Source organism: Procambarus clarkii, chromosome 46 (assembly GCF_040958095.1).
Source record: "Procambarus clarkii isolate CNS0578487 chromosome 46, FALCON_Pclarkii_2.0, whole genome shotgun sequence".
Classification (NCBI taxonomy): Eukaryota; Metazoa; Arthropoda; class Malacostraca; order Decapoda; family Cambaridae; genus Procambarus; species Procambarus clarkii.
Window position 1 is genome coordinate 18,733,187 of NC_091195.1, and position 63,210 is coordinate 18,796,396.

General features: G+C 38.0%; 1 protein-coding gene across 1 annotated transcript; it reads right to left on the reverse strand.

Annotated features, from left to right (window-relative positions):
- Positions 1-5,096: 5,096 nt before the first annotated feature.
- LOC123770491 (NFX1-type zinc finger-containing protein 1) lies at positions 5,097-36,500 on the reverse strand. The gene is made up of 13 exons (XM_045762416.2): positions 36,372-36,500; positions 28,025-30,907; positions 26,460-26,543; positions 21,468-21,570; positions 18,541-18,709; positions 17,972-18,118; positions 13,743-14,828; positions 12,240-12,429; positions 10,888-11,044; positions 10,060-10,171; positions 9,153-9,373; positions 8,491-8,732; positions 5,097-5,979 (listed from the first exon to the last, which is right to left on the reverse strand). The coding sequence occupies exons 1-13, from the start codon at positions 36,376-36,378 to the stop codon at positions 5,144-5,146; spliced, it is 6,237 nt and encodes a 2,078-aa protein (XP_045618372.1). The 5' UTR covers positions 36,379-36,500; the 3' UTR covers positions 5,097-5,143.
- Between the last annotated feature and the right edge of the window lie 26,710 nt (positions 36,501-63,210).

Below are 63,210 nucleotides of genomic sequence, written 5' to 3' on the forward strand. Positions count from 1 at the left end.
TCTGAAGAGCCTCTTGGTGCAGGCGAGGAGTCACAATAACGTGGCTAAAGTATGTTGACCAGACCACACACTAGAAGGTGAAGGGACGACGACGTTTCGGTCCGTCCTGGACCATTCTCAAGTCGATTGAGAACACCATACGAATTCACAATCGACTTGAGAATGGTCCAGGACGGACCGAAACGTCGTCGTCCCTTCACCTTCTAGTGTGTGGTCTGGTCAACAGCCTCTTGGTCTTGGTTGTAGGAGTTTCGGGTGGTTCGTTGTCGTCTTTGGATGGTGTAGGTACCATAGATGCTTCTTTCATCACAACTCGGTTTTCAGCTGGGTTGTGATGTGAATGTGTGTGTGCGCTGGGTCCGCGGTGGGTGAGGGGGTGGTGTGTGGCCTAGGGATCTTCGGTATGGTGTTAACACTGTATTGCGAGAAGTGTTAATGATTGACGAGGTTAGTACTGAAGTGAAGATTGGTGTAATTGGCGATATACGGTTGTTAATTATTGTATTGTGAGAGGCAGGGCGTTCATGACAGCATTTTAAAGCCTACATAAATTATATAATTTTAATATAATTGAATGCCAGCCGGGGGGGGGGGGCGAGTAATTATCCACACTGCCCGAAGATCTCTCAACAATATGGCGGCAGCGGCACCAATTGGCCATTGTGCCCATATGTTGTGTCAATTAAGATGGCACTGATGATAGGCATTTACAATCAAAATACGAATTCAAACAGCAATATATAAATAAAGTTCTTGTAAGGTGATGTAATAGTTGTACATTGATATCACACCGAATTATTCAGACCTTTGAGGTACCCAACAGTAGAAAATAGTAGTAGAAACAATAGTAGAAAATATATGTTTTATATCAATTAATTACAATTTAAAGTCTAATATTTTAAAGAAAGTCACTGGGTAAATTTGAAGAAAAAATCAATGTAATTTACATAATTTATTACAACAATTACAAAAAAAACACCAATAAGAATATCTGTAGAAGCAATGAGGAAGATCTAAACCATACTCAGGGTAATCCCAAGAAAACTTTGACAATCACACCAGATTTTCTAATTAATCTCGGATTTCTGTGTATCTCCGTAGCCAGAGAAGAAAAGTTAAATCAGTCAGCCCTAGAAACGATTAGTTCGAGTGCTGACTTTTCTTCAAAACTTTGGTAGGCTTTCTTAACATTTTCAGTAATCATTTCGAAATGTTCTCTTAAAAGCCTGTTGCTTCGTTCAGCTTTTGTTCCCATGGCCACAGAAAGGGGAAGTGTCTTTAGTCTTAGAATACACGCCAGGTTAGCGAAGCCTGGCTGCCATTTTTTATTGACAATACTGTCGGGTAATTCTCTGGCGTCGCTCACCTCAGCGCCGACATTACCTCCTTCCTGATCGATCTCGTTGACCGGGTTCACCTCATAGTCTATGTAATTTAGGTTCAAAAAATCAATCCAAATGCGAAACAAGAAGAGACTATTGGGTACCTCAAAGGTCTGATGAGTTGGGGTTGCTGCCAGCAGCATAAGCAGCAGCACCACACTCATCATGGTGGTAGATAACGGGCTCCTGGTTGATAGGGCTAATGGGGTAGATTGTCCTCGATGGCCGCTCTTCCGAACCTCAACTGTGAATGCGTCCAGTAGATTGTCTTTAGGCTGTGATTGCGTCCAGTAGATTGTCTTTAGGCTGTGATTGCGTCCAGTAGATTGTCTTTAGGCTGTGATTGCGTCCAGTAGATTTCGTGGCAGCGTTATCTGTTTGTTTTAGCTTTAGCTACTCGGAACGAGATGTCCATGTAGCTTTTGTGAGCCCGTAAGTGTGGGTTGTCTGACGCAGTCCGTTGTTATATTGTGGAAGATAAGTGAGGCGCATTTGGAGGTGATGTGTGCTGGTAGGCACAGGTGGAGGAGAGGAACAGAAGCTAAGAGAAGAGATATAATCAAATAATAATTTTTAATTTATATGCATGAAGGTAACAAATTAAAGCAGCGTCTGGGATGCTCCCGGACGCAGGTTCGAATCCTCATCACGACCATTGTGGATTTGTTCATAGAAATAATGACATATAGTTACATAATAAGATAACATAAAGTGGAATTGGCCCAAAAGCTGTTAATTACTGTTTCCGAAACACAACCACTCAGATTTTGTCTAATTCAAAGATTTTGGAAATGTAAACTTACCCAAACTGTGTTTTTATGTTCTTATTGTCATAAGTTCATTTGAATTATATAATAAGCAAACCACAACACAAGATAGAACACGAAACAATGGGAATAAATTGGATAAGTTTAGATTTAAGAACATAAGAACATAAGAACAAAGGTAACTGCAGAAGGCCTATTGGCCCATACGAGGCAGCTCCTATTTATAACCACCCAATCCCACTCATATACATGTCCAACCCGCGCTTGAAACAATCGAGGGACCCCACCTCCACCACGTTACGCGGTAATTGGTTCCACAAATCAACAACCCTGTTACTGAACCAGTATTTACCCAAGTCTTTCCTAAATCCAAACTTATCCAATTTATACCCATTGTTTCGTGTTCTGTCTTGTGTTGATACTTTTAATACCCTATTAATATCCCCTTTGTTATGTCCATTCATCCACTTGTAAACTTCTATCATGTCACGGGAAATAAGAAATAAGACAAATGCAGATGGCGTCTGCACTTTCATTTAGACACACACCAATATGGCTGCGAACCCAGCAAAACTACGATCATAAATTTGCTAGAGATTACTGTCTAACACATGATGCCTTGCCTTATATAAATGTATTGCTGTTACATTTACTTTTGTTATGCATACTTCACTCATTCCTACCCGAGGGCCACTATCCCGTGTGGCCTCGTCGATGACAGGAAGCCAGCATCTTGTCAAAGGCCCCCCCCCCCACACACATTTACCTAGATGATTATTTCCAGGTATATTTTAGAATTCAATCGTTTTGACAGTTACAGCTTCAGCGGGTAGGTTGTTCCATGGGTTAATAATCCTGTGGGTGAAAAAGCATCTCCAGTTTCAAGACCTACAGTGTGGCTTGTTGAGCTAGAAACCGTTGCTCCTTGTTTGTGTTACATCTCCATTACATCACCAGTCTCCGTGGTGTAGTGGTAAGACACTCGCCTGGCGTTCCGCGAGCGCTTTGTCATGGGTTCGTATCCTGGCCGGGGAGGATTTACTGGGCACAAATCCTTAATTGTAGCCTCTGTTTAACTCAACAGTAAAATGTGCACTTGGTTGTAAAAGTAATTCTTCGTGGGGGTCGTATTCTCCAGGGACCATAGGATTAAGGACTTGCCCGAAACGCTATACGCGTACTAGTGGCTGTACAAGAATGTAACAACTCTTGTATATCGTATTTAAAATAAAAAGAAAGAATCTGACCTGAAGAAAATATCCGATGATATTTATCCACTATCCAAAAATATATATTCACCAAGTATATTAATGAAGGGTGAATAAAATCACACTTAAAATTGTATTTTATAACTCATAAACAGTGCAAATACAACTTACTTTCACTTTGCTGTTAAGTGAACAGAGGCATCAAGTGAAAATAAACATACCCAAATATTTTGCCCTGCCTGAGAATCAAATGAGTCCAGTCTGTTGAGCCGACTGCAGAACAAACTACCTGTCACTATATAAAATATCACTCGTGGCTCAATTGCTTCCTGACAGACATGACTAAGAATCTTCCTCAGACATTTTAACTGCCAATTAGTATTAAAAAGTTGATAACAATTAATTAAGTTCATTTATTATATACACCCACACCCCATACCCATCTTGTGAGCAGTAGTGGAAAGGGTTACAGAGGCACATGATGGGCTCAGGGACTGAACCCCACAATTCATTTAGCTAAGCAAGTTACAATCTTGATGAGCTAGTTACAAAATTCAGTATAAGTCGTCACATCATATATGGGTTCGAGATCGACCACAAGTACAGTTTCTAAGTTAAGCAACTGACATATGTGGAGAGCTAGTGTCACAATTGATATGTTTGTCCTGCACGCCGCCCCCCATCCAGTGGGCAGCGGTGGATAGGTTACAATCACTTAGTTACTACCTACAGTTAGCAAACTGGGGGATATTTGGCTAAAATTTCTGGTAGCAGATCATTTTGAATGAAATATTTACACATTGCTAACAATGACATGGAATAATACACTTATATTCCTCAGACATTTTAACAACCAATTACTATTAAAAAGTTGATAACACTGACATGGAATAATACATTTATGTGTGTAAATAAATAGAATGGTTTCCAACGGAATATAAGAATACATTATATATGAAACTGCTGAAGGTCTGTTGGTCCATGCAAGGAAGCAGCTCCTTGTATCCACCCAAACTCACTCATAAATGTTTAATCTTGTAACAATCCAGCCTTCCAGCATGTATGTAATTTGTTCAGTAAATCAACGTCGCATTTAGCTTCTCACTTAGAAATGTTTAGACCATTATACCTTTTTATGCATTTCTATTTACCTGAATTACTGGTTGAAATGCTATGCATATTACTTGCTTCATGTGCACCTTCTGTCACTACAATTATCCTTTTATCAATTTTTTTTATAAGCACATTCTTATGAATAAAGTACATTATTATCATTATTACTATAATATAATTAGTTATATACTATAACCCTATACTGTATAAGGACATGACAAAGTGCTGATGGCTACACTGCTATAGTAGTACTGTACTCTCGTATATATGCGAACAAGCCTGAATGGTCCCCAGGACTATATGCGAATGAAATATATATATATATATATATTTCATTCTATATCTCGTATATATATATATATATATATATATATATATATATATATATATATATATATATATATATATATATATATATACATTATATATATATATATATATATATATATATATGTATATATATATATATATATATATATATATATATATATATATATATATATATATATATATATATATATATATATATATATATATATATATATATATATATACATATATATATATATATATATATATATATATATATATATATATATATATATATATATATATATATATATATATATATAATATAATAATAATCTCAAGGACAAAGCTACCCATGTTATGCTCAAAACAAACCCCTATGTTGAGCGCCATCCATCTCGTATGCCACAGCATTATCGCTTCTCAATCTGTGTGATCCCCCTCCAATTCGAGAGCCACAATCAGGACACTGGCCTTCTTCCATGGCACGCCCACACTCAGTGATGCAGTAGATGTGTCCATTAGGACATTTATACCAGTGCCCTTGCCTGAAGCCCATAGCTTGCAAAATCATAATCTTTTCACTTTGGCTGATTCCCAAGACACCAACATGCTTCTCACTCTCTTTCAGCAGAGCTTGGACTTTTATGTCCCGTTCTGAATCAAATTTTATTGTAGGATCCATAAACTTCTCCAACTTTGCTTTGATTTCCATGAGACTGTCATTGCTGTTAGTGGTGAATTTTTCTTGTAATGTCCAATAAGCAGGAAGAATCATAAGACGCTGCATTTCGCAGCTTACCTCATCAATCATCTGAGGAGCAATAATTGAGCTTTGTTGCATAACAAGTTCAACTATAGCTTCCATCATGGGCCCCAGACGACTTTCGTGCTTAGGCAGGTGCTTAGGTGCTTTCGTACTTTGGTTTTCTTGACTTCTGTGATCAATCGAATGAAGAAAATCCCGAAGTTTGGTCCTCTTCCTTAGTTCTGGAGACGTACGAGCAATTAAGTCTCTTTCTTTTGGCAAAGACTTTAGAATTCCAGCAGCTTTCTTAAGAACCTGAGCTTGAAATTGGATAAGCCTCAGCTCTCCATCATTAAGAAATGTTTTCTTGTGTTTCTTGGTTTTTGGACCTAGGCCAAGTTTCTTGTACAGCTCTGTGACCTCACTAATATACTTATCAGCAATTTCAGGATCTGTGGATACAAAAATTTATAATATATAATGTATGAATGTATGTATGAGTTGCCACTATCATTCATAATGTATTAGATATATAATGCTATGCAGAAAAGACAGTTAATCTCTCAGACCCCTAGGAACACTGTCAAGAGATTAAATGGCTTTTACGCGAATTCCATAAGCTAGAAAATAAATGTGACAGTGTGTGCATATACAAAGGTTGAGAATTGAAGCATTATTAGGATTAGCAAAACATGGGGACAAAAGGAGAGAATTGAAGGAGAATTCCATTTTCCAGGGTTTCACTCACTTCTCAGAAAAAACAGAACAAGGGGCCAGATTCACGAAGCAGTTACGCAAGTACTTAGCAACATGTACATCTTTCCTCAATCTTTGACGGCTTTGATTACATTTATTAAACAGTTTATATGCATGAAAACTTCCCCAATTAACTACTATTATTGTTATAAACAGCCTCCTAGTGCTTCGGAGCTCATTAACTGTTTAATAATTGTAAACAAAGCCGCCAAAGATTGAGAAAAGATATACAGATTCGTAAGTGCTTGCGTTACTGCTTCTTGAATCTGGTCCAAGAAGAGTATCTGTAATGCTGCATATAAAACGGAACCCGACTGCAACAATCGATAAGAAATTAAATATGGGATGCTCAGAATCCCTATGGTGTGATATAATAGCTCAAAGTGGTAGCAAATTGATAGTGAGAGTAAGTTACAGTGCAGACACAGCCATGATTGAGGACGTTATTGAGATGCATCACGTAGTTACGGCAGCAGCTGAAGCACAAACTCTTATAATGGGAAATTTTAACCACAGGATGATAACCTGGATTAATACAACTTAAACAACAGGAGTAGCGGTGAATTCATACAGGACTTCTTTCTCATGCAGCAAGTGACAGAGCCTGCCTGTGATAACAGCATTCTAGATCCTTTGCTATCAACTGAAAAGGGCTTGATTGAGGAAATCCAGGTAGGAAAGAAGCTCACCTTACATATGACTGCTCAACCTGTCCTCTTAAAAAGAATGTTGCTTTTGGCCGTTTGCCCGTATGGCTGAATTTGGACGTAATTTGAAAATGACAAAATGAAAATAAATTCGGGATTTTTTTTTTTCAACAACAGTAAGTTAAGGGTTCTCTGATAGGTTAGGTGGGCAGGCAATTCTCATAAAGTTTCCAAACGTTATGAAAAACGTTAATTTAAAGTGTCCTCTTATAACCTCTGCGCGTACGCCGGACGACTCAAATAGAAAACGGAACAGAACGTCACTTTTGTGAGTCGATTTCATTTCAAATTACGTCCAAATTTGGCCATAGCGCGCATACAAGCCAAAAGTGACGTTATTTTTAAGAGGACGGGTTGGACTGCTACATTCTGATTGAGGAAATCCAGGTAGGAAAGAAGCTCGACTTACATATGACTGCTACATTCTAAGATGGAACAATGTTCTAGTAACCCATATATTGTTCTAGGACTCTGACTTTGACTACCTTTGAGGAGACTATGAAAGAATCAGAGAAGAGTTGCAAAATACCCCATGGAGGGAGTTAAGGAAAAGAAGGTAGTGATTCAATTGTATAAATCTCTAATGCAATTACAGTCTCACTTTTTTGGATTACCTAACCAGTTATAAGTAATAATTGTAATTACGAAGCAATAAGATGCTTATCTTAAGATACTAACAAGGTTAGGTAAGGTCGGTGTTTTCTATGAATCTTTTTAAGGGTATCTATTATGTTTAGTATATCACCTATGCACGTAGTTAATAAGTCAATATTGACTTTACGAATTTGCGAGAACGGGTTGCGTATCCATGCATGAAGACCTCATCTTCAGGACATAACTGCTCTAGAGAAAGTGCAACACCGGGCAACAAAAAAATTAATTCCAGAGACACGTTAATTCACGTATCAGGAATGGTTGAGGGCCACAGGGCTAACAACACTGTAAACCAGGCATGACAGGGTTGATTTCATTGAAAATTTTAAAATACTGTACTGAACAATTTGGAGGTGTTGAGCCGGACAATTTCTTCATAAAGGTCAGATATAACACAAACAAGGAGGTTTGTGTTACAAGGTTTCAAGCTTAACAAGCCACAATGTAGGACTTAAAACAGGCGATGCTTTTTCATCCATAGGTTTTTAAACCCATGGAACAGCCAATCTGCCAAAACTGTAAATGCCAAAACTCTGCTAAATTTTAAACCCAACTGGAAAAGATCATCAGAGCAAATGGGGGGAGGACCTTCGACAAGCCACTGACTTCATGTCCTTGTCGAGGCCACTGGTGTTAGTGGCCCTTGGGTAAATTCTGGTAAATAAAATTTGTTCCATTCTTGACATTTTTACAACACACACACACACACACACATACGGGCTATTCGTGCCTGTGCCACCTTTTGGGTGGCTTAATCTTCATCAATCAGTCAATCATATCCTGGCTTCCTATCCCCGGACACAATGAATTTAAGAGATATTAAAAAAAATTTCAAGGAATTCTTACCCTGCAAGATCAATTCAATATCCTTCTTCTTTATTTTGGTTTGAGTCTTAAAATATTTGCACTTGACAGCTTTCACAGCTTCATATGTCTCGAGAATTATATTCTGATAGCGGCGATTGTTGTAGATGGGCTTTCGACACTTTGGGCACGTTTTCATGCCTATTTCAGCACTGTCTTGGCCCAGCCAGCCCTCCAAGCCCTGTACTTCAATAGTGTGACCACAGTCTTCTAGCAGAACAAATCTGAAAATTAATTTTTTTTTAAGGAATATTAAGAACCAAAAGTAAATTACCAATTCAGAACGAAAGCAATTATACTTGCTTCGTCTGGGTAATTTATCTAGTCAGGGGGGATGGATTATTTGTTTGACACTTGATTAATTTGCTCTACAAGCTAAAAATCAACTGTAGGTTTTTCTATGGTAACAGAAACTTTTGACATTGACTTACACTGAGAAGTGTGTAGTAAAACTAAATAATAGACCATTATGAACTACTCCACTAAGAACACCTTTCAAAGATGATGCAATACTCTCAAAGGAAAAATACATTATTTAATCATATATAACTGTTTAATTAAACACGCTTGAATACCACGCCATTGTACACACCATGATTTGCAAGTCTATAAAAGGAACTACTGAATAGATACTTCTTTCCTACCTTGCATCGTGTTCTTCTTCGTAGCCCAGTAACATAAACTCCGTAAGCTCGTCCACGTGACAAACCCGACACAGCGGAGGACAGGGATCACCGCAGAAGCCAATGCACGGATGACCGCACTCTAGCTTCTTAGGGCAAGCCTGATTACATGGTTTTCTTGAGCACTTGTCGCCACAAAGTTTATTACACTTCAGGTGCTTGCACTCCCATTCACAATTCATCTGGGAAGTCAAAATTCCATAGATTAAAAAAAAGAAGTGACCCTTGACATTGAACTAACAAAACCCATGTAGTAAAAGCAGGATATCTAACACTACCTTATTCCTCAAGTTTGAGTAGTAATTTCACTCGTATATATTTTACCCAACCATCTCCAATGGTTGATTGTTTAATAAATCAATGAATAAATAAATAACAAGAGATCACAGATCTCTAACTCTGTCCATGAAGAACAGAAGAAAATGTATATACCCTGTACTATATGCTGGTTTGCATTGTAAATGTATGGCCAAGTCTGTGGTAGAAAAATAAAAAAAAAACACCAGAGGCCTAGATTGGGACAAGGTGGTTTATTCATCATTCCCGCAGGTATTTTTCTGCTGAAACATGAATTGGAGTAATGTAATGGAATTTACAGCTTCTGAGAGTTGGCGCTTCCAAGGGCTTATTACACTATGAGTGCTAAAGCATCTCCTGTTTTTTTATTCTGCATTGTGACTTGTTAAGCTTAAGTCATGTATGAGGTTATTAAAAAAAAATATGACCAAACCACACACCAGAAGATGAGGAGACGAAGACGAGGAGACGTCTCCTCCTCTTCTTGTGTGTGGTTTGGTCACCATATCTTCAGTCACGTTATTGTAACTCATCATTTGCAATAATTAATAATAATTAAGGCATATCTCACCTTACACAGCTCACAAGGCATGCCACATTTTTTACGACAACAGCTGTGTTGACAGCGCCACTGACATGGCTCTTGGCATGGCGGGCATTCAGCACTGCATGGATGCTTGCATCTGGAATAACAAACAGATGTTGAATCTGACTGAAGAAATGTGGAAGGTCATTCCTCATTCCCTTGTAAAAGTTGGGTACAAGGGTCCATTTTGGGCCAAATCTTTTTTGTCATAAACATCAATGATATAGATGAGATTACAAACCACATCATCAAATTTGCAGATGACACTTAAGACTTATGGCCATGTGGGAAGTAAAAATTATATCGAGGCCTTACAAAGAGAACTACATGAACTCCACAAATGGTCAGAAAACTGGAAAATGCTTTTTCATATTGATGAAGGAAAAAACCTTGCATGTGAGGTATGCCAATCTGTGTTACAGCTACCAAATTAACAACATGACTTCGCAGCAGATTGATGAAGAAAAGGATCTTGGAGTCGGAATCCATTATCCACTGAAAGTTGTACAAGTAAGAGCAGTAAAAAAAACTAACAAAATCCTAGGAGTAATCAAGCATACCTTTGAATTTAACAAAAATAGGTTATACCCGGTAGTCATTCAATTGCATAAATCTCTGGGGTGCTCTCATTTGGATCCAGGCATTGAGACCTATCTTCAGAAAGACTTCACTGGAGAAATTTCATTACCAGGCAACTTAAATAATTCCAGAACTAAATCAACTCTCATACCAGGACAGGTTGAGAGCCACAGGACTAACACTGGAAACCAAACATGATGGGGCAGACAATAAAATAATCTTGAAAATGCTTACATGTGTCCACACACGAGAGGTTTCTTGCAGGGTTGTTGACAGGAGACGTGAACACGTCCTTGGAAGCAGCGGCCGCAGTCGCCCATGCAGTTATGCTCACATTTCAGAAGCTGATTGCATGGCTCTTTACAGTATACCCATGCTGCCTCTCCCTTCACTGAAAGTGGAAAAATATATTATGAAATGAAGATTGGAAAGCTGTAGAGAAATATTTCCCTTTGTCAGGGACATGAAGCCTGTACTGATCAAGGTTGACCAAAGCCAGTTACTGATTTTCTTCAACATGTACAACCCAACAACAGTTATCTAATTCCCTGATCTGACCTGCCTGGTCTAGAAGCCTGACAGCTGAGTGGACAGTGCTTCGGATTCATAGTCGTGAGGTTCTGGGTTCAATCCCCGGTGGAGGCAGAAACAAATGGGCAGTTTTTCACATTGATGCCCCCTGTTACCTACCGGTAAATAGGTACCTGTGAGTTAGATAGTTGCTACGGGCTGTTTCCTGGGGGATGTGTAACAAAAGGAAGGCCTGGTTGAGGACCTGGTCGAGGACCGGGCCGCAGGGACGCTAAGCCCTGAAATCATCTCCAGATAACCTCAAGAAGGAGTAGAACCTCCCAGGTACCTATTTTACTGCTAACAGAGGTAACAGATGAGAGCAACTCTTCATATCTGCCGTAACACCTGTCTTGCCACAGGCATTAAACCCGAGACTTTTTGGTTGTCCCCGACTGCCTTTCTTGAATTAACTTCAAACTCTTTTTCACTGTGATGTTGAACATGTACCCAAATTAAGATATTACATCATCCACTGATAATGTTGCTCGACCATATGGTATTGCATATTTATCTTTCAATTATTACGTCATTTGCATTTACATAGAAATAATCTGGTCCACTAGCCATGTAAGTGAGTACTTGCAGGAGGGTAAGGGAATTTTAGCCTAATGTACCTGAAGGCCTCAGGTACATTAGGCTAAACATTAGAGGTAGAATTGTACCTGAGGTACACCCCTACCAATACCTCTAGATGCCTTAATGGGGACAAACCTCCCCCCCCTCCCTCTTCCAAAAATACTGAACTTTTGTGCAGACGAGGAGTCACAATAACATGGCTGAAATATGTTGACAAAACCACACACTAGAAAGTGAAGGGACAACGACGTTTCGGTCCGTCCTGGACCATTCACATTCGACTTGAATGGTCCAGGACGGACCGAAACGTCGTCGTCCCTTTACTTTCTAGCGTGTGGTTTAGTCACCTGAACTTTTGTATTTATAATATGTTTTCATACTTCAGATTAACGAACACCAAAGGATACTCTCCCATGTAATATTTAATGAGCACGTACCTTCCTCAATCAAATGACAAGGTAACTTGACAATATGTCCATTTGGGCACCTGGTGGTCGAAGGAACTAACTCAATGCACTTAACAATACATGGATCCATACAGCGCTTTGTACAAAAATGGCCACATGGTAACTTCCTCGGGCATTTTCCTTCACACTTGCTGGCTGTTGCTGGTAGTCCACATTCAATCTAAAAAAATACAAATATAAAATGTCTAAAAGTTCTCCCTAAAAAGTTTATATATATATGCTACTATAGAATTAATCATTTACTTAGATTGGTCCATTTTATTTTGCTGCAACATAATATATTAAACTTCCACTACAACTAAGGTCAGCGGACAGCACGCTGGACTTGTGATCCTGTGGTCCCGGGTTCGATCCCGGGCGCCGGCGAGAAACAATGGGCTGAGTTTCTTTCACCCTATGCCCCTGTTACCTAGCAGTAAAATAGGTACCTGGGTGTTAGTCAGCTGTCACGGGCTGCTTCCTGGGGGTGGAGGCCTGGTCGAGGACCGGGCCGCGGGGACACTAAAGCCCCGAAATCATCTCAAGATAACCTCAAGAAGGTTGATCACTTGAGCAGGACGGTAAAGCGATGCGATGGTCTTGCTTCCTGCAGGTCTGCGTTCAATGCATGACCGTCCAAATGGTTGGATGCCATTCCTTTCCTCCATCCTATCCCAAATCCTTATCCTCATCTCTCTCCCAAATGCTATATAGTTGTAATGGCTTAGTGCGCTCTCCTGATAACTGCCTTTTATTTATTTTATGACCTGATACTGTAATGATGGCGTGTATGAGGTACTACCACAAAATCTGAATAAATCCTACAGGAAAAAAATATGTACAATAGATAAAATAAATACACTCTTTTTAAATGTATCATGCAAAATTTAATATGGGCTAAGCTGCCTGATGCACTTGCATGCTACTTGTAGAACTACTGGGCAACTAGCATGGCAAAACTCCAGTAACTATGATACGATATGACCCAAACCATTGCCACGTGTATCTTTTTATTTGGCAAGATATCTGTGATATCTTCATTGGGGGTTTTATGAAAAGATCTATTAGTACACAACAAAAAATGCTTTAGCTATGAAATACTGTGGGTAAAAATGGGAACAAATATTGTATTCCTAGCAAGACAAACACCCTCTCTGCTTTTAACACTTTACAAATCTTACAACATTTTTGTTTATATATACTGGTACATTAGGCTAAACATTAGAGGTAGAGGTGTACCTGAGGTACACCTCTACCAATACCTCTAGATGCCTTAATGGGGACAAACCCCCCCCCCCCCCCTCTTCCAAAAATACTGAACTTTTGTGCAGACGAGGAGTCACAATAACATAGCTGAAATATGTTGACGAAACCACACACTAGAAAGTGAAGGGACAACGACGTTTCGTTGTATACAGTATACAGAAAACTACCTATATATATATAATATAATGTATGTTATACAGTATAATAAAACTGAAAGAATGGGCTTACCATAGCAGTGTGATTGCAGTCTGGGACAGTTTTCGTAACTTTCACCGTACAGTCCCCGCAGGTTTGGAAACACAGCTTCTTACACGGGTGACCACAGCGAAGTACTTTTTGGCAGTTTTTACGGCATTTAATATCTTCGACGAGTTCCGAGCATTCGACTTGCTTTGCCTCATGTCCGCATGGTAGTGTCTTGTCTAATTTGACTATGCAGGCTCCACATTCTTGATAACACATTTTCTTGCAGGGGTGGTTTTGTGAACAACCTGCGTTCAGTTTTGTGCACATTTCTAAGCAGTCGTAATTCAAGTGATCCGGATCCTTATGACGGTGACAATTCTGATGACATTTATGACCACAATCCAGTCTAGTATCACAGTTCATGGTACAACGAAAATTTCTTGGATTGCAATGGCAAGGCATTTTAACATCATGTTGGCATAGCGGTATTGTTTTAATGACTTCAGTTGGACACCTGTGTTGGTTTGGGTTAACATGGCAAGGAATGGAATGACTATGGCCACAAGGCAACAACTTCGTGACTGGAACCTCACATGGTGTACATTTTTCCCAACATTTCTTCGGGCATGGATGGTCCAACTCGCACAGAGTTTTAGGACAAGGCACTTGGCATTTATAGTCTATATGATCCTCATCATACACATGACAAATCTTGGAACAGGAATGCTTACAAAATAGAAGAGAACTGCCACATACTTGTTGACATCCTCCTTCTGGACTTTTATTGAAGAAGTCATCACCAGATGAAACTGGAGTCAATTTATCAGGATGATTTTTACACTTGAGAATTAGGGTATTGCCAATGGATTCTTCCTTTGTAAGATCTTCTCTAATCTTCTTCCAAAGCTCACTGGAAGCACTCAGGAGATCCATATTTCCTGTGACATATAACCCGTGCTTGGCACGCGAGAGGGCAACACACACTCGGTTATCAGTACGAAGGAAACCCACAATGCCTTCAACATTGCTCCTCACTAATGACAACAGAATAATGTTGTTCTCTTCTCCTTGAAAGTTGTCCACGACACAAATCTTCACACCTCTGCAGTGCACATGATCATCCTGAAGCTGTCAATTAATACATAACTATTTTAGTATGTAGTATTTGGTATTTAGTAGTTTAGTATTCTATCAACTTGGCTGAATCAATTTACATACAGTAATTGAATGTGTGTATATCACAAAAATAAACACGTGATTAAAAATGTGACAATGTCAGACCACGGAGGAAAAATGAAACAGGAATTTCCTTAAGTACTTTCGTATATTAATATATCTTCAGGAGGAGTCCATGACTCCTTTGAATTTATAATTTTTCTCCTTTTATAATTTTGACTCCTTTGACTCCTTCTGAAGATGTATTAATATACGAAAGTACTTAAGGAAATTCCTGTTTCATTTTTCCTCCGTGGTCTGACATTGTCACAGTAATTGAATGTAAGGGCGATCAAATTTAAAGGAATGATCTGAAACTTAATAATTTTGAACACGTATGAAACCTTAACTATGTTTCTATCACATCAATATGAAAATAAGTGCCACAGATGGTTTCTAAAATATTTCATTAAAGTAACAAAAATATATGATTAGTGATATAATTATCCATTTCATATTTGGTTTTAACAATACCGCGCATGAAATCCTCACTTTCATTTATTTATTTATTTATTTATTTATGCATATACAAGAAGGTACATTGGGAATGTGAGGATACATAATATGGTAATTACAGTCTTGTAAAGCCACTAGTACGCACAACGTTTCGGGCAGGTCCTTAATCTTATGTACCTGAAACTGATCGTGTAGGCCTACTACTGTTCCATATAGATGGTGCACAAGTTTAGGATACATAATAAAGGGGCTAGTAGCCATTGCAAAAGATCAACTGAACTATGAGACATGAAAAATCAAAAGAATTTCAAAGATGTTAAGCGAGATCATCAATGACACGTACATTTAAATTATATAATTTCCATCAGCTGGAAAAGATACAAGGTACAATGGTAAATTTAGTAAAAGAAAGTTAAATAATGATTGACCTAACAATCGATGCTGGTAAACAACGGATTTAGTTTTAGTTCAGTTCACTGATTATGCACCCTACACCCATCCTGCGAGTGTTAATGGAAAATGTCACGGAGGGACATAATGGAGCTCAGGCACTCAAACCCCAACATTAATTTGGATACGTTCATCTTGATAAGCTGTTGAGAAGGATAAAGCTTTGAGCAAATACCCATCCACTCAAATGGGGGGTATTTGCAGGTCGGTGTTAGATCCCAATAGTTTTAAAGTCTTAGTTTTAAGTTTTGTTCCTCACATCTTGCACAAAACACTATGCGTATTCGTGGCTTTAGGCATAGTATATACTAGCACTAGATAGAAATACAACATTCTGCTTGTAACTCAATTTGTATGTATGGACTTACACCTAAATAAAGAATTATTATTAATGGTCCGAGTGGCTGGATACCAAGCCTACCCTCCATGTCCTAGTGTAACTTCCAAGTACTATATAGTCGTGCCAGCTTAGTGCTCTCTCTCCTCATAATTACCTTACATTTGAACAAATACAGTAGTAGTATGTATGTACTTTACCTGAATAAACATTCGAAGTTTTTGAATTTTGAATTTGTAGTTCATAACCCACAATCTTATCAGAAATTGTATAAAAAGCAAGTCACCAGCTCTTAGCAAGGAAACTTGAATCAAAACCTCATTGCATTTAAATGTCTGTCTTGAAATGAGAGTACTATAGTTGTATAGAATAACAATAGTTGTATAGTTGTATAATTAGTTGTATAATTTTTGTTATAGTTGTATAGAATAACAACATAGCAAAAATGAACTGTGTTTGTATGTATTCTGTAATCTGTGAAATTAGATATACTGTAATTGACAGCATGCTGAATGTGAGCTTCTAAATAATTGTAAAATTGTGCACCAGTTTAATGTATGGTTTATTTTTAGTATCAAAATGTTTGCAAATGATTAATCATTTGCATATAATAAGCATAGACAAATATATAATATACTATGAATATCCAAAGTATATACTGCAACTTGCGATAACAGAATGCGAGATAAGTGTATGCATAATTGTTCGTATGTGTTAAACTGGTTCATTACTTCATTTGTATTTTCTGTATTGGCAGTTAAGCCAATGATGAAATGAGTCAGTGACTCCACTGATTACTCGTGTATATTCTAATTATGTATTGTTAATAAAAAATCCCTATTTTAAATATAAATTATGAACGAGCCCAGATCCAATGCTGAAACTAATTAATCAATGGTGAGCTATTGAGGGTTAGTCACCACAAGACCCTATGATGGAGTGCAAATGATTTCTCTCTGGTTTGAAAATGCATTCACATCTAAAGATATTCTACAGTAGCACAGTGGTTAATGTCCTCGTCTCAGTCAAGATACATTCCCCAGGCAGGACAAAAGCAGTTGGGCATATTTTGCTTGATGCCTCTGTTCATCTAGCAGTAAATAGGTACCCAGGATTAAGTAACTGTTGCGTGGATTGCCTCTTGGTAAAGATCAGGAGTTGGCCTAGGGGATGCTTGATAAGCCTAATTACAGGATTCGTGGCTCCGACAATGGGAATTATTATTGTAAAGGAGGGCTAGAACGCTCATTTTCCTATCATTATGGAAAAAAAAAGAGCTCATCTTACAAACTTCAAGAATAGTGCAGTACACACAAAAATCACAATAGCATGATACTGTACATCAAATGAACATTGACGCAGGCACAGTGAACTAAGGCGCGTCTGGGATCATCCCAGACATAGGTTCGAACCCTCATCACGGCCCTTGTGGATTTGCTAATAGTGCAGTACTGTAATTGAGGCATTTACTAACATATCTAGATAAGCATCATGGCAGCTAATATTGCATTAAGTGTGTTAATTCATTTTTTCTCTACACACTCCCCCTCTGTTCTGTCGAGGAATAATAAAAATGTAATCTTTCTAAAGTAGTGCCTCTTTCCCCTAAAGGCAAACTCAGACTTGTATGCATTCCTGCCTTTGAGGGACCTATCATGACATTCAGCTCAGTGCAATAGTAAACAGTGCAAACTTTGTTAGTGGGAACTAGAATCAATCTTAATTTCTTCCTTAACTGATCTACATTATTTCATATTACAGTAATCTGAAGCTTAAGCCTATATTTTAATCAGGATAATAAATGAACACCCACCCTACGTAGCAAGAAGAACTGTCCTGAGTATGGAGTGAGAATAGTAATCTCTCTTGGTGAGTAGCCCTGCAAAACCAGATGTCGGCACAGTCCTATGATAAATTCTGCTTCAAATTGATTTTCATGGCTGTTGTTGTCATCAGAGTCCTAGGATAAACGAGAACTTTATAAAATATCATCATCATGTAATTAAGTAGTGCACAATCATATGCAGAAATTATTTCAAGCACATTGTCAAATAAAGTAATTAAACATTCAATAATCAAACAGAATATAAATATGCACATCTAAAAATTACCATAAGACACATTTTACTAAAGATAAATCAGCAAATAGAATGATAATGTTTCCAATCTTAGACAGCATGCTACACCCTTATTTAAATCCTTAATTTGTCGGATATAATTTTTTATTTATTTATATATACAAGAGCTTTTACAGTCTTGCAAAGCGCTCCCCCAAAGTTGTCTTGCTAAAAGTTAATGTTATATTTTAATACTTGATATAAACAAATGCAATTCGTGCTCGTTAAAGGTTCAAAATAATAAAACAATAGACTTTATGCGTACCTCTCGCTCCGGGATATCATGAGAAATGAAGAAAACATTCTTAGACATGCCTGTGATACTTGGATAGTCATTGACTGAAGGATGATCTTTTAGATTTGGATATATGGATGGTACAAGTAGTTTTGAGATGCTGGGCCTCATACGATGCTGATATTCAAGTGTCTCGTACCTAAAATAAGAGAATCGATTTTCAAACACTGGTAAAGGGAAATCCTGCTTGAAAAACTTGCTGAAGTTCTATAAGAAGATGCAGAAATCAAACGAGAGAGAGCGAAGGATGGGCTGACAGAATATTCCTCGACTGTCAGAAAGCATTTGATACGGTCCTACATAAGACTCCTACTCAAACTAGAGAAGCAGGCTGGAGTATTATGAAGAATCTTAAGGTGGGTCAGAGAACATCTCTCAGGAAGGAAGCCAAGGGTTACAGTGAGAGCAGAAACATCAGAGTGAAGAGAAGTTACAAGTGGAGTACCATAAGGGTCAGTTCTAGGGCCCATACTATTTCTGATAAATGTCAACAACCTGACAGGAAATTGGCTCCTTCATATCAATGTTTGCAGATGGTGCAAAACTAATGAGAGTGAGTCAGGACAGAGATTGTGATGCATTGCAAATGGATTTGGACATACTCCAGAAGTGGTCTGAAAAATGGCTGCTAGAGTTTAACTCAACCAAATGCAAAGTTATTAGGATTGGAGAATTCTCATAACAGAAATGCAGAACTATAGAATGAGGGGAAGATAGATTCTTCAACCAGAAAAGGATAAAGACCTTGGAGTGGACATAACTCCAAATTTACTGCCAGAAGCCAACATTTATTTATTTATTTATTTATATATATACAAGAAGGTACATTGGGTTTGTGAGAATACATTGGGTAGTACAGTATTTACATTCTTGTAAAGCCACTAGTACGCACAGCGTTTCGGGCAGAATAACAGCTGCAAATGGCATACTGGCCAACATCTCTGTATCCTTCACAAATCATGAATGTAAAAATGCCAATTTTATGTAATCTCACCAACCCATTGTACCTTGTGAATATATTATTATTATAGCGAGTAGATTATCCCAATAATATACTCGCTCCAAATGCATTGTTAATATTCCTGTCAACCTTTGGAGATGAATGAGGTGAGGCGTTGCCCGGGCAACACGGTGAGGTGTTGCCCGAGCATATAAGCAGCAGAATGGCAAACATTAACTAGTCTACTTTCAAGTGTGGTCTAGAGCAGACACTTGCGAGATACTGTACCGACGCTCAGTGCGCTCAACTCACACCAAAGTATCACCTGTATACTTCTGTATATTCGACCAAATATATATATAGTATCTTAGTGTCTGTGTTTATTTGTCACCATACTTTACGTAACAATAGAACCGTTACATTATTATTATTATTTGGAGAAAGGGGCTTTCCAGGCCCTATATACAGCGAAGGTGCGATCCCACACTTGAATATGCATCACCAGCATGGAATTCTTACCTGAAAAAGGACAAGGAGAAACTAAAAAAGGTCCAAAAACAAGCAACAAAACTCATTCTTGAGTTTAAGGGCTTAAACTATGAGGAAAGACTGAGGGAACTGAACTTTTCCATATTGGAGGAAAGGAGATAGAGGGGGGATATGATACCATATAAAATTTTAAGGAAAACTGATAAAAAGTAGACAAAGCAGGATTGATTAAAGCTAGGAACAGCAGAATGAGGGGTCATAGATGGAAACTAGAGAAGCAAATGAGCCACAGGGTCATCAGAAAGAACTTTTTCAGTCCTATAGATGTCAATAAGTGGAACAGGTTAGACATAGGAGTTGTTGAAGCTAACTTGATTCAAAGTTATAAATGGAAATATGATAAGTGTGAGAAATGAATCATTGCATTAACCTATGAATGTTCGGAAGGCGAGACTAGGAGCCTAGCTCGACTCTGCAAGTACATTTAGGTGCTTAAACAGGTGTAAGCACTAGGTGCTACACAGCCTACTATAACTAGATAAGGTTCAGATAACGCGGTCGACTTGTAACCGATTGGAGCAGAGTTTGATTACCCTGACCTGGTGAGACAATTGGCCATAATTCCTTGAATGTGATGATTCTGTTCACCTTGCAATAAACAGGTAGCCAGGAGACTATGGGTTCTTAGTACAATGGGCTTCATTCTCGACTCACAATTGGGGATCCTGTGTTAAGATTCCTGGGCAGAACAGAAATTATTGGCCACATTTCCTTTTGCCTAATTTCACTGTTCACTTAGTAGTAAATGGGTACCAGAGAGTTAGGAAACTAAATGCTAAATACAAAATAAATTACAGGTATTTAAAATAGTTAAGCTAACAAGAAGAAAAAAAAGCTGAACCTAAATACAGTATTTTAACATTTAATAAATATTTTGCTCAGTGAAAACTGCAGTCTGCTCAAACATTAGCATATTTGATGATGAGACCCCACACTAGAAGGTGAAGGGACAACGACGTTTCGGTCCGTCCTGGATCATTTTCAAGTTGATTGTGAATGGTCCAGGACGGACCGAAACGTCGTCGTACCTTCACCTTCTAGTGTGTGGTCTCCTCAACATACTTTAGCCACGTTCATTGTGACTCATTGCCTGCAAACATTAGCATATTTACATGAATTTATTCATAGATGGATTATAGAAGATTGTGTATTATTTTATTTAAAACTTATTATTTTACACTTTGTGTATACTTTGCCTACACAAGTTTTTTGATGTTAACAAAATTCTTGTCCATTGAACAGGCTGCTATTTTCCCATAAGTTTACAATATTGTGCGTGATTCTAACTGTTATCAGGAGTGTAGCAGCTACAATACCATACTGTACATTATACATGAATAGGCCTATACATTTTGTTTCTATATCTGGCACAAATAAAACAAATGCTGTGCAGCATCGGAATACTTACGCTAAGCCATTCTTGATCATGCGTTCAAATAGGGATGTTTCAAGACCATACTTGGTGGCCAGTTCGTACACCGTTGCACTTGGACGCAATTGCTGATGATCTCCTGTTGCAGTGAATATCAGTACATTGTTAGCTTAACATTACAGATAAATTTTAATTTCTCTTGCATTTCTAATGACACTATTTGCCAGCATATAACTCTGCGAATTTACAATGATATTTTATTGGAGAAAACTAATTTAGAAGGATATTTTGTTGCAAAATTGAAATTTACAACGATATTTTGTTGAAAAAGCCTAATATTCATCATACATTTATTAAACATGATTTTCAAGTGAAGTCTGTATAAACAACTGGGCACCTACCCTTCAGACTGAACTATACCCCAAAATTATGTAAAGGAACAGGTCGTCAGACTTTTTCATGCCCCAAACTCAATCTTTTTATGACCAAATTCATATGAAATATCTTGGGAACCTGTTCCAATTCATATATTAGGCATACTAAATTGTGGCATGACCTTCCAAATGAGATTAAAAGCTGTACTTATCTTAACGAGTTTAAAAGAGAAACTAAGAAATATCTTACATATAAGAAATTTCAGTTTTAGTCTTTAGTGTTTTTCCTGCCCGAAACGCTTTGCGTAATACTGTAGTGGCTTTAGGCATTGTATGTACTAGCTCTATTTATAAATTCACCAATATTTATCACCTTGTATGTATGTACTTTACCTGAACAAACATTTGAATTTGAGTTACATTTCCTTGTACAAAATAAATAATTTTTTGTTTTGCTCTTATTGTAAATACTAAATCTTATATCTGTACAGTTGCTAAAACTATCAATTCTATCATAAAGTGGTCTATGCCTTTTATCACTAAGCATCACTTAAGTATTGCACATCATTTATAAACTTTTTAAAAAATGTATGTGTGCTAGCTTATTTTTCAATTCGTATTATGTGTTTACTCCATTAATCCTACAGAAAATTAAACTGAATTATTTGAATTACTGCCTGAAATGCTTTGCATATTAGCTACTTTATTAATATGCATTTACATAAATAACTACAGATTTAACCATCATATCAGCGATTTTCAACCACTGTGCCAAGGGACATTAAGTTTGCGCAAAACATCTATAGGTGTACCATGGGATTTTTTGGAGAGGGTCAATTTCCCCTCAAACAATAGGACACTATTCTCAATACGATTACAATATTTGACACTCGTGTAAATGATTTTTTTTATATATATATATATATTTTTAATGCATATTCAGTTATATCTCTTTTACATGGATTATTAAGTTTATTTATATATTTATATATATATATATATATATATATATATATATATATATATATATATATATATATATATATATATATATATATATATATATATATATATATATATATTTTATTAAATATGACCGAAAAAGTAAGATTAATAATTCTAACACGAATTTTCTCAATCTTTCGTACATTATGCTTCACTGTTGGAGGTAAATCAAAAATCACTTCTCCAAAATTCATTTTTATTTCTAGTCTGACGCGACACGGGCGCGTTTCGTAAAACTTATTACATTTTCAAAGACTTCACAAATACACAACTGATTAGAACTTGCGTTTCCCTGATTTTATATCTACATTTGAGTGAGGTGGGAAGGGTGATGTGGCATTACATTTGAGTGAGGTGGGAAGGATGATGTGGCATTAGAGGATATTAATAGGGTATTAAAAGTATCAACACAAGACAGAACACGAAACAATGGATATTGAATAGAAGTGTTTGTAGAAAGCCTATTGGTCCATATTTCTTGATGCTTCTATATTGGAGCGGAGTCTTGAGGTGGGTAGAATATAGTTGTGCAATAATTGGCTGTTGATTGCTGGTGTTGACTTCTTGATGTGTAGTGCCTCGCAAACGTCAAGCCGCCTGCTATCGCTGTACCTATCGATGATTTCTGTGTTGTTTACTAGGATTTCTCTGGCGATGGTTTGGTTATGGGAAGAGATTATATGTTCCTTAATGGAGCCCTGTTGTTTATGCATCGTTAAACGCCTAGAAAGAGATGTTGTTGTCTTGCCTATATACTGGGTTTTTTGGAGCTTACAGTCCCCAAGTGGGCATTTGAAGGCATAGACGACGTTAGTCTCTTTTAAAGCGTTCTGTTTCGTGTCTGGAGAGTTTCTCATGAGTAGGCTGGCCGTTTTTCTGGTTTTATAGTAAATCGTCAGTTGTATCCTCTGATTTTTGTCTGTAGGGATAACGTTTCTATTAACAATATCTTTCAGGACCCTTTCCTCTGTTTTATGAGCTGTGGAAAAGAAGTTCCTGTAAAATAGTCTAATAGGGGGTATAGGTGTTGTGTTAGTTGTCTCTTCGGAGGTTGCATGGCTTTTCACTTTCCTTCTTATGATGTCTTCGATGAAACCATTGGAGAAACCGTTATTGACTAGAACCTGCCTTACCCTACAGAGTTCTTCGTCGACTTGCTTCCATTCTGAGCTGTGGCTGAGAGCACGGTCGACGTATGCGTTAACAACACTCCTCTTGTACCTGTCAGGGCAGTCGCTGTTGGCATTTAGGCACATTCCTATGTTTGTTTCCTTTGTGTAGACTGCAGTGTGGAAACCTCCGCCCTTTTCCATGACTGTTACATCTAGAAAAGGCAGCTTCCCATCCTTTTCCGTCTCGTAAGTGAAACGCAGCACGGAACTCTGCTCAAATGCCTCCTTCAGCTCCTGCAGATGTCTGACATCAGGTACCTGTGTAAAAATGTCGTCAACATACCTGCAGTATATGGCCGGTTTCAAGTTCATGTCGACTAAGACTTTTTGCTCGATGGTACCCATGTAGAAGTTTGCAAACAGGACACCTAGGGGAGAACCCATAGCGACCCCATCTACTTGCTTATACATGTGCCCATCCGGGCTCAAGAAGGGTGCCTCTTTAGTACAAGCTTGGAGTAGTTTCCTCAGAATACTTTCTGGCATGTCAAGAGGAGTACAGGCTGGATCACGATACACTCTGTCGGCTATCATTCCGATTGTCTCGTCCACAGGTACGTTGGTAAACAGCGATTCTACGTCCAACGAGGCTCTTATCCCTGTGGCCCGTGCGCCCCGCAGTAAGTCCACAAATTCCTTTGGAGACTTCAGGCTGAAGGCGCAAGGAACATAAGGAGTCAGCAGGCCGTTGAGTCGCTTCGCCAATCTGTACGTGGGTGTGGGTATCTGGCTAATGATTGGCCGAAGTGGGTTTCCAGGCTTGTGCGTCTTGACATTTCCATACGCATATCCAGGTTTATATTCCCCAATGATCTTTGGCAGGTGGAGTCCGGATTTCTTGGCGTTCACAGTTTCGATCAGTTTGTTGACCTTTGCTTTTAATTCGGCTGTAGTGTCCTTCGTTACCCTTTGGAACTTAGTTTGGTCAGAGAGTATGATGTTCATTTTCGCCAGATATTCGTCTTTTTTAAGAATGACATATATTGGCGACTTGTCACCTCTCCTGACAACTATCTCCTTGTTCTCACGAAGGCTTTTAGCTGCCGCTCTAAGCTCGGGGGACAGTATGGTGCTTCTGTAGTTGCCTCGATTCTTTCCTCCTTCTGCAATAAGTTCTGCTTGTAAGGTATCTTTGGTAGTGACCTTCTTTTGTGTCTCGAGGTCGAATATGTCGTCCAACAGAATTTCCAACTCCACTTTCCGGGCCATTTCACTCGGTCTGGACATAACATGACAGTTTATGCCCAGATTTAGGAGAGTGACTTGGTCCTCAGTGAGGTTAATTCCTGCAAGGTTCAGGAAGCCATCTCTTGGTCGTGGAATTGCCATAGGTCCTCCATATAATGTTGTTAGTTTCTTGATAATCCTTGTTTCAGTGCTGAGGTGATGTTGGTCTGTGAGGATGTCGAGGTGTTGTTCAATGCGGGTACGGATACTATGGTCGATGTTGCTATTTCTCCACTCGTTTGTAGCATGAAGTAGTTGCGTTTTTTTGTCTTTGATTTCATTCTCTGCCTTGTATATCTGATCACGAATCAGATCCTGGCGATATTTTATCGTGAAGGCTTGATTCCTTGCTGCTGGGTCGTGCACTTTAACATTAGTATATTTTGGTAGCAGTCTTTCCTGTAGACATATTTTATTAAATATGACCGAAAAAGTAAGATTAATAATTCTAACACGAATTTTCTCAATCTTTCGTACATTATGCTTCACTGTTGGAGGTAAATCAAAAATCACTTCTCCAAAATTCATTTTTATTTCTAGTCTGACGCGACACGGGCGCGTTTCGTAAAACTTATTACATTTTCAAAGACTTCACAAATACACAACTGATTAGAACTTGCGTTTCCCTGATTTTATATCTACATTTGAGTGAGGTGGGAAGGGTGATGTGGCATTACATTTGAGTGAGGTGGGAAGGATGATGTGGTCATATTTAATAAAATATGTCTACAGGAAAGACTGCTACCAAAATATACTAATATATATATATATATATAAAAGAAGGTTTGTGAGAATACATAACATTGGTGTGTTTACATTCTTACAAAGCCGCTAACATGCATACCATTTCGGGAAGATTATTACAACTGATAGATTGCCTTGACCATTTTAGTGCCTAATTCACTGTGTCGAGAGATGAAGGCGGTTGAAAATCACTGGAATATATCATGGTTCTTTTGTACATTCTTTTAAATCAAATTATTCTAATTATGTTAATAGTTTTTGGAAATGCCTTGTAACAAATGTTAAAATATATACAGTATTACTGTATCATATGCAAAATAATAATAATATTTATGCAAGAATATACATAAATAATGCATGAAGAGTGATGGATTCATAGGCAAGAAAAGTGCAATGTCTTGAAGCCACTAATACACACAGCATTTTGGGCATATTAAAAAAAAAATATGAATGCATGTATAAAGGTTTCTGGAATGGTAAGAAGCGCAATGCTAAACAAATCTTACCTATCATTATGAGGTGTTGGCATTTGGCAGTAAGAGAAGTAATGACGTGGGATTCCAGAATTTCGGCAGCTTCCTCTATGATAACTGTGATGGTACAAATAATGTAGCAAGTATTATGGTTATGTAATTATTATTATTACAAGAAAACATAAAACAAATTCAGTACAGTAGTGTGGTTCGTTCTCGACTCACAATTTGAAATCCTGGGTTTGAATCCCAGCCAGGGCAGAAATTGTTGGTACCCCCCCATGAGTGAGTTAACTGTTGTGGGGTTGCATCCTAGGATATGTCTATACAATAGTTTGACCTTCAGGGTGGACCTCAATATAAGGCTGACATGTACATATATAATTATACTCAGGCTACCTGTCCCCAAAATTATTAATTATTATAAAATTTCATAATCAGTGGTTCCCCCTGGATACAACTTTAGGGATAGACAAACACTTTCCCATTATTTATTTACACTGAGAATACAGTACCTTCATTTTATTTCTCATTTAAATTTCTCATTTATAGGTCTCACTTATTTATATTTAAATTTAGGTAAATTCTCCTATAATTCAACTAGGCAAAGAACATTTTAACAAGAAGACCAAATAATGGCTATTTTTTTATTTTTTTAAATTTATATTACTATTCTTAAAATTTATTCCAATTGCCTACCATTCCAAAGCTTTAACAGACTATTTGTTAACTTGTAAACCAAATATATAATTATATCATCCACTTCATAAATTTTTTGGTAAGATTTTCTTGTGCCTCTTATATATACTGCAACAACATTAATATAATACCATACCTAAAGATAATGACTAATATATCACAATAAATAAAAGCAAAAGTTTGTGTTTAAAGATTAGGTCTTGGCAAAATTCATATACAATTTATATGATTCACTATCCTATTACTGTATTGACCTGTAGAAACAACTGTGTACAGTACCTGTACTGTACATCTCAAAGTTCTCTGCTGTAGGACTAATCTGCAGCCTATTCTTAATAATTAGAGTGCGCAATAGAGCACTCGAGGTGAAACAAAATTAGCAATGATCGAAACCTTTGAATCCAAATTGCTATCGGTATCAGATCAGAAAAAAAAATCTAAGATAAATGAGTATGAAACTACAACTTGAGTGATTTAAGATATCTTATGACTTAAACCCAAGATATTTAACATTTAAATACATTTCATAAATAGGACTTTAGATAGAATTGGAAATTGCTTTAAAAAATAAAAAAGCACAGTTGTTAAGAGTTTCAAAAATTTTCCAGAGCGTACTGAAAAACTATTCTTTCTGAACTTTAAATGACATTGAATACTTGCAGGCAATGAGTCACAATAACGTGGCTAAAGTATGATGACCAGACCACACATTAGAATGTGAAGGGACGACGACGTTTCGGTCCGTCCTGGACCATTCTCAAGTCGACAATCGACTTGAGGATGGTCCAAGACGGACTGAAACATCGTCGTCCCTTCACATTCTAATGTGTGGTCTGGTCATCACACTGAATACTTGCTTGACAAAAGGTATTTGTACACACATCACAAACCTTACTTACCAATGGCTGGGGCCAAGTCTTTCATAATGTCATTGTACTGTGCTGCTGCTGTAGTCGTCATGCCTACAACGGAAGCATGACGCATGGCGTACAAATACTTCTGGTTGCGTGTCTCACGCAGGGCTTCCGACACCTTTTGGTAACTTGCTTCTAGAAAATTAATTTCACTATTTCTTATGTCTAAGAGCTTCCCAACCCAGTAATTATATAGCTTCCACCTCATTGGAAAGGTTAGACTCCAGATATTAAGCTGTGATTCCATTTCTAATTGGCTTAATTCTTCAAAGTTTCCAGTTAAAGAGAGACCGATATTTAATGCTTCTAGCTGACCAGCGAGTATAGTATATTTAAAGTAAGCTTCAGAATTTGTTACATCTTCATTATAAATTGCTAATACAGTTTGCAACTTTAGAGCAAGCATATCTACTGTTACCTCATTTCTTAGAATAGTGTTTGGTATAAATTTATTATCAATATATAAACCCAAAATTTTCTCAGGTTTTGAAGCCTTCGTTTCAAAATCTGGCAACAGTCTGTTTTGCTCTTCAAGTTCACGTAACTCCTGTGTGGCTTCCCAATCTTTATCTTCAGTTAATTCATCCTCACAGTTTTCTTCATCTTCCTGTTTCAAAGACGTAGTTTCTTTGGGGGTCTGTACCAACTGGAGCTGCTGAACTTGATTTTCAACATGTGCTTGTTCAATATTAAAGAGTAGCCAATCTGCTAACTTCTTATCACCTAATATTAATTGGCATCTTAAATGTGAAGGTATAATATCTTCAGACAAAAGCAAGTCAAGAGAGATTATTCCTTTAGCTGCTTTGCTAATAATATTAGCTTTGTTGTGTTGACTCCTCATGATTTTATCTTCTAATTTATTTAGCTCCATCAATAATTCCCTATTTCGCTCATGAATGGAGTTTGGAATGCCAGAGTTTTCGTGAAGAATGCTCAATAGTGAATTAATCTGAAACTGTTCTATAGTTGTACTCTTTGATCTAGAACCAATTCTTACTATATTCCTTGTGTAGGTACTCATGCCTTCCAAAAACTGATCTAATGCATGATTGGTGAAACACACAACTAATATTGGTGTAGGATTTTCTTTATTTTTCCAAACATTACTATTGTGCAACAGGATTTGTGCAATTTTGAGACCTATAAAGGTCTTTCCTGTACCAGGAGGACCGTGGATGATTGCTAGTTGCCGTGTAAGGGCACTCTGCAGAGCTCTTTGCTGAGAACTGTCAAGTCCTAAATCAATCTCCGATGGCCATGATGTGAGGTTATCCTTAACGGGCACCTCCTTAAGGTTACTATATTGAGTATCATCAGGTTCCTCAAAGTCTATGTCAAAGTCAAAAAGTGTGTTGTATGCTTCCGATTTTTTCATCATCTTTGAGTTTTTAATAACTCTTAAGTCATACATTTCTACCTCATTTAAATATTCTGGAGGCTTAACATCAGGATCAACATTAACAATATATGTGTCCAGAGGGAATGCATTTCCTGACATGTTTTTCAGAGCCATTAAAACATGTTTATATGGCATAAAATAAGCCTTTGACTCAACCATCAGGAATTTTGTGGACAAGTCAAAATTCTCAATATCTGACTCAAACTGAACCCCAATAATTCCATCTCTTAGCTCTTCTGGATCCCTCACAGATATACAGGCAAGGAGTAGGGTTTTGAAATCATCATTGCTGAAACACACAAGATTGCCATACAATAAACGCTTAGAGTTCTCCATTTTAGCTCTCTTTGGCATATTCAACTGGACATTATGAATGATATCATAATTTTTTATCTGAGACCCTACAACACAAACATCTTTGTAAATTCTTACATCCCGAATTTTAGATTGCTTCCCACTCATGTAATCTTGAATTCCATTCCTCAAAGGCCTGACAAAATCTTCACGTAGGAGTCTGAATTGCACATCCAAATAATGCTCGACATCATTATACTTCCCCTTCACTATGTTTCTGCGAAGAAAGGGACGCTCAATTGTCAATAAATCCCACGGTGTTGGTAATACTGGATATTCCCGAAAGTCGTCAGGAGGTTCTGCACGGTCCATATCATACTTTCGTAATCTTTTATTCTGACCCCCAGCCAGCTGCTCTTGCCTCCACTGTTTGGATGCTTTTGTTAGCATTTCTTGCAGAGCTTCATATTGCTTGACAAGTTTCTCTTTAATGAGACCCTCATCCTTTAAAGGTGTCAATAGCATAATGCAGGCTTCCAACAAATTGGGTAGCCTGTCAATAGCATTGGTTGTCATTGTATTGGCATAAGTTTCCAAAAATGTGTGTAAATCAGAAAACCATTCTTGAGCCTGGTTTAAATATCGTTTCTTAATTGTATATATGAAACTACACAGTTTATCTATGAATTTTTGTTCACATGTTTTGCTGAATAGATCACATAAATTTTGCTTGTTTGACTGAGTAGAGGTTGCATGTGCAAGAACATTTATTAAGAGTGCAAATTCATCATCATTAATAGCAAACTCTTTAAGAAGAAGATGGAAGCCTGATCCATCCCTTAACAGTTCTGTAACCACAACATCAGGTGGTAAATGCAATAGTCTTTCCAGTTCATCTAACCTCATTGGGTACCTTCTCTCTCTTTTGTAACCACTTCTGGCCGAGCCCACTGATCTTCTGTCACCGTTTGTGGACTCCCTCCGGTTACCATACCTCAAATCTCTACTGGTCCGAAAATCATTTTCCCTGCCACTGCCCCTCCAGGAATGGTTATATTGGCCTACTTCATCATTTCTGTGATGTTCAAGGGAGCTGTATCTTCCTTGAACATAGCGACCTCCATAGGGTCTGGAACTTGATTCAACTCCTGATGTGTCCATTATACCACAACCTGAAAATGAATAATTATCATACAGTATATTTTTATACAATTTTCAGAGTTGCATCAACAGTAATTAAAAAAATAGGTGCCACTTATGCACATTCCTACCTTGTGCTTCAAACTTGCACTGTATTTTTTACTACCCAGTTCCCAAATATTAGTGCTTAAAGGCATATAATAATAATAATAATAATAATAATAATAATAATAATAATAATAATAATTTTTATTTAGGCAAAGGTACATACATAAAGAGATTTTACAAAGTTTGTTGGCTTTATAGATAGAGCTAGTACATACAATGCCTAAAGCCACTATTACGCAAAGCGTTTCGGGCATATATCTCCCTACCAGTGTAATCACCTCTGTCTATGTATATTGTAGTTAACTGATGATTTAAAACCTTGCTGCAATGTACCTTTTCATCTTGCCTGATGTGTTAGCATTTCGGGCAGGTCCTTAATCTATGCGTGTTAGTAGCTTTGTATGAATGTAAAAATACCAATCTTCATGTAATCTCACCAACCCATTGTAATTCTTGCAAATAAATTATTATTATTATTCTTATACTTAGAAATTCAACCATAAAAATGGTAATCTGCTAAATAGACAGTAGCATTACAGCTCTTCAGTAGTTTGGTATCATAATAATAATAATAAAATAAAAAATATAATAAAATAAGTTTATTTAGGTAAGGTACATACATACAAGAGATTTTACAGAGAATGATGGATTTATAGATAGAGCTAGTACATACAATGCCTAAAACCACTATTACGCAGAGCGTTTCGGGCATGAAAAACTTAAATGACTGAAGCTTAATACTAATCGAGTATAATGAATAAAATGTGATGAGAACAAATAAAAATAGAGATAAAAAAGGGAGGAACATGGCTGAAAAAGCAGCACAAATACAATTAGGTCGACAAACAGCGTTTAAAAAAAAAAAAAAAAAATGAATAATAATAATAAATTATGCCTTATTCAACCACTGCAAACTACCTCAAGCCAATTATCACCCAGCAAAAATCTGCAATCAGAACAATAACAAAAACTCTGTTTTCAGACAACACACAGCTCCTCTGTTTAAATCCCTTAACATGTTAAACAAACTCACTCCACACATTCGCTTGTGCCATTTACATGTACAAAACCCTGTTCCTAAATACAAATCCTGATCTGAAACTCTTCCTTGACAGATGTAATAGAATCACCTCACCTCACTGGGTGAGTGATTATGCCCAAAATGCTATACATGCAAGTGCCTTTACAAAAAGGTAAAATCATCCTTGCTATGAACTCTCTTAACACCCAATGTACCTTTTTGTATATAAATAAATGGGTGATCACTCATTATCACCTCATGAGAAATAAATCTCTCTCTCTGATATTCCTAGAATGAAACTAAATCAGTGCAAACACTCTATGCAAATTGAGACCTAGTCTTTGGAACTCACTCCCTGATGAATTAAAAAGCTGTCCAGCCTATGTCTTATTCTAAGGTAAAAATAAAAAAGTATATAATTTCATTCTCATAAGTTTCCAACCTAGTGCTTTAAACTTGCATTGTATCTTGTGCTGCCTAATTCCCCAATGTATATGCCTAATCCATACAACTTCATTGTAATCACTGCTATCACCTTATGTCATGGTTATGTTGAATGCAAATTTTTCTACAATGTACCTAGAAATAATCCTTAAATTATGCTACAATGTATCTGTTGACAATCCTCAAATTTTACTAAAATGCATCTATTAATTTTCTTCAATTTTTGTACAATGTGCCTGTTAACATTCTTCAGATTTTACTACAAATTACCTACTTAAAATTAACTGTTAGATTAAGGAGCTGCCTGAGAAGCTGTGTGTGTTAGTGGCTTTACAAGAATGTGAAAAAATTAATGCTATGTACTCTCATAAACCCTTGAACCTTGTATGTAAGTAAGTATCTAGGATAAATAAATTATGCTAGAATACACACAAGAATAGTGGAGAATTCGTAGGTAAGAAAAACACAATACATGAAGCCACTAATAAGCAGAGCTTTTAAGGATTAATATTATTAACTACTAGTTAGTCCTTAGCTTGCAATAAACAAAAACATGTAATTCCAAAAGTACGACCTTCACTGCTATACGCAAGTTTTACCAAGCAAGTTATGTAATAATGTATACATTTTGTAATAATACAGTATATGACTTTCAGAACGACACATCTGGGATGTTCCCGGACGCAAGTTCGAATCCTCGTCACGGCCCTTGTAGATTTGTTCTTTCAGAACGAGTTTTGAGCCAAGTGTTGATAGCATTATATAATTTCTTATAAGATGTTTACCCATTTGAAAAATTACAAATTTTCTGATGAGTTGGCCGTCACGTGCTAATTGTGTCAGGAAACAACACTAGGAAATAACAGCAGGACTTGTTTATAATAACTGTTGTCAAGAGCAAGAAACCTGTACCCACTGAAAATGCTTCTGAAACGAAGTCAATCTTGGCTAATTCTGGGCTTCTGTGAATGTAAATATTTAAAAAAAAATTATTAGCCCTAGTTTTCATCCAAGATGAGTTCTAAAGCTGTGTTCCTGCATAATGGGAGTGTTTTGCCATCAAATTCATTAGGTTATACTACCCATATGATGGAAACTTATGACGAACATGAATTAAGCACCTTTTGTGGTGCTTAAACTATGACCAACGTCAGTGGCAGCTCTGTGGCAACTTGAGGGTTGTTGCTCTTGTGATGGGTCTGCAGGGTAGATAAACAAGTAATGCTGTTTTCTTTGCGAGTAGGATAGTCACGTGACAGATTCTCACAATGTCGTGAGAGGCTCTTGGCAACTCCGTCACTGGAACTTGGGTTAAAAAAAAACAAAAAAAAAAAAACAAAAAAAAACATCCACCAGTGGTACTGTTCATTGTCTACATAAATATCCACCAAGAAGGAATACAGAATTATATGAACATGTTTGCTGATGATGCTAAGATACTAGGGAAGATAAACAAAATTTAGACGATTGTCATGCTCTTCAAGAAGACTATACACTCTCAATAAAATAATCCCAGATTGAAATTTCGGGTAAGACAGAAAATTGATTTTTTTTTTTTTTTTGGCTGATGTTTCCTTTCACCTAATGCCTCTTTTCACAAAGCAGTAAATGGTACCTAGGAAATTGTCGGCTATTGTGGGGTTGCCTCCCTGGGAGGATCAGTTGCTCCACTGCTGGAGGCATACATGCATAGCATCAATTAAAAATATAATTCAATCATAAACTCAGGATATTTTCTATTATATACCCAAAAATTTATACAAATTTGCTATACGTACATTAATTGTATGTTAACAATTCTCAACTTCATTATATGCCTGTCTGTTAGATTAAGGACCTGCACGAAATGCTATGCGTGTTAGTGGCTTTACAAGAAAGTAAAAAAACATCAATGCTATGTACTCTCATAAACCCAATGTACCTTCTTGAATATAAATAAATAATATAAATTTAAATATATATAAATAATATATATATATGACCATAGCCTATATATTAGTTTCATGGTTAGTTTCTCAAAATTAAATTATTTATTATTAAGTTATCAATGTTCCCATGGGTTAATTTCTAATGACCACCCTTCCCTGGATGATATCCAAAATTGGGTCGGTCTAATTACCACAAGCTACACAAAGCTTCCTGGCAATACGTTAGTAATGAATAAATGATATGTTAGGTTAGGCTAACCTGACATGACCTGTCCTAACTTAACCATACCTAACCTAACCGACGCTTGGATCGTCGACTTGATTTGGCGTCACCAGCTTTTTATTTTTGTCTAATTTCTTTATAAAAAGATACTTTTTCAGATTAAAATTATGTTTTTTCGTGTTGCACATTCAGCACCAACATTATAATGAGTAAATATATCACATTTATTCATTACTAACGTATTGCCAGGAAGCTTTGTGTAGCTTGTGGTAATTAGACGGAGCGCCAAAATTGTTGAATAATTACCACGATCTATTTGGCTGCTATGTGATGAGATATCAATTGAATGAGAACGTTGCCTAACTGTTTCCGCCCTGTTCAGGCATGAACCCGGGCCCCTCAAGTGTGTGCCAAGGATGTAGACTACTGTGCTACAAAATTCTTAACTATGATAAGTAGACACTTTTATGAAATACTGTGTTTCATATAATTATATCGGTCCGTCTAATTACCACAAGCTACACAAAGCTTCCTGGCAATACGTTAGTAATGAATAAATGTGATATATTTACTCATTATAATGTTGGTGCTGAATGTACAACACGAAAAAACATAATTTTAATCTGAAAAAGTATCTTTTTATAAAGAAATTAGACAAAAATAAAAAGCTGGTGACGCCAAATCAAGTCGACGATCCAAGCGTCGGTTAGGTTAGGTTAGGTTAGGTTAGGTTTGGTTAGGTTTGGTTAAGTTAGGTTAGGTTAGATTAAGTTAGGTTAGGTCAGCCTAACCTAACATATCATATTTATTCATTACTAACGTATTGCCAGGAAGCTTTCTGAAGCTTGTGTAGCTTGTGGTAATTAGATGGACCCAATTATATTTTGCAATATAACTATATATTAGTGCAATAATTATATATTATGTATATTAGGGATATATTTATACTGACCAAAGATAAATAATTGATATACTCTTTAGGAATTTTGTATTCAGCAATACTCATTTTTGTTAACTTGCTCTTAAGACCGACCAGGATTCGAACACTGGAATCTCCGATTATGAGTCGAGAAAAAACTAGTCATTCATGTTACATATTTAATGAATGTTTTCCCAATTGCTTCAATACATGCACATTATAGTAGTTGAAAGCCTTATCTTACATTATATTATAATGTATAAACAAAATAAATATAATTTATATATAATTATAATGTATAAACAACGTGACAATTGTCTATGAAAAAAAAGGTAGGAGGGTATACAAAACGTTTCAAGTTTTTTGTATAAAAACTCAACGTTGACTAACCATTATGGAAACAAATTATTTTACCATACCATACATTGAGAAGATTAACATGCACAAAATTATATATAAACATATCACAACAAGCACTTAATACATGACAAAAATATCAGATCAACCATTCACGTTGAGCGCTGCAAACGTTTTGTCCCACCCTGTACACACTCGCTCGAACAAGGGGTGTCTTTCTTGATCAATATGACCTCCTAAATTTAATATATACAAGATATTACAGTAATTACCGCCCACTGTTATCAATGAAAGGTCAATTTGGATAGTTTTTGATACATGTAAATGCTTACCCTGCATACATTAGAGAAATACAGCGAGACTAGACGACGACCACCTTCTTGCCAGACCTATAGCCTCCTAAAACTCAATATATACCTGATATTACAGTAATTACCGCCCACTGTTATCAATGAAAGGTCAATTTAGGTAGTTTTTGATACATGTAAATGCTTACCTTGCATACATTAGAGAGAGATACAGCGAGAAGACCTCCGATAACGCACAGTTCAGGCCCCACACTGAGGTCCGGCCGTCTACGGTATGGGGCCGTCTGCGGGGTGCTGAACGCGTCCGGAACGGGGCCGTCGATCGCGCACCCGGAATATACGTAGAATGTAATTATACTCGCTCAATTGGCCTTGGGTGGTTGAGCTTGAGCTCCTTGGTCCCGGCTCTGTCTTCGTCGATTTGTATAGGTGAGTATTATTAATAATACTTAATACACACACACACACACACACTATATATATATATATATATATATATATATATATATATATATATATATATATATATATATATATATATATATATATATATATGTGAAGAAATATGAATTAGTTTTCACACATTATATTGATTATGCATTTCTTTCCAAATTAGTTGAAACTAGAATACAACTTTTATTCATATGACGTATTATCTATAGATACTCCTGGTATATATATACTCATTACATTGGAATTTGTGAAAGATATATATATACCTCCCAACACTCACATACGTAGATACTCGCCCGTCACTGGCGGTAAGTCAATACCAGAAATATACTGTATGTATTTCCCCCTCTACCGTATTTCAAAGTTGTATTTTCTCATAAACTAATGCATTCTAGAGAAAAAAAATTTGATTTATAGGGGAAGGAAAACAAAAATTCCGGAGTTATTATCTATATATTTATATACAGTATAACCTTCCCCGGCAACTGTGCAGCGCTGCCAGGCGCCGTCATCATCCCCAGAGACAGTGTTGCCACATTTCACGAGATGAATAGAACTTCGTATGTCGTACTTGCATATTTTTTTTAACGTACTCTGTTATGAATTGTATATTTTAGCGATTTAACTGATGTTGAAGAACTATATATATTACTATTATTTATTAAACAGGTGGGAAATGGAATTGATTAGAATATACAGCAACAGGGCAAAACACACACATACACACACACACACACACACACACACACACACACACACACACACACACACACACACACACACACACACAAATGGAATGCATTAGGCAGTGATGTGGTGGAGGCTGACTCCATACACAGTTTCAAGTGTAAATATGACAGCCCAATAGGCTCAGGAACCTGTACACCTGTTGATTGACGGTTGAGAGGCGGGACCGAAGAGTCAGAGCTCAACCCCCGCAAGAACAACTAGGTGAGTACACACACACCTGATACTACACATCACTATATATTCGTGTCCAGAACCTGTAGCATTGAGTTAAATATTTGCTTCTCACACAAACGTGTTAAGCGACTGTTCTGGGCCACTTCTTGAACCACTTGAGATAAAAATAATTAACGTGAACCCGGAAGGTGTTGTTGGCCACATATTTAACATTCACAGGTTTTTGAAGAGTTAATATCATCATATTTTATTGTGGTAGTGGACCCCATGTCCATCCTGTGGGTGGTAATGGGCCTCATACCCATCCTGTGGGTGGTAGTGGACCCCATACCCATCCTGTGGGTGGTAGTGGACCCCATACCCATCCTGTGGGTGGTAGTGGACCCCATACCCATCCTGTGGGTGGTAGTGGACCCCATACCCATCCTGTGGGTGGTAGTGGACCCCATACCCATCCTGTGGGTGGTAGTGGACCCCATACCCATCCTGTGGGTGGTAGTGGACCCCATACCCATCCTGTGGGTGGTAGTGGACCCCATACCCATCCTGTGGGTGGTAGTGGACCCCCATACCCATCCTGTGGGTGGTAGTGGTCCCCATACCCATCCTGTGGGCTGTAGAGGAAAAGGTTAAAGACACACAATGGGCTCAAGAACTGATCCCCAACATTTATTTATATACAAGAAAGTACAATCTATTATGTACCTGTTAAAATTTTTCAATTTTCCTAGAAATTACCTGCTTAAAATTATATGTTAGATTAAGGACCTGCCCGAAACGCTATGCATATTAGTGGCTTTACAAGAATGTAAAAACATCAATGCTATGTATTCTCATAACCCAATGGGCCTTCTTTTATATAAATAAATAAATAAATGGTTAAACATATTTGGCCCTGGCCGTCTGTGGATGGGTGACCGAGAGGGATATCTTTTCCTTGGCTTGGATGACTTAGATAAACCTACTAAGCTTCTCGTTCCCAATAGTTACAGCCTTACAAGTTGACTCGACAAGGTAGCAGCCATTTGCAGCCTGCAATGAAATGGAATAAATTACGATTTGATATACCTATCTGAAAATTTATATGCCTAACTGAAAATTACTCAAGTCTTACCTGCTACGTTCTCTGTTAAGAAACGTAGTTTAAAGAAAACGTTATTATAGGTAACTCTTTTATTTTAATATTTTTACTGATAGATGTTGCCAGTTTCTGTACCATTGAACAGTTGTTGTATCGAGTGAGTCGACCTATAAGAACAGAGTGAAATGCTAGTAATTGCTAGTAATCAGACGCTTTATAAAACATACTTATACTGGAGCTACTAAATAACGGCCGTAAACATATTTTGAATTTATAAAATGTTAAAATTATCATCCGAGTGCAATATTTTAAACGAATCTTTCTGGGTAAAATTTGGTATTATGAATGAATTAAGGAAAGTTAATGAAACAACGTGAACATAGAGTAACTCTGCTGGGTTGTGAAATACAGCTGGAAAAAGATTATCAGGGCAAATGGGGGGGGGGAGGGGTTATCTTGAGATGATTTCGGGGCTTTAGTGTCCCCGCGGCCCGGTCCTTGACCAGGCCTCCACCCCCAGGAAGCAGCCCGTGACAGCTGACTAACTCCCAGGTACCTATTTACTGCTAGGTAACAGGAGGCATTCAGAGCGAAAGAAACTTTGCCCATTTGTTTCTGCCTGGTGCGGGAATCGAACCCACAGAATTAAGAGTCCTGTGCACTATCCACCAGGCTACCAGGCCCCCCCCCCCCTAGGTGAATACACTGCCAGTGCCGTACACAAGCACAGACGGGTTCATTCTCGATTCTTAGTCGGGAGTCCTGGGTTGGAATCCGGGACGAGAGAGAGAGAGAGAGAGTGGTTGGGCACGTTTCCTAATGTTTAATGGATCTGTTCGCCTAGTAGTCAGTAGGTATCCGGGAGTTAGTTAACAGGTGTGAGAGTTTGACATCCTGGGAACTGGTCACTAGTCCCTCTCTTTCCCGCCAAAAACCAAAACCAAAAAAAATGAATATTGTCCAAATATAGTAATATATAAGTATTATAAAATAATTATATATATAATATAAAGCATATTATAAAAGCAAAATATTATAAAAGCATAATTTAATAAAAATATAATATGAAAATATATTACAAAAATATTATAAAAACATAATATATTTCACACGGGAGACATCTCTCGTCACGCAGGGTGCAGTCGCACCTCCACAGATCTCCAGTATCATCTATTAATACTGGTAATGGCTCAAAAGGGCCACCTCCTACGGGCTATTCATGCCCGTGCCACCTTTTGAGTGGCTTAATCTTCATCAATCAATCAACCAATAATAATATATAAGGCACTACGGGCTCACCATACCCCGTGTTACTTGGAACTTTGTTCCAGGAAGCGAATCTTTAACAACATAATAATATATAAATATTGCATATTATATAAGTGTAATACAATAAAAATATAATATAAAAGTATAATAAAAATTGCAATATATATAAATTTTATATATTGTGGAAATTAGATACACATACCTAACTGTGTAGTTATGCAAGCTATTCAGTAATGTTAAGTAAATAACTTTCATGCAAAATCTACAGCTCTGTTCAGCACAACTGGGTTTGGTCGGCTCTGGATTGGTGACAGACTAACTCGGCCTCACCCTAAATGAACAATCCTATGCTTATCATGCACACTCATAGGCCTAATTTAGTGACTATACAAGGCCTAAAAAAAGGTATGTTTGATTAACTTTTTTTGTGCGGGCGTTCTGGGGAGGGGGGGGGGGGGGAAAGGATGTTGTTGTTAAAGATTCGCTACCTGGAACAAAAAGTTCCAAGTAGCACGGGCTATGGTGAGCCCGTAACTTGAAAGGAACAGTTTATGTTGTGTACTTCCAAATATGTACTAACTATAGATAGTATTTATTTTTAGATAACGGCTTGTCATAAACAGAGCGGAGGGTGGATTAATGAGAGTGAGCGAGCGATCAATCGCTGGATTGAGCGATCATTATTTCAATCTGGAAAACGAGACACAACCCCCCTCTCCCCCCAAAAAAAATGTGTACACTATAATTAATAATATCCATCTTGAGGTTATCTTGAGATGATTTCGGGGCTTTAGTGTCCTCGCGGCCCGGTCCTCGACCAGGCCTCCACCCCCAGGAAGCAGCCCGTGACAGCTGACTAACACCCAGGTACCTATTTTACTGCTAGGTAACAGGGGCATAGGGTGAAAGAAACTCTGCCCATTGTTTCTCGCTGGCGCCTGGGATCGAACCCGATACCACAGGATCACAAGTCCAGCGTGCTGTCCGCTCGGCCGACTAGCTTCATAAAGAATAATAATTTCAATAACGAGAATAACAATATATTTGATGATGCCAATACCAACATTAACACTAATTTACCGAGGAAGATCTATCCAAACTCCTAACACGCATAAATCACAATAGCGTGATGCATCACTGAACAAATCCACAAGGGCCGTGACGAGGATTGGAACCTACGTCCGAGAGCATCCCAGACGCTGCCTTAATCGACTGAGCTACGACATGGTCAAAAAAAAAGTTGATCCAAACTCCACCTGCCTCTTGGTCGGGTCGACGCCAGGGCCAATCAGCCGTGATAGATGAGATGTTTGTGGCCGCCTCAGAGATCGTCAGCGTCGCACGGCCGCCGTGGCTCAAGGGGGTAATTTGGCATCACGTCAGCCTCTTCCCGGGTTCGAGTTTGTCAAGGAGCAGCCGTGATGACACTGGTATTGATGGATGATGATTGTTAGATGATCACGGGCTGACGGATTGTGATGAGCAGGTGGGATAATATAGGATTACAGGTCGGGATTGGAAGTGGTTAGTATGTCGGTCTGTAGTTGTGGTGGCAATATTCTCTTTGATTCCTCACTACGTACTAAATACAGAGTACTAACCTAACCAGAACTGTACCAACCCAAGCAACCCACTTAACCTAATCAACCCTCGCATCGAAAACGGACATTTGCGAGCCGCTGCTTTTCATACTACTTTAAAATGTGATCGTGAGAGACCTTAACTTACGAAATGAGTCGTTCTGGTTGACAGGACGACAAGTTTTCGGTGGTTCTTGATGATTTGTGTGATTAAAATGGTGGTTGAAATAGTGGCAGTGGCCGTCCACCTAATATAACGTAGCTTCTTGACTTGTAGTTTACTAAAGGCCAAAAACTATCATACTGAAAATTGGTAGATACTTGCGAAATTGACATACCGTCCCGTTTTCTGTTCGTGGGTCCTCTAGTAGGTAAGGATAAGGGGGAACTTTAGTACGATAGTTTCTTGATGTTGGGAACGATAATGTGTGTGGAGTGCCTAGCGGGAAGGGAATGACGGTGATTAAGGGTTAGAAATAGCTTCGGAGGCTGTTAAGATGAGGAGCCTTCTTTTGGCGAATGAGAGGAGGAGGAAGACGAGTATGTGCTGTCTGTTTAATTAATTTGCAGCAGAGGGCAGCGCCACTCATCCTGTGAGTGAACACGCCGCCATAGTGACAGTATTGGGCAGCGCCACTCATCCTGTGAGTGGACACACCGCCATAGTGACAGTATTGGGCAGCGTCACTCATCCTGTGAGTGGACACACCGCCATAGTGACAGTATTGGGCAGCGTCACTCATCCTGTGAGTGGACACACCGCCATAGTGACAGTATTGGGCAGCGTCACTCATCCTGTGAGTGGACACACCGCCATAGTGACAGTATTGGGCAGCGTCACTCATCCTGTGAGTGGACACACCGCCATAATGACAGTATTGGGCAGCGTCACTCATCCTGTGAGTGGACACACCGCCATAGTGACAGTATTGGGCCTTAATAATCCTCTAGGGGTTGATAGGTCTTAACACCTTTAGAGGTTAATAGGCTTTAATAACCCTCCAGAGGTTGATAGGCCTAAAACCCAACACTAAACCATTTAAATTACTTTGACTTAACACACAGTACTTTCCCTATCTGCCCTACATTTCTCTCTCTGAATTGCTTTCCTTTTTCTCTTTTCGGATATTCTTAGTTATTGAGTTAAGTTTCTTAATCTTGGTTCCAGTATTGTATTTCATCAAAATTATACTAGTTTTTATTTAGATAAATTTTAATTTATGCAAAAATTTGTATGAATTTTTCTGCCAAACAAATTCTGTGCTAATTTTCTACGGAAATTTTAATCACAATTTTGATGAATTGGTAATTAATGAATTCTAAAAAAATAAAATAAAAATAAACAAGATATTTATTACAAATTCTGTGATGATCACCCTCACTGTCACTATCTCGGACTCATAAGTCACTCGATCTCATTTTCTTATAGAAGGTTACTTCCTCCTTCATTCTTAGACTGGCGCGCGCTAGGGAGTCGAGGAGTCACCATATTGAACGAATGATGGCCGAAAGGCGGGGCTTAGGAGCAGATGCTCGACCTAGCAAGCACAACTAGCTGTATACAACTTTGACAATACACACATACATATACACAGTTTCAAATGTAGATATGATAGAGAACCCAGTAGGCTCAGGAATCTATACACCAGTTGATTGACGGTTGAGAGGCGGGACCAAAGAGCCAGAGCTCAACCCCTCGCAAGCACAACTACGTGAGTACACACACACACACACACACACACACACGCACACGCACACGTAGCATTTCATATAATCTCTGAAGTTGTAATTAACACTGAAGGGTTTTGGTGATTAAGAGAGTTCCTTCTCATGAGATATGAAAGTTAGGAGCTGCTTTTTACAAACCCAGACCAAGCATTTAGCTCCATGTTAAAGTTGCTCTACGAGCGTATTAGATGCAAGGTGCCGTATTGCAAACAAATCAAACTGGAGCCATCTTAGAGCCAAAACCCTCGTTTGCTTATATGGTTTGATCTGTAGACGATCAGTTGTGAGAAGCCTATACAAACTGCATGAAGAATGTGTAGTCACTGTGATGGCGGCTGACCGTCTTGTGTTATAACTGACGTACTCTTCTTTTACGGGCTATTCATGCCCGTGCCACCTCTTGGGTGGCTTAATCATAATCAATCATCAATCGTCCTCCTCTTCTTTTGCTAAATTCTCACTAGCTTTGGACTATCTTATTTTATGATTTCCCTACTTCTAGTTACTCAGTATATATTTACTTTACGATTCTAGTTCATACCTCTTTAGATAATGTAAAATAATCAAGAGAATATTTATAATATATGTAGTTAAAAATTTTTGCTGTTATAAAAGTACCGTAACAAAATCAGAAGACAACAAAAATATATATTTAAAATTTTATGAAAATAATAAAAGTATGATTATTTATACAATTTTGAAATTTATTTTAAAGCGACTTAAACTTTATTTAAATATTTCTATTTAATTTCATTTTACCAAACTTCTAATATAATATTGTAAACTATTTTAGTAATTTTATTCAAATTACACAAACATATACAAAATTTTCATAAAAGATTGCTTTCAATTTTCAGCTTAAATGTAGATTTTCCACATTTTGTAATGATAATAATTTTGTTACATTACGCCCGTTATCATTTTGTAAGTTACACCAATACCACATATAGAGAGAGAGAGCAATTGAAGAGTGAGTCTTCAACTGCTTCTAGGACAGACGGACTCAAACGACTCTATGCTTTCCATATCGTTGGTTAAAGGCGCTCTAGAACGCTGGAAACTACATCCTGATGGCCAGAGATGTTCCAGAGATTTCAGGTTTTTGCAGCTGTCTGCTGATCTTAATGGCAGGTCTGGAACGAGTGGTTCTGGAAGCGTTATGCTGGAATACATGATGTTTAGATACATGGGACTGGAATACTTGCGACTAGAAAACAGGGTGCAGGTGAACTGGGGACTTGGAGAATATGGGGCTTGAGAACAGGTTGCAAGAGAACAGGGGACTAGATAACCGGGGGCTGGATAACGGGGGGCTCACACCCTTACTTACCTTCTCACCCTCATAAACTCTGAAGTTGTAATTAACACTGAAGGGTTTTGGTGATTAAGAGAGTTCCTTCTCATGTGATATGAAAGTTAGGAGCTGCTTTTTACAGACCCAGACCAAGCATTTAGTTCCACGGTAAAGTTGCTCTACGAGCGTATTAGATGCAAGGTGCCGTATTGCAAACAATTCAAACTGGAGCCATCTTAGAGCCAAAACCCTTATTTGTTTATATGGTTTGATCTGTAGACAATCAGCTGTGAGAAGCCTATACAAACTGCATGAATACTGTGTATTCAGTGTGTGTTGGCGGCTGACCGTCTTGCGTTATAATTGACGTCCTCGTCTTCTTATGCTTAATTCTCACTAGCTATTTATCTATCTTATTTCATAATATTTCTGATTCTATCTACTTTAGATATTTTGACTTACTTTCCTATTGCATATTTCATTAGAATATATAAAACGAACATGAAAATATTTATAATGCAACTATTTAAAAATTTTTTTGAATCATTCCAAGATGATATAAAATCCAAAAAGACAATTACTATATATTTTAAATATCATGAAAATAATAATAATTATTTTTATATATACAATTTCTATAAAGTTTTGTAAGAAACGTTAAATTTTATGAAATACTTGCATTTATTTAAATTTTACCAAATTCTTATCAAAACCATTTGAAAAATATACTAATTTTATTCAAATTACATAAAAAAATACATAATTCTTGTAAAGAATTGTTTTAAATTTTTAACATAAATGGAGATTTATCATTTTGTGATATATAATCATAATTTTGCTACATTACGCCTGTTATCATTTTGTAAATTGTTCCCATACCACATGCAATTGATTGATGAAGATGAAGCCACCCAAAAGGTGGCACGGGCATGAATAGAACATAAGAACATAAGAACAAAGGTAACTGCAGAAGGCCTATTGGCCCATACGAGGCAGCTCCTATTCTATAACCACCCAATCCCACTCATATACTTGTCCAACCCGTGCTTGAAACAATCGAGGGACCCCACCTCCACAATGTTACGCGGCAATTGGTTCCACAAATCAACAACCCTGTTACTGAACCAGTATTTACCCAAGTCTTTCCTAAATCTAAACTTATCCAATTTATATCCATTGTTTCGTGTTCTGTCCTGTGTTGATACTTTTAATACCCTATTAATATCCCCCCGGTTATGTCCATTCATCCACTTGTAAACCTCTATCATGTCACCCCTAACTCTTCGCCTTTCCAGTGAATGCAACTTAAGCTTTGTTAATCTTTCTTCATATGAAAGATTTCTAATTTGGGGAATTAACTTAGTCATCCTACGCTGGACACGTTCAAGTGAATTTATATCCATTCTATAATATGGCGACCAAAACTGAACTGCATAATCTAAATGGGGCCTAACTAGAGCCAATAGCTCGTAAGTGGTGGCCATTTTGAGCCATTACCAGTATCAAGAGCTGATACTGGAGATCTGTGGAGGCGCGACTGCACCCTGCGTGACGGGAGATGTCTCCCGTCAACAAGATTATGATGATGATTGATGAAGATTAAGCCACCCAAAAGGTGGCACGGGCATGAATAGCCCGTAAGTGGTGGCCATTTTGAGCCATTACCAGTATCAAGAGCTGATACTGGAGATCTGTGGAGGCGCGACTGCACCCTGCGTGACGGGAGATGTCTCCCGGACCAAGTGGTGACCAGATGGAGGCCATGAGGATTGATTGATTGATGAAGATTAAGCCACCCAAGAGGTGGCACGGGCACGAATAGCCCGTAAGTGGTGGCCCTTTCGAGCCATTACCAGTATTAATAGATGATACTGGAGATCTGTGGAGGTGCGACTGCACCCTGCGTGACGGGAGATGTCTCCCGTCAACAAGATTAAGATTGATGAAGATTAAGCCACCCAAGAGGTGGCACGGGCATGAATAGCCCGTAAGTGGTGGCCCTTTCGAGCCATTACCAGTATCAAAAGATGATACTGGAGATCTGTGGAGGCGCAACTGCACCCTGCGTGACGGGAGATGTCTCCCGGACCAAGTGGTGACCAAATGGTGAACAAGATTACAAGACCTTGTGTTTATAAATCTGGCAAAGCGCCTCACTTGGCGTTCGTCATTAAACGTCCGGGTGATTATACTGCCAAGGAATGTCCAAGCTTCATAATGCTCAATTATCCTGGCTCCTGGGAACTGTGGCCTGGATTGTATGTCATTAATATCCATACTATAAACATCTCAACGTCGTCTGTAATGAGATGAGTTAGTTTTGCTAACTTAAGAATATATTTAGGATTAATGAGATCTGCTTTACTTAAAGTTTACTGTTCTTTACTGTTTCTCTAGGTTCTATAAGTACTTCTAATAGGCGTCTCTCTCTGATATATAAGCAGTTATATAGAATTGTACCATTATTAATATTCATCCTGTGATTAAAATCCAAAATGGTTAACAATTGCATTATTCATATCAAATTTTGCTACTGTTTTTTTGTTTGTTTAACATAAGAAGAACATAAGAACAAAGGTAACTGCAGAAGGCCTATTGGCCCATACGAGGCAGCTCCTATTCTATAACCACCCAATCCCACTCATATACTTGTCCAACCCGTGCTTGAAACAATCGAGGGACCCCACCTCCACAATGTTACGCGGCAATTGGTTCCACAAATCAACAACCCTGTTACTGAACCAGTATTTACCCAAGTCTTTCCTAAATCTAAACTTATCCAATTTATATCCATTGTTTCGTGTTCTGTCCTGTGTTGATACTTTTAATACCCTATTAATATCCCCCCGGTTATGTCCATTCATCCACTTGTAAACCTCTATCATGTCACCCCTAACTCTTCGCCTTTCCAGTGAATGCAACTTAAGCTTTGTTAATCTTTCTTCATATGAAAGATTTCTAATTTGGGGAATTAACTTAGTCATCCTACGCTGGACACGTTCAAGTGAATTTATATCCATTCTATAATATGGCGACCAAAACTGAACTGCATAATCTAAATGGGGCCTAACTAGTCTAAATGGGGCCTAACTAGTTTACATCCACTGCTTTCAGTAAACCACGACCCACATATGATATATTGACACCATTATAATTAATAACATAAACACCATTACTTAGTGTTCGTATTGCCATTATCAACGTGACCATTGCCGCCTCTACACCCCATTACCTTAGCTAACACCATTCCCGCTGCTATCATCATCAATCATCATTTAACAAAACCATTTTTCTATTATTGTCTAGAATCAATAATTTTTTTAATTGTTTTTAATTAGTTTATTGGTAATATGGTTGGTTTTACTGACTAGAAACTCAAGCGAACATAAATGGAACGCTTTGAGGAAAAGACCAAAGATTTCATTAATGAATATAGTATATAGAAATTGGTATATATAGGTATTAATGTATATAGGTATTAGTGTGCGTGTTTTTTGACGATAAACAGCGATACTGAAAGTACCTATCCCCCCCTCCCCCCTCCCATTCTGTGTGTGTGTGTGTGTGTGTGTGTGTGTGTGTGTGTGTGTGTGTGTGTGTCACACACAAGATTTACGTTCAATTGTACAAATAAACCCAAAATTTCTTTAACCTAAAATCATTACACAAATTACAAATAATTAATATACAAATTATTTGAAGTCAAATTAACAAAAATAATTACATACATTAGGATGTTGGGAACAAATACGAACACAGGCGCATGAACACACATGAAACATAATGAAGACCCTTCGACGATTCCCGGAAGGAGACTGACCACCAATGGGGATTTATAGACGATCTGCAGCTCGTTATCGTTCATTTCCCTAAGTTTACGATCGCCCACGCAGCGCATACTAATGCTGTGAGAGAGTCTTCAATTGCTTCCAGGACAGACGGACTGGAACGCTGGAAACCAACTCTTTGGAAAGCATAAAGGCGCTCAAGAACGCTGGAAACTACATCCCGAAGGCCAGAGATTCTATGTTTTTGCAGCTGTCTGCTGATTTTGATGGCATGTCTGGAACGAGTGGTTCTGGAACATTATGCTGGAATACATGATGATTGGAGTACATGGGACTGGAGAACATATGGCTTGAGAACAGGTTGCTAGCGAAGAGGGGACTGGATATTGCGGTTGGATATCAGGGAGCTGGAGAACGGGGGGCTTGAGAACAGGGGACTGGATAACGAGGTTGGAGAATAGTGGGCTGGATAACAGAGATACGAAGAACAGGGGACCGGATAACCGGGGGCTGGATAACAGGGGCCTGGATAACGGGGGCGCTCACACCCCCTCTTACCTTTTCACTCTCATAATCTCTGAAGTTGTAATTAACACTGAAGGGTTTTGGTGATTAAGAGAGTTCCTTCTCATGTGATATGAAAGTTAGGAGCTGCTTTTTACAGACCCAGACCAAGCATTTAGTTCCACGTTAAAGTTGCTCTACGAGCGTATTAGATGCAAAGTGCCGTATTGCAAACAAATCAAACTGGAGCCATCTTAGAGCCAAAACCCTCGTTTGTTTATATGGTTTGATCTGTAGACGATCAGTTGTGAGAAGCCTATACAAACTGCATGAAGAATGTGTAGTCACTGTGATGGCGGCTGACCGTCTTGTGTTATAACTGACGTCCTGTAACGTCCATTTCTTCTCTTGCTAAATTCTCACTAGCTTTTGATCTATCATATTTTATAATTTTTCTGATTCTATTTACTTTTCTATTGCATATTTCATTAGAAAATGTAAAAGGAACATGAGAAGCTTTATAATATAACGCGCACAATTCAAAAAATTTTAGAAACTTAATCAATATATAATAAATTTTAAGGACAATTAATATATATATTTTGAATTTTAAGAAAATAATAAAAGTTGCTTTATTTATATAATATCTAAATACATATCAAGTATATTTAAATTTTATTAAACATTTTTATTTAAGTTTATCAAATTCTCTAATACTTTTAACAAGTTTTTTCTAATTTTATAAAATTACACAAATATATACATAATTTTCATATAACTTTCAATCATAAAGGATTGCTTTCAGTTTTCAGCTGCAATGTAGATTTTCATTTTGTAATATATAATAATAATTTTGTTACATTACGCCCGTTATTATCAATTTGTAAATTACTCCAATATTGACTCTCATAGAGAGAGAGAGAGCAATTGAAGAGAATTTTCAACTGCTACCAGGACAGACTGACTCTAACGCTGGAAACCAACTCTGGAAAGCATAACGGCGCTCTAGAACGCTGGAAACTACATCCTGAAGGCCAGAGAGGTTCCAGAGATTTCATGTTTTTGCAGCTGTCTGCTAATCTTCATGGCAGGTCTGGAACGAGTGGTTCTGGAACATTATGCTGGAATACACAATGTTTGGATACATGTGACTGGAAAACAGGAGACTGGGGAAAAACAGGAGACTGGGGAAAAACAGGAGACTGGGGAAAAACAGGAGACTGGGGAAAAACAGGAGACTGGGGAAAAACAGGAGACTGGGGAAAAACAGGAGACTGGGGAAGTGGATGCCTGGAAAGTGGATGACTGGAAAACAGGAGACTGGAGAGATGTGGACTGGAAAGTAGAGGATTTGAAAGTGGGGAACTGGAAATCATGATGGAAACTGTAATACTGGAAACACTGAACTTAAATATGCTGCACAGAGAGTTCATTCCTGCTGACATAAAGCTAGTTACATATGTTTAAGGAAATGCACAGAGGGCAATCACATATATACAACCACATGTAAAGTCGGGCTGAAAAGTGCTAATTTCACATTTAAGATGCTTTCTATTAGTATAAATACAGAAATTTATATTTTAATTTAAAAATAACTGGTAATTTGATCATAATTGTTATGTTTCCGACGACCTGATGAATTCAGCTTAGATGCATATGTAACAGCTTTCAGAGAGTAACACAATAGATTTCATAAAATACGACCCTAAGGCTGCTATATATTTATTGAAACGCAAGTTTCAGCTCCTTTAAAAAGAATTACAGCCAAATTTCTCATCGTTTTAAGATATAGTAAAGACCAAATTTATGTAACCTCGGTTACTGATAATGTATTAAAGGAATTATATATATATATATATATATATATATATATATATATATATATATATATATATATATATATATATATATATATATATATAATGCATTTTTTTAACAACTTTGTTAAATATTTTTCAGTTTCATGAGAAATTAATATGCCTCCAGAGGTTGATAGGCTTTAATAACCCTCCAGAAGTTGATAGGCCTTAATAACCCTCCAGAGGTTAATAGACCTTAATAACCCTCCAGAGATTGATAGGCTTTAATAACCCTCCAGAGGTTGATAGGCTTTAATAACCCTGCATAGGATAATAGGCCATAATAAGCCTCCATAGACTGATAGGCCTTAATAGCCAGCCATAGATTTATAGGCCTTAATAGACAGCCATAGATTTATAGGCCTTAATATCCCTCCAGAAGTTTGTAGGCCTTAAACACCCTCCTGGGATTAATAGGCTATATACCCATCACCAAGTGTTACATCATTATATCTTCTAACACACTCATACTGGGGGGGGGGGAGCTCTCTGTACCAGAATTCTTCAGATGACAACTATCTGTCTGTTCAGCTCGTGTAAACTCGCATCAAAGCATCAATAATTTCTCCCCCATCGCAAATTTGCGCATCTTTCTCCTGGGCCTGACAGCCGAGTGGACAGCGCTTCGGATTCGTAGTCCTGAGGTTCCGGGTTCTTTCCCGAAATACTCTCACTGCAGCATCCTTTTCTCTCGTTTTTCTCTGTCGTCAGTCCGGAATAAAATGCTTTAGGGCTGATTTGCTTTCCATCTGTTGTCATTTACGTGTTGTGGAGTACTACCAAATGTTTCCCTCATTGATTGAGCTAAATTTCAGGGACCGTCTGTGGTTTTCTGGGACCGTCTGGGGCTTTCAAGGACCTTAAGGTCCGTCTGGGTCTTTCTGGGACCGTCTGTGGCTTATAGGATTCGTCTTGTACGTTCAAAAATCGTCCGTGGAGCTCAATATCACAATCCCTTTTTATAATCTCCCTAAGGTTACGCACTTGGAATGGACAACTTCTGCATTTGTTCTAACGTACTCAATAAATAACTAGGTGTCATAATAACAAACACATTGAGGAAATACTTTATTTGCTTAGATTGGATGTAGATAGAACCATCGTGGAATATGCCAGAAGACTCATTGTAGATATTATGCTCTCAGATGCTCCTCTTATCCACTGTTCTCTTTATCCAAGTCTCTTAGGCTTCTGCCATCCCGTTCTCTCTCTCTCTCTCTCTCTCTCTCTCTCTCTCTCTCTCTCTCTCTCTCTCTCTCTCTCTCTCTCTCTCTCTCTCTCTCTCTCTCTCAAGCTTCTTCTTCTGCCTCTCTCTCTTAGGCTTCTTCCCTGCCTCTTTCTCTTAGGCTTCTTCCCTGCCTCTTTCTCTTAGGCTTCTTCCCTGCCTCTTTCTCTTAGGCTTCTTCCCTGTCTCTTTTTCTTAGGCTTCCTCCCTTCCTCTCTCTCCTAGGCTTCTTCCCTCCTTATTTTTTAGGCTTCCTCTCTCTCTCCCTCCATCCTACTCATTCACTTCCGTGTTTCAATCACCTCAACCTGCTGTTAGAACAATGAAACATAACTGAAGTTTCAGTGAAACATTTGTTATAGAAGCCAGAGGTATTCGCCTCTCAACGTGTTCCCCAATGTTCATATAGTCACACAGTTACATTTGTATTAATGTTATATCAGTTTGGATTTTTATTTTTTATTTAAGAAATTCGCAAGGAAATCAATTTCGATATTATGCTTAGACAATTACCATTAAATGAAATTGCAGCTGTATTGGAATTATCAAAAACAAATATCAAAGTTCTGTTATTGCATTTGTAATGGTAAAATCTTGGCTTAATAATATGCAAATTAAGGAGCATAGGAATGCAATATACATACAACTGCAATGGAACGAGTAATTATGATAATTCTGCGATAATGAAATTATTATTATTCATGTTTGCAGACAAAATGTTGAAGGAATATAATTACGTAAATCTATAACGGTCTCTGATATTTTGTTTCGCAAACATAAGCGTCCATCAACCTGTTCTCTTACAAAGAACGTCGCATTTCGCTCGTATGTGTTTCCTAAGGCCAAAAATTGTCGTACAAGAAAATGGAAGCAGTTCGTGAAAGTGACGGACAGTCCCGTTTTCTGTTTTGGGTCCTCTGGTAGGTTAGGAGAGGACACTTTCGCATAACGTATTTTATTTTGACGTAAAAATCCCCAGAGCCAAAGATCTGCTAAAAATCACAGCGGCTCGCAAAATTGAAGTGATGTTCCGTTTTCAATTCGTGTGTCCGCGGGTTAGGTTAAGCCCAACACCCAACCCAAAATTAAATCCCCATCGTTGTAACTACTGTAGCGTCCACAATGCTAGTTCAACTATCGTAGCAAGAGACACAGTTGAAAAAAAAGTTATACATCAAGGAAATATCCTGACAATTACATGGTTGAAAGATATGGCAATTAAAAGACGCTTATAAGAAATTCTCCATTGAACCAAATCAGTAATTGAGGATTCCAGTATTTTTATTGTAGAATCTTAGGTCTAAATCAGACCTATTATCACCAGAATTTGGCTTCATCTTCCTTCATTACTACCCTCCCCTGTGTGATCCATTACGTGTAATGGGGATGTGTCAGGAATGGCGTTGGGTGTCAGTCCGTCTTGCTAACTACTTGGTGCTCCATTGATGTGTAATGAAGCACTTGAAGAAAAGCCTCGCTGGATAGTCTCAAGTCTTAAGTGTATTACTTGTTGCTTCGTCTGAATCTCCTGTTCCTCTCTCTCTCTATATATATATACTATATATATATATATATATATATATATATATATATATATATATATATATATATATATATATAATATATATATATATATATATATATATATATATATATATATATATATATATATATATATATATATATATTTCGTACCTCTCATAAAGCTCCATCAGCTCCTACATCATCCCGAAGGAAACAATTATATAATGACGAAAATCTTAACATCTGTCGACTTGGGTTGAGCCAATGTCAAACTTTTCCCGTTTTCTATGCATTCTGGCAGTCAAAGCTCTATATATAAAATAAAATAAAATAAAATGGGTTGAAGTTTTGCTTTCTATATAAAAACAAGTGGAAACTGCATTGAGGCTTTGTCTCTGCCGAACGCTGTTCATTCCCAAAAGTGATGTTTTTGTTTTTTTGGCAATGTAGGGATTTTTTTTTTTACCAAATACTTTGCATGTTTCACACAGGGCGATGCGGTGTGACTTTTAATAGCCTGAGTTCGTTCGGTCGCTATGTTCAGACTATACAAGTTTTATAAGAATTTTTCCTATTTATGTATTGTATTCAGCATATATTCCATAAAGATACATTTGATTTTTGTTTATAATATGAATATTTATTTAAATCTTAAAACTTTTGTTATTTTTAAATCTTAAAAATAGTTTTTATGTTATTGAAAGTTCATTGCATTCTGAGAGAGAAAATATCTCAGAATATCTGACTTCCCCCTATTCCTCAAACGGGTCACGGGAGACATCTCCCGTCACGCAGGGTGCAGTCGCACCTCCACAGATCTCCAGTATCATCTATTAATACTGGTAATGGCTCAAAAGGGCCACCACCTACGGGCTATTCATGCCCGTGCCACCTTTTGGGTGGCTTAATCTTCATCAATCAATCAATCATCAAACGGGTCATGGAGCTTGTATAGCCCCTCAAGCGGGAGGTAATGGAGCATTCCTTTCCCACAAGCGGTAAGTAATAGAGCAACCCTATCCCACACGTAAAATTTGCACAAATACCTAGTATCACCAGTATCCCGCCCCACTCTGTTAACAAACGACTGTTAGCGAGTCAGTGAATCTTCAGGAAAACTTCAAATCGGTAAAAGACTTTTGGCAAGGAAAAATTTCTCAAGAGAAGGATCCTGGATAAGATTTTTGATTCTTTACTGTGACGGCAACTTTGGCTTTGAATTCCTTTCAAAGCGTTTTCGATAACAAAATAAAATAGAGGAACAAAATTTTGTTTAAAATCACATTTCTAATATTATGGATATTTTTCTACATATTAGTAAGTGATACGGACTGCAATGTTATCATTCTCTCTCTAATATTCAGCTGTTAACAATATTTCCCCAAACTTACTGGATAGACCATTTGGCGAAGTAAATATTTACATAGTGTTGGCTGTTGTTCAAGATCCAGTTTCGTAAACAATTTTTTGCTTCTGTATATTTTGTTTAATTAAAAAAAGACTCGAATCACATTATTATACCCGGGTATTGCTATCCTATCATGCTATGAACTACATTTGAATTACTAACAATCGTTTTTCCAGTTCTACGTAAGGATTGTTGAAGAGGAGAAGCTAGTGATTAGGAGGAGAATTTAGAAGAGAGAATGATTAGAAAGATAATTAGGAATAGATATTCGTTTCTTTTTTTAGAGCATTTCGGTACGTGATTGTATCATTATTTCTAGCAGTCGTTCCCATTGTTGCCATAATGTGAGGATGACTTAGTCCTCCTAATTAATTTTTTTGTCTATGGCGGGAAATTCGAAAATTTCTCGGGTATGCAATGTGTATTCATCAGTAAGCGACGCAAAGTTTGGTGAACAGAGACATAGGGTGTACGAAAACCTGGCCAGGCAACGAACCCAGGACATGCTGGTTGCGAGCCGAGAACGAACTGTACTGCGCCACAGGCACCCTTGTGCTAATAATGATATTCTGGATTGTTTATGTTATTGAACGTAATGTTTAATTTCATTATTGTTTGAGTTTTTTATTTGTTTTATATATATATATATATATATATATATATATATATATATATATATATATATATATATATATATATATATATATATATATATATATATATATACATATATAATGGTTTTTGTGTTAAGCGTAAAGCCTATCGCCCTCTTGGGGTCTATTGAGGCCTCTAATAACTTATATAATTATATATATATATATATATATATAATATATATATAATATATATATGTATGTAAAATGCATTAGCCCTTCTAATTAGGTCTTAAAATATGATATTAAACTACTCGTGATAAGATAAGGGTATAGTTGGCCGCATTATGGTATAAAGTTCGGGAACTTAGCTCATTGTACTATATAAATTTATAAACTATGCACTACCATAAAATTTACTAATTTTGATTGGGTATAAGTTGGTTAGGTCGGAATACTTTGTTATAATATAAAGTGAGAATAAGAAAGGCAACACTCAGTCAACTTATTTTAGCAGAAATTCATTTGTAAAATAGGTTTTAAAAGCCCTACAGAGGTTGATAGGGTTTAATAACCCAAAAGAGGTTAACAGGCCTTAATGACCCTGCAGAGGTTGACATGCCTTAAGCCCAACACCAAACTAATAATATTTGTAATTGTTTAAGGAATAGTGTTGACAGACGATTGTCATACCTCATGCACTGCTTCTCTGCAATTTAATTATGCGGCCCCAGCAGCCTGTAGATTTTCCACCCTTCCCCAGGAGCCTGTAGACTGCCCCTCCCTGCCCCCAGGAGCCTGTAGACTGCTCCTCCCTGCCCCCAGGAGCCTGTAGACTGCTCCTCCCTGCCCCCAGGAGCCTGTAGACTGCTCCTCCCTGCCCCCAGGAGCCTATAGACTGCTCCTCCCTGCCCCCAGGAGCCTATAGACTGCTCCTCCCTGCCCCCAGGAGCCTATAGACTGCTCCTTCCTGCCCCCAGGAGCCTATAGACTGCTCCTCCCTGCCCCCAGGAGCCTATAGACTGCTCCTCCCTGCCCCCAGGAGCCTGTAGACTGCTCCTCCCTGCCCCCAGGAGCCTGTAGACTGCTCCTCCCTGCCCCCAGGAGCCTATAGACTGCTCCTCCCTGCCCCCAGGAGCCTATAGACTGCTCCTCCCTGCCCCCAGGAGCCTATAGACTGCTCCTTCCTGCCCCCAGGAGCCTATAGACTGCTCCTCCCTGCCCCCAGGAGCCTATAGACTGCTCCTCCCTGCCCCCAGGAGCCTGTAGACTGCTCCTCCCTGCCCCCAGGAGCCTGTAGACTGCTCCTCCCTGCCCCCAGGAGCCTGTAGACTGCTCCTCCCTGCCCCCAGGAGCCTGCAGACTGCTCCTCCCTGCCCCCCAGGAGCCTGCAGGCTGCCCCTCCCTGCCCCCCAGGAGCCTGCAGGCTGCCCCTCCCTGCCCCCCAGGAGCCTGCAGGCTGCCCCTCCCTGCCCCCAGGAGCCTGCAGGCTGCCCCTCCCTGCCCCCAGGAGCCTGCCCCTCCCTGCCCCCAGGAGCCTGCCCCTCCCTGCCCCCAGGAGCCTGCCCCTCCCTGCCCCCAGGAGCCTGCCCCTCCCTGCCCCCAGGAGCCTGCAGGCTGCCCCTCCCTGCCCGCAGGAGCCTACAGGCTGCCCCGCCCTGCCCCCAGGAGCCTAAAACTTGCTGGTATCAACCATAACAAAGTTTACCCCCAAAAAAAGTGTCGGAAAATTACAAATTTTATCCCACTTGCTAATTAAATCCACATCGTAGTCATAATATGAACCGCCTCCCGAGTTTTGCTAATTAAATTTTGTGAAAAAATAGTACCGTGTCTTAAATGTTCTGTATTTGCTTCATAAGGCGCCCGTTTTCTTTTTCCTAAGAATTGTTTTATAGTAAGGGATAACTGTTATTTATTTATTTATATACAAGAAGGTACATTGGGTTAGAGAGAATACATAGCATAGTATTTACAATCTTGTAAAGCCACTAGTATGCGCAGCGTTTCGGGCAGGTCTTAATAACCCTCCAGAGGTTGATAGGCCTTAATAACCCTCCAGAGGTTGATAGGTCTTAATAACTAGATTATTATTAATTTGTAACTCCATTTTGCGAGAGGTTATTATTCACTTCGAGGCGTTTAACACAACACAATGTAAGGCATTTTGTATTTTTTCTTATTTTTTATTCGTCAGACCCTTAAAGTGTAGAAAATGACTATTTATCTCAAAATGGTAATTAATCCACTTTTGCATTGACCTTTGTCTAAGACCGCTCAGGAAAGAGTTCTTGAAGGTTTGTAGATTCCTTGTCTAGAGCTGTGATACAGTGTTTCGTAAATCGGCAGCCGTCACGTTGTTGTTGTTTAAGATTCGTTACCTGGAACAAAAAGATCCAAGTAGCACGGGCTATGGTGATCCCGTAGTGGACGTCTATCTTATGCTGTCTGAGGCAAATGGTGAGAACGCAGGGTAAAGGGAATGATAGCTATTTTCTAAACTTTGATGGCATAAGCAGCTTTAATAACCCTCCAGAGGTTGACAGACCTTAATAACCCTCCAGAGGTTGGCATGTAAAAACCCAGTATCTAACATGGAAGTAAAATTATAACCAATCCCTGAGAAGATCACAATACAACAGACCAATAGGTATGTTCCGTGACATTGTGAATTGTGAACCTTTTGGTAATTGCTCGAAAGGTTTGTTTCTCTCCCTGCCTGTCTGTCTCTCTCTCTTTCTGTCTCTCTCTCTGTCTTTCTCTCTCTGTCTCTGTCTTTCTCTCTGTCTCTGCCTCTGTCTGTCTGTGTTAAGACATTTAACAACACACAGAGTTAACTTTTGCACTGACTTCAAAACCAAAGATAGTTTTTAAGAAAATATAGCAGCCCCCGCTAGGTCGCCTTAAAGAAAACGTGTTACCTCACTACCGCATTAAAGAAAAAGTGAGCCATCACTGCCAGCAATAAAGAAAACGTGAACCATCACTGCCGCATTAAAGAAAACGTGAGAGCACAAACTTTAGCAATTCTTTTTCCTCAACGTTTCTTCTCCCAGAACATTAATTTGCCGAGGTAGGCAATATTTCAGAGGTTATATTGTAAAGTTTACCCAGTTGAAATTGCTTTTATAACATTAGTGTTTTATAAATGACCGATTTATTGAATTTTTGTGTTTATTCTGGTTGCATTTTGTTATTGTTTTCAGAGTCATGTAAACAGCTTGTATTGGGCAAGTAGTAATTGATGTGTTTAAGTTTTAGGGTTTCGTAGTTCAGTTGGCTTCGTTCTCGCATCGTAATCAGGGTTCCCGGGTTCCATTCCCGGACTGAGCAGAACTGGTTGGGTACTGGGAAGGGTCAATAGTTCGACCTTTACGCGATCTCGTTAGAAGCCTAAAATATATTTATACGCAGGCTTCCTGTCCCCGACAAAACGAATGTTAATATATAATTATTAATTATATATAATTTTAATTATTAATATATTAATCTTGTACTATATTTATAAGTTAGATATACTATATCAGATTAACATGTAATCTTGAACTATATCTTGTATTTGAAGTTCAAATTCAAATGTTTATTTAGATAAAGTACATAAATACAAGGGGTGATAAAGATATTGATGAATTTATAGATGGAGCTAGTACATACAATGCTATGCAAAGTTATTAGATCTATAGAGGGAGTTCTCCCTACACAGAAAGCGCTTACGGGCTATTCATGCCCGTGCCATCTCTTGGGTGCTATTATTCTTCATCAATCAGATAAATCATAACACATGAGCAGATCTCACAGATATCTTTTAAAATTCAAAACTGGCCAATCATTGAAGGCTTGATTTGAATGCACCAATTAGCGCGCTCCAGATTGGAGTTCAGCCAATAGGAGCACGGATGGATCAGAGAAGGGGAGACTAAACTGTTGATTCCACTAGAGAAGGAATGACAGATTATGATATATTTAGATACGATTCTACCGTCAAAGTAGATAAAAAGTAGACAAATATGGAATAACAGATTGATGAAACATAAATGGATACCAAAAAGGAGGAGAAATGTCAGAGGCAATGTTCACTAGCTAATATAGCAAGGTGTGTTAATATTATATATATAATAATAATAATAATAATAATAATAATAATAATAATAATTTATTTAGGAAAAGTACATACATAGATGCAGAGTTACAAACATTCTGATTTATAGACAGAGCTAGTACATACAATACCTAAAGCCACTAGTAAGCATAGCGTTTCGGGCAAATGATGCAAGCATATTCAAGCAAGAATATGATGCAAGCAAATAATATCCATCACATTACAGAACACATTGTAAGGTAGAAGATGCTGGACCCTTTAAGTGCAGATATACGAGTACATATAAGCAAGAACACATTAAAACACACACATAATGGAGGCCTCTGGCTGAGTGGACAGCGCTTGGGATTCGTAATCATAGGGTCCCGGTTTGATCCCCAGTGATGGCGGAAACAAAATGGGCAGAGTTTCTTTCATCCTGATGCTCCTGTTACCTAGCAGTAAATAGGTACCTGGGAGTTAGACAGCTGTCACAGGCTGCTTCCTGTGTGTGTGTGTGTGTGTGTGTGTGTGTGTGTGTGTTTGTGAGAGTGGACAAAAAACCAGCTGATTGACAGTTGAGAGGCGGGCCGAAATTGCAGAACTCAACCCCCGCAAGCACAACTAGGTGAATTCACGGCTAGGATTGTTTTGGGGTGAGAAAAGCTTATATCTATCCGGCCCTCGGGAAAGACCTCACAGAAATGGCAAGACCATCGTTATCCCTCAAACATACGCGTTCTCCTTCTCTTTCTCGCTCGTCCGTTCTCTCAATCTCCCTCAGAGATTGGTACACTGAATATATAGAAAGACAGAGACAGAAATATAGACAGAAAGGCGGACAGGGGGAAGAGGCAGACAGCAAGACAGAGAAGAGACACGATACAAGTGACTTTTAAGTGTAATCATTTATTTTCAATTAACAACGCGTTTGATAAGAATGGGGAATTTGGTAATAATGATCTTAAATGATTAATTTATTTATTATAAAATCAAATTTAGTCAATTTTTAATAAATTATTATTTATTATAAATACTTAAACAATTTTTTTTATAATATATACAGTAATAATTGTATAGTTATCTTCAATATTATAATTAGTAGGACAACAGTTATTTATATAAATTTTGTTTTAACAATTAGGGTATATATTACATTTAATTATTCTATTTAATAATTTCGGCCTCATGTGACGTTTCAAAAATGAACCATTAATTTCTCGGTGTTAGCAATGAGAAATCTTCGAAATGTAGATTACATTTCTCTGGAACCTTGAAGAAACAACGAACCAATTTCCCCTCTTATTTGAATCGATTTCCTTCATATCTCAATAAATTTCCATCCAACTTGACCCAATTTCCATTCCGTCTGAACCAATTTCGTTCCTACTTAAACGAATTTATTCTCTTCTTGATCCAATTTTCTTCATGTTTCAACACACACACTCTTGGATCTTGCAAGCTATTTACACCCGTTCTTGTGTAAAAGACTTTCTCTTCCAACGGGGCATTGGCTATGCCGCCTCGAGGAAAGAGTAGCATGCAGTGCAAGGGAAAAATGAAGGCATTTTGGACACCTCAAACCTCTCCATTTCTTCTTGAGTACCCCCGAGAGCATTGCGAAACTGGGTTTGGATCTTCTTTTAAAAAATAAAAAAGGCTTCTGAGTATTTTTTCTGCTCGGTGATCTCTTTACATTTGCTCCTGGGTATTTTAAAGATTTGTTTCTGCGTTTTCTATAAGATTTGTTCCTTGAGTTCTTACTGCAAGAGCATTTTCAAGACTTTCCTGGAAATTAATTAGATTTCTACAGTCGTATTTATATAATTGTTTACAGTTTTTGCTGTAGACGAGATTTTTTTTGGTGTGTGGGGGGGAAAAATGTTTTGGAAAATGGTGATACTTAAAGTTTATCTTTTCTCCTGTCTTCCCTCCTCTCTCCCTACAGGGGGAGGGATTTTCTGGAGGGCAGGAATGGTTGCCTGTGGTGGGGAAAGTGGGTGGTAAGTGGGCAGGATTGTTAATGTTATGTTAGGAAAGGAATTAGTAAAGATGGCAGGGAAGCGGGTTAGCTCAGTCACCTGGTGGTGAAGACGCGAACTATCGAATCATAATATTTACCACCCACCCAGAGTCAATGTTCCCAGCGGCTCGTGTTCTGTAAGACACAGACAGACATAAGGAGAGTCTGATAAAGCACCGTACAATGATTCATTATGGGATATTTGTCTCTTAGCTCAGTGAGGTTACACTGTCGTGTAAGTAAGGCCAGGTAAACAAACCAATGATAAAATATTCAATAAACATAATGATCTTTTCACGCTACAGCATCGCACCACCAACAGGACCACCACCATCACAATCACCACAGCCACCACCATCACCACGGGAGGAGAACTGAACCAGTCACCACACAATCACTCCCTGACAACGTTTGCAGTCATCGTGATCAGCTGATAGCAGAGTAACAACGTTTATATTGCTGGGAAAAACGTTTATGGACCTTTTTTTCATTGTTACCCATCAAACTTTATCTCATCTTTTCCGCGCGAAACGTTGACGGGAGTCTCGTTACGGAGGTTCTGAGACGAACTATAAACGTTTATCTTCAACCATAAACGTTTGTAAAAAAAAACACTGCAAGATAAACACAAATAAATTGTTTTATAAGATTTTTCTTGAAATTTTGATTAGTTATTGAGCATTTTGAAACGTTTATATAAATTTATACACATTTTCCCTTCTCATTTCCCTATATCTCCTCATTTTGCTTAGTTACCCCTCCACCCGTGATTTTCCTGTGGGGGGGAAAAAAAACACTGATTTAAACTTTACTTTTTAATCAGCTTGGGAAAAATAAATCAAATTTCCTGGTCTAGGGAGGCAGTGACGTTATCAAGTACATTGACCAATCAGGAGCAAGCGCATATGTGATATGTAGATTATTGCCACAAATTTTTGTTTATATACATGTTGGTATGCATAATTAGATTCATACATGTGTATGTAAACTATAAATTCCATATATACTCAGTGCGACCCTAGCATGTTCCTGGAAATTATTAAATCACTGCGGAGGAAATTAGCCACGAGTGTTGCCGGGGGATGTGTAGCTCGCTCGATCTTTTACGCCTACTGGCAAGTGCTGGTGTAGTGGTTATGGTACTCGATGGCCAGGATGGGGGAGGGGGGGGGGGTGACACTTCTATCTACCTAGGTTCGAATCCTTGAGGAGTCATTAGAGTGATAGCTAGATTTGATTTTATTTTATTTTGTGGACAAAGTATTAAACATAATATTTTGGAATCGTGTCAATTGGCACTCATTACCCTTGAGTCGACCTTGACCCGACCATGTTGGGCACACACCCTAAAGGAATTAGGGTGAAAAGTTGGATTGTGACTAGCTCCAGACATTCTTATATATATATATGCGTGTAAATCACCAAGAAATTAACACGTGATGAATAATATGCCAGTGTTATATATACACACACACACATTGGTAGATAAAGACAGGCTATTTAACACAAGGGGAATACGCACAAGGGGACACAGGTGGAAATTAAGTGCCCAAATGAGCCACAGAGATATTAGAAAGAACTTTGTTAGTGTCAGAGTGGTTGACAAATGGAATACATTAGGAAGTGATGTGGTGGAGGCTGACTCCATACACAGTTTCAAGTGTAGATATGATAGAGCCCAATAGGCTCAGGAACC

Bases quoted from the DNA above. Each gene is read 5' to 3' on its own strand.
- LOC123770491 (XM_045762416.2), bottom strand. The intron at 18,710-21,467 runs GTAAGTATTCCG...CTCTTATTTTAG, and splicing joins ATGATCAAGAATGGCTTAGC to GTACGAGACACTTGAATATC. The intron at 8,733-9,152 runs GTAGGAAAGAAG...ATTAATTTTCAG, and splicing joins GAAGAAGAACACGATGCAAG to ATTTGTTCTGCTAGAAGACT.